This window comes from Spinacia oleracea, chromosome 5 (assembly GCF_020520425.1).
Source record: "Spinacia oleracea cultivar Varoflay chromosome 5, BTI_SOV_V1, whole genome shotgun sequence".
Taxonomy (NCBI): domain Eukaryota; kingdom Viridiplantae; phylum Streptophyta; class Magnoliopsida; order Caryophyllales; family Amaranthaceae; genus Spinacia; species Spinacia oleracea.
In genome coordinates, this window is record NC_079491.1 from 33,669,473 (window position 1) to 33,741,561 (window position 72,089).

Genomic DNA, 72,089 nt, shown 5'->3' on the forward strand with positions numbered 1-72,089 from the left:
CACTAGGAAAATTAAGCCTTCTACTGTCCTCGAGGACTTTGTTGGAGGATATGTCCCTCATAGACATGTTTCTTCTCCAACTAGCAGTGAATCTCTTACATTTTCTGTTAACTCATGTTCTCCTGATGTTGAGAATGATGACAGTTGGTTGATTGCTTGCACTTGACAGTTATGATAACTGGGAATCCTTAGAATTTTCTTTGTGTCCTTCTCCTAATGATCCTAAGTATTACAATCAAGCTAGAAATGATGATAATTGGGTTCTTGCTATGAACAAGGAAATTGAAGCTCTTGAGAGTAATGACACTTGGAACCTTACTCCACTGCCTAAGGATAAAAAGGCCATAAGATCCAAGTGGGTTTATAGAACCAAACTGAATCTAGATTATGCAATAGACATATATAAGGCCAGATTGGTTGCCATTGGCTATCAACAGGTTGAGGGCATAGATTTCACTCAAACCTTTTCTCCAGTTGCTAAGTTGGCTACTGTGAGAATTTTCATTGCTCTTGCTGCTATAAGGGGTTTGGATTTATATCAATTAGATGTGAACAATACATTCTTGCATGGTTTCATTGATGAGGAAGTGTATATGAAGCCAAGCCACCTCCTGGTTACATTAAAGCAAAGCCATAGGAAGTTTGCAAACTTAAAAGGTCTATCTATAGTCTAAGACAAGCTTCTAGACAGTGGAATAAAGAATTGAGTAAGTTTCTGAAAACTTTGAACTTTGAGCAATCTAAACAGGATTATTCTTTGTTTACTAGAACTCATGATGGAGAGTTTTTGGTGATTCTGGTCTATGTGGATGATATTTTAGTTACTGGAACTTCTATATCTTAAATAGAAGAGGTGAAAGCTTCACTTGATAAAGCCTTCACAATTAAGGATCTTGCCCAGTTGTCTTATTTCCTTGGCATAGAAGTGCACAGGAATGCCAAGGGAATTTTTCTCTCTCAAAGGAAATACATCAAGGATATTCTCATTGATGCTGGTATGGAGGATTGTATTGCTGCTCCTGCTCCTCTATCTTGTGGTCTGAAATTGTCCATTGATGAGGGAGATTTACTTGATGAACCTGATGTGTACAGAAGGCTTATAGGAAGACTCTTATATCTAGGAATCACAAGACCAGATTTTTCATATTGTGTTCAACATCTCAGTCAGTTTGTAAATTCTCCAAGGGTTCCACATTGAGCATATAGTGATGCATATTGGAGTTTTTGTCAATTCAGCAGTAGATCACTTAATGTATATGCTGTGTTTCTTGGAAATAATTTGATTTCCTGGAAGACTAAGAAGGAGCGTAGTGTTAGCAAGTCTTCTGCTAAAGCTGAATACAAAAGTATGTCAGCAATAGCCATTGAACTTGTATGGATTCAAGGGTTACTTGAAGATCTTCAAGTCATTGTTCCCTTGCCCGTGTCTCTGCATTGTGACAACACTTCAGCTGAGCATCTAGATCAAAATCCTATGTTTCATGACAAGACCAAGCATCTAAAAAGGGATATGCATTATGTGCGTGAACAAGTTGAAGATGGCTTCATATATCAAAACTGCCCATGTTTCGAGCTCTCAACAACTTGTTGATCTGCTTACAAAACCCCTTGCTTCCTCTCATCATCGAGTTTTATATGCCAAGCTTGGACTTATATCTAAGGTCCAGCTTGAAGGGGGAGTATAGGAATTAGATTGTTTATATTATTATTTTAATAAGCAATTTGTTAGATTTTGTTAGAGTTTGAAGCAGAGACTTTGCCTTGTATATAAGCAATCATCAGCTGAACTTTTCATTTACGAAATAAGATTACAAATTTATTTTCCTCATTTTCTCTCCAAAAATCTCTTTCGATCACTTCTTCTTCAAGATGTGAGATGAAATATTTCCCACGAAAATATTTTGCGTGGCAAATTGTTACGTGTGATGGTTATGGTACGTACAATCATGTTTTGGTTGTATACCCAGAGGGTCATCGAGGCATAAGTGGTCTTAGTAAGGTTGAGCTTTGTAGTAAGCTTTTTGGGATGAGGTTCAAGTGATCATGGAGTGATGGTTTGGAGGGGAAGATTGTTGTTGGTCCAGTCCACTTATGTTGCATAATTTATGCTAATTTACTTGTGCTTTATGTTTTAATTAAGTGAAAGCACAATTTTTCACTTTATTGATGTGTGGCACAATGTGCTGGGTTAATTATTTGAGAAGCCTAGGGTATCCTTTGGATGGCTGATTGGGGAAGCAAAGGAGATAGAGAGTGTGAGATCAACACACACACGAAAGGATAGGAGAAAGAGATGAGAGTTGTTGACTTGTTGCACGAGTTTTCATGGACATCCTTCACAAGCTGTCAGATGTTTCTGAAATAATTGGTCAGCTTATTGGAGACACATAGGGCCTCATTTAAATGGGTAGATCATCATTTTGGACTCCGTTTTTTCTGTGGGGACAAACCTACAAAATTGGATGATATTCTTCATTTTTTATCTCTCAATTGTTGATCTATTAGGTATGGAAGTGGTTGTGAGTTATAAACCTTTGTATGACTGATTGGGTTGTTTTTTCCTCAATTTTATCATAAGAAGAGAAAGTGGCAATGGTAAACTCCTCACAAGTCACGTGGTTTCTACTCTTTATATATATTAAAGGATTTTCACGTATAATTCATTTCTGTTGTTTGCATTTTAATCTTCTACATTTGGTTGTTAATTGTTGTTCATTATTGGTTGATTGTTCGATGATTATTTGGTATATTATTTGTGGTGTATTGGAGTTTATTGTTTTGTTAATTATCTTATGAGTGATCATTGTAGATAGTTGATATACTACTAAACCTCAACCTTGAGATTGGAAAGTAAACTCCTTTCCAATAAGCCAAGCTTTGATTGGTACTTATTTATTTATATATATATATATATATATATATATATATTTGATTGGTATTTAATTTGACAACATCTCTCGTGCATATTGTTCATTATGCTAGATACATAGCATAGTACGGAATATGTAACATTTTTTAAGAGAACTAGTTGTCTTTCATAAATTTGGGAGGAGGGAGACATTAGCAATCTAATTGCAATAAATTTTTCATTTCTGGAAAATTCCTTCTCTAATGTATCCACGCATCTTTAGATTTTTTTAATCTATATAAGCGGCATTATTTTATTCACGGCTTCATGAATATATCGTAATGCGAGCGTATCTTTCTTCTTATTTTTCTTGTGTTGTGCTTCATTACCACTCTTGGGAAGGTCTTCAAAGCAATCTTCCACGAACTCACATAAATCTTGAGAATGTTGATCCATCAAAGATAGGAAGTGTTCGTTGAGAATACGAAGAAGTTTGAGTTAAATTGCTTGTAGTCATATTTTAGCTCTGATACCCAATTTATCAGAGATATATGAAGTATAACGGGTAATACGATCGAAAATACGAGATATATGTAAAAAATAATATATGTGAAATAAGTAGAGTACAAAACGACTCGGTTGCAATAAAAATATGCTTTTTGAAGCATTAAGTATAAAACAATAAAATTCCAAGAGCTTTGTGTCAATTCTCCATAGTTTCTAATTCCAATTGCGCGAAAAGGAACCCCAAATCAGTATATGAAAAGCAAAATTACATTTATGCACCCGGGTTCATAATAGACGTCCTACCTTAGAGATTATAAGATTAAAGCCTTACCATTTTCAGTGATCACAACTACAGGGTTTCCATGCATATTGTTGCTTGATGCAGTTCATTAACCGTCTCATCCCCCATGGCACGTTGTACGTACAACCATATAGAATTAGCCTGCAAACATGAACCATAAAGGTACATAAAGGTTAATAAATCCCTCCCTCTTAGGTGTGGAAGAGGATCGTAGACGGGGGCCAGGAGAATCGAAATGTGACATATCGTACACATGTCATAACTAGGTAGATATATACATATATATATAGGGGGTTGCTAAATGCAGCATGATTTTACTTAACGCAACCCTTTTTTCTTTCATTTGTTTCATTCTGGAAAAAAAAAAACCTAACCCCCACTTTGATTGTTTTCTCTCAACCTTTTCCCTTATTATTTTTATTCACGTAAACTTGAATTTTTTTAGTGTAACGTGTATGTGATAAAATTAGATACGTATTTGGATTGACATGGACGATTTTTTTTGAATTGGAAGACCTTGGAATTGAGGTAATATTCGTTTTTTCTGTTTTTTTCGAGTCACTTCATGTAACTTATATGAAATATACACTTCCATTTTGTACATATTGAACAAAACAGAATTAGCTATTTCGTATAGATTGAACATAGTGGAACTAACTATTTCGTACAGATTGAACAAAATAGAGTTAACTATTTCATACAGATTGAACAAAATATAGTTAACTATTTCATACAGAAACCAAAGAATTAAAAAGGGTATTTCTGGTTTTATAGGGGTGCACCAAAGTAATTGAAGGTTGCGTATAGCAACCGTGTATATATATGATGGTATGTTACTACACGCCCGCGCTCAATATCAAATTTCCATTTCACGTTATTAAAAATTAAAAAGATGATACCTTTTCTCCGATTAGTCTCCCAAGAGCTAAAATTACCAACAAAAAAGTGAAATTAGCATTAGTTGAATAATATAAAAAGATTAAATAAAAGAGAAAAAGGAAAAGAAAACATACGAAAGGCGATAGGGGAACTAGGAAGAGTCAGAAAGAGTAGTATTTTGAGAAACAGGTTTCCTATAGCAGCAACTTTTCGGTAGGACCGCCTTACAGGCGCGTGTAGAAAAGACCGCCTGTAAAACCACGCGCGCGTGGCTTCACGCGCGATATAAATCGAAATTTTTTCTCTCTCCTGCTCCTCCTAGATTTGAAGCTCCGGAACCAATGAATTTGTTGTTAGGTTATGATACATATGACAATTCATAAATCATGCGGAAAAACCATTTAGCCAGGAATACATATTATTTACACATAATCATATAGCATAGTTTAGATGCATACTCTTTGTTGCGTGCCTTCCCTAGCTGCGCCCGAACCGAACAAGAACAAGTCTTTAGGACTCCAAGTGTCGTCCCTCCGTAGATAGTCCACAGCACGTCCGGATCCGCCTTAAGATTGACCAACTAGAATCGCCCTTAAGGTACTAAAGATTTTCGGCACTCTTAGGTAAGAAATGTGTCTGAATTTTCTCTCAAAAACTCACTTTGAATACTTGAATAATCTATGAAAATATGTGACCCTAGGCACTTATTTATAGAGTTATGGAAAGGGTTTTGGAATCCTATTAGGATACTAATTTATTTAATTATAACCCTACTAGGACTCTAATTAAATAATCATTATCTAATAGTTTTAGGATTTAATCATACTTCGAATCCTGATTGCTTCAGGATTCCCACCCAAGCATTGCACGAGCAGCGTACACCCGCGCAAGCCTTGCGGCCCACGCTAGGCGCACAGCGCTCGGCCCACTGCTGTGCTCCGCGCGCGCGCCCAAGGCCTTGGCTGGGCCTGGCCTTGCGCTGGGCCTGGTCGAGGCTTGGCGTGCGCTGGTGCGCGTTGGCTCGCTGGGCGACGGCCTGGCTTCGTGCTGGGCCTTCGTCTAGCGGGCCTCGTCCGATGCTAATTCGTACGATACGCTTCCGATTAAATTCCCGATTCCGGAATTCATTTCCGATACGAACAATATTTAATATTTCCGATTCCGGAATTAATTTCCGTTTCGAACAAATATTTAATATTTCCGTTTCCGAAATTATTTTCCGATTCCGATAATATTTCCGATTCTGACAATATTTCCGTTTCCGGCAATATTTCCGATTCTGGCAATATTTCCATTTCCGATAATATTTTCCGATACGTACCATGTTTCCGTTTCCGGCAACATCTACGACTTGGATAATATTTATATTTCCGATACGATCCATATTTCCGTTTCCGGCAATATCATCGTTTCCGGAGTATTCATTTCTTGCCTGTGACGATCTCAGCTCCCACTGAAACCAAGATCCGTCGATTCCGAATATCAATAGATGGAGTATTTAATGCCATTAAATACTTGATCTGTTTACGTACTATTTGTGTGACCCTACGGGTTCAGTCAAGAGTAAGCTGTGGATTAATATCATTAATTCCACTTGAACTGAAGCGGCCTCTAGCTAGGCATTCAGCTCACTTGATCTCACTGAATTATTAACTTGTTAATTAATACTGAACCGCATTTATTAGACTTAACATTGAATGCATACTTGGACCAAGGGCATTATTTCCTTCAGTCTCCCACTTGTCCTTAGGGACAAGTGTGCATTTCCTAATTCCTTTGTCGCTCGATGCTTGCTCTTGAACATAAGGTAAGAGTTGTCATCCTTATTATGTCCAGAGGTGTTTCTCGGTTTCAGAGTTCAACTGATCAAATAAACAGATAATCATAGCCTATGATTCATCCGAGCACGGCCATGCATTTCACAGTTTCTAGCTCTCCGAGTGGCCTTGTACAACTTTTAAGCATCTCATCCCGATTTATGGGAGGACAATCCCAATCTTGCGATCTTGAGATTAGACTTCGTTTGATAGGTGATTACCTGAGCGTTGCCTTTATAGCCTCCTTTTACGGTGCGACGGTTGGTCAACGTCAAAGCAACCAGTTCTCAAACAAGTAATCTCAAATCACTTAGGTATTGAGGATTTAGTGTCTAATAATTTTAATGAAATTTACTTATGACAGATTTTCATCTCTTACAGTAAAGTTTCATAGGTCTTGTCCGATACTAGTCTTCCCAAAGTAAGTATCTATGCAAATGATTATGACATTGCCATGTCCACATAGTTCAAGAAACAGAACTACTAGTCATCTTGCATTCTAATCGTCTAACGTTTTCTATGCGTCCAATTTTATAGAAAACTCCGACTAGGGACCATTTTCAACCTTTGACATTCAAGTTCACTTGATAGACATTTCTTAGTCACAGGACTGGTCCTGACAGTCTATCTTGAATATATCGTCAAATTGAAGGGACTCATCATTTAGTAAACCACAAATTAAATGGAAAAATGAATTCTTTTCATTTATTGTGAATGATTAACCAATAATGTTTTACAAAGATTTAAACTCTAAAACTTTAAAACATTAAACAGAGACATCAAAGCCATTCTCCAATATGCTTGATTCCCATAGCTGCAGTGTGCGAGTTGTGCTTCGCTTGCGGCAGAGGTTTAGTCAATGGATCTGATATGTTGTCATCAGTTCCAATTTTGCTTATCTCGACTTCTTTTCTTTCAACGAACTCTCGTAGAAGGTGAAATCTACGAAGTACATGCTTGACTCTCTGGTGGTGTCTAGGCTCCTTTGCCTGTGCAATAGCTCCGTTATTGTCACAATACAGGGCTATTGGTCCTTTAATGGAGGGGACTACACCAAGTTCACCTATGAACTTCCTTAGCCATATAGCTTCTTTTGCTGCTTCATGTGCAGCAATGTACTCCGCTTCAGTTGTAGAATCCGCAATGGTGCTTTGCTTAGCACTTTTCCAGCTTACTGCTCCTCCGTTGAGTCAGAAGACAAACCCAGACTGTGATCTGAAATCATCTTTGTCGGTTTGGAAACTTGCGTCCGTATAGCCTTTAACAATTAATTCATCATCTCCACCATAGACCAGGAAGTCATCTTTGTGCCTTTTCAGGTACTTCAGAATATTCTTGGCAGCAGTCCAATGCGCCTCCCCTGGGTCTGACTGGTATCTGCTCGTAGCACTGAGTGCATACGCAACATCCGGGCGTGTACATATCATAGCATACATTATTGAACCAATCAATGATGCATATGGAATCCCAGTCATTCGTCTACGCTCATCAAGTGTTTTTGGGCACTGAGTCTTGCTTATAGTCATTCCATGAGACATGGGTAGGTAGCCTCGCTTGGAGTCCGCCATCTTGAACCTATCAAGCACCTTATTGATATAAGTGCTTTCACTAAGTCCAATCATCCTTTTAGATCTATCTCTGTAAATCTTGATGCCCAATATGTACTGTGCTTCTCCTAGATCCTTCATCGAAAAACATTTCCCAAGCCAAATCTTGACAGAGTTCAACATAGGAATGTCATTTCCGATAAGCAATATGTCGTCGACATATAATACTAGGAAAGCAATTTTGCTCCCACTGACCTTCTTGTATACACAAGATTCGTCTGCGTTCTTGATGAAACCAAAGTCACTGACTGCTTCATCAAAACGTATATTCCAGCTCCTGGATGCCTGCTTCAATCCGTAGATTGACCTCTTTAGCTTGCATACCCTTTTAGCATTCTTTGGATCCTCAAAACCTTCAGGCTGTGTCATAAACACAGTTTCTGTTAAAACGCCGTTTAAGAAAGCAGTTTTGACATCCATCTGCCATATTTCGTAATCGTAATATGCAGCGATTGCTAACATTATCCGAATAGACTTTAGCATTGCAACTGGTGAAAAGGTTTCATCGTAATCCACACCGTGGACTTGCCTGTAACCTTTTGCAACCAATCTAGCTTTGAAAACTTCAAGTTTCCCATCCTTGTCCTTTTTCAGTTTGAAAACCCATTTGCTTCCAATGGCTTGGTAGCCATCTGGCAAATCGACCAAATCCCATACTTGGTTTTCAGACATGGAGTCTAATTCAGATTGCATGGCTTCTTGCCATTGCTTGGAGCTAGGGCTCGTCATAGCTTGTTTGTAAGTCGCAGGTTCATCACTTTCAAGTAATAGAACATCATAGCTCTCGTTCGTCAAAATACCTAAGTACCTTTCCGGTTGAGATTCCATGCGTAGATGATAATATACGTTACGATTATTTGTTTATAAGTCTATTTCTCCCTTAGAATATTGATGTACGTGACCTATTTGTGGGTTTATATGATGTGTTATATGTGATAGTATGTCATGGTAGCACGCGCATGGCAAGGAGTAACACCATTAAGAGTTAGAGTTTCGGGGACGAAACTCCTTTTAAGAGGGGTAGAGTGTGATACTAATTTATTCATTTCTTTTGTACAAAGTAGTCGTATGTAGCTAACCTTGAAGTCTTAGGACGAACTTCTAGTTAGGAGGCCGACCTTATTTTAAGGAGTAGTAGGTGTAATATGTCAAGTTTGTTGTTTCGAGTATCCATCATGAGAGCTAATATTAATGTTCGAGGGCGAACTTTGTTTTAGAGGGGTGAATGTAATTCCCCGAAGTTTTATTATAAGTGGGTCTTATCTGAGAGCTAACTGTAAAGTTCGAGGACGAACTTTGTTTTTAGGGGGAGTAGATGTAATATCCCGAATTTTCGGGTATTTTCTAATAAATTATTTTGGTAATTTAAGATAACTTTACAATTAAAATAAAGTTTTAATGAGTTTTAACAAAAAAAAACTGAAACTATATTTTTCAGATTTATTTTATAAATTTTCTAAAATTAAGTCTCCTAGTTAAACCCTAATACCATAAATTATATATACCCTCAAATCAAAGAAAAAAACCCTACTACAATATACCTTGGCCTCACGCATCTCTGCCGCCCACCACCATATTATCATCTTCATCAAAACCATTCTTCTCTGCAGGTAATGGGTTTACTTTCAAGTTTTATGATTTTGAGTTTTGGACTCTTCCTCTTATTTTCTTTTTGAATTAGTTCGTAGGTAGTAATATAGCCGATTAGCAACAATTTATCAAAAAAAAAAACTAAAGGGTGGCTTTATTCTTGTTAATACTCACCGACTTCTTTTCCATCGATTAGCAAACCTGCAAGCATTATTAGGCTAGTTTTGTCTATCTATATCATGCCTTATCTATATCATGCCTTGATTTATTAAACAAAATTAATTACTTTCAAATCAAAACGTGGACTTTTGTTCCATTGATCCCAATTGCAGTAACATGTACGAATAAGCATTTGATTGTTTTCATATGAAAATTTATTTTGGTTTTAAAGGATTTCATTATCTAAAGCAATATTTTGGTCTTGATGTCATAGGATAATTAATTATCCTTATTGTTTGGGTATGGAAGTAAGGAAAATTTCAGAGCGGCTTTCTTGAAATATGAAGTCGTCAGTACTAAATGGATTGTATTTTTATCAATGTGTCTAATATACGCTAATTTAGGCTCGTTAATTTTTTGTAATTGTAGACTGAGGCTACTTAGGAAACACGCGAGGAGACTACTAGTTTGAAATACGCGCGTGTTTAAGGTAATTTTCAATGTCCATCATCTTTAGGTCCCATTAGTAAAAAATATTTTAGACATATATATGTGTTATTATGTGATAGGAAGATTAAGTGTTGTGTATATGAAATATGTGATTTGAGTATACGAGTATGTATAATATGGGTATCATTATGTACCTTACTTCCTGTAAACTGAATTACTAATATTGAGTAACTTGAGCATAAATGTGAATGTGGGTGATAGTGGTCAACTGGTCATTATTTGTTGGAGTATAATGACGCATTAGTGAGTTGCGTAAGTGAACTAAGTGTAATGTGGACTAATATGATGCTGCAAGCAATAAGGTCGGACTGGTTATATTTCGGTTTCATGTGGCTACTTAATTATATTGTTTTGATCCTTGAGTTGGTCGTCTGTGTGTTTGGACCTTATTAAAATATTAATTACGTAAAGTGTAATATTAGAGGGAAAAGCCCGTAAGGGTTAGGAACAGGTTGCCCTTCTAGATGTTGTTCTATCGGTGCACTTTAGTGGAGACCCGGTAGGCTTCTAGTAGGTTTCTATTATTCTGTATTAAACTTTCTGCTTAGTCTTCCTCCTAATTCTATTGGTGCGCGGTCGCGGAGACCCATAGTCAATTAGTGAGGGGTGTGCACACTAGGGACATTCTGTACTCATCTTACTTTGGCCATTCTCAAGGGGTACGCGCGACCCTTAGCGTTCTTTTTCCCTCACTTAATTAATATTGATCTTTATGTGATAAGTCTAATAATGGAGTTATTAAATTGGTACTGGTTGTTTAATTGTCTATTTTATGTACTCAAAATGTTTTCAAACTAAAATTATTTATTTTACGGGATGGAGTTGGAATTACTCAGTTTATCTGATTTTTGGGAGTTCGTCTCTCTTGTCTCTTTTCTATTTATTTTTGCAGGTTGGTAAAGGTACTTGGCTACGAGTGAGGAGACGCTTAGAATAACCACCTAGTCAAGGGACAATTTTTATTTCAGTTTAAGTTTAAGTTGGTTTTTGTTATTCATTTTATGGGAATTGGTTGTAGTTTTTATGGGGCACCTTTTAGACCACTTAGTTAATTTTGACTTTAATGATTTTAAATTGTTTTGTTGCTTTGCATTTATTTTCTATGGAGAATAAATGTAGCAGTGACACTCCCAAGGTTTGGACGATTGTTTTACGATATAAAAACAGGGTTTTTGATTATATAAAAGGTCCAAATTTTGGGGGTGTTACACTATATCTTTGCGATCTACGCGGGGTAACATTTCTAGATTGACCATGATTCTCACCAGATTCTTCTAAAGATCTTTGAGTTTCATCCTGAATGTCATCTTGAGCATTCTCTAGAGTTTGTTGTTCGACTCGAATTTCTTCGAGGTCTACTTTTCTCCCACTTGTCATTTTGGAAATGTGATCTTTCTCCAAAAAGACACCATCTCGAGCAACAAATACCTTGTTCTCAGATGTATTGTAGAAGTAATACCCCTTTGTTTCCTTTGAATAGCCCACAAGGATACATTTGTCAGATTTTGGATGAAGTTTGTCTGAAATTAATCGTTTGACGTATACTTCACATCCCCAAATCTTAAGAAAAGACACATTTGGAGGCTTTCCAAACCATAATTCGTATGGAGTCTTTTCGACAGCTTTAGACGGAGCTCTATTTATAGTGAGTGCAGCTGTATTTAGTGCATGTCCTCAAAATTCTAATGGAAGTTCGGCCTGACCCATCATTGACCTGACCATGTCTAGCAAGGTTCTGTTCCTCCGTTCCGACACACCGTTCCATTGTGGTGTTCCTGGAGGAGTCAATTCTGATAGAATTCCACATTCTTTCAGATGGTCATCAAATTCATAGCTCAGATATTCACCGCCTCTATCAGACCGCAGTGCCTTAATCTTCTTGCTTAATTGATTCTCTACTTCACTCTGAAATTCCTTGAATTTGTCAAAGGATTCAGACTTATGCTTCATTAGGTAGACATAACCATACCTACTGAAGTCATCAGTGAAAGTGATAAAGTAGCTGAAACCACCTCTAGCATTTGTACTCATTGGTCCACATACATCTGTATGGATTAAACCCAATAGTTCATTTGCTCTTTCTCCAACTTTAGAGAAAGGTTGCTTTGTCATTTTTCCAAGTAAACATGATTCGCATTTACCATAATCCTCTAAGTCAAATGGTTCTAGAATTCCTTCCTTTTGAAGTCTTTCTAAGCGTTTCAAGTTTATATGGCCTAATCGACAATGCCACAGATAGGTGAGATCTGAATCATCCTTTTTGGCCTTTTTGGTATTTATGTTATATACTTGTTTGTCGTGATCTAATAAATAAAGTCCATTGACTAATCTAGCAGATCCATAAAACATCTCTTTAAAATAAAACGAACAACTATTGTCTTTTATTAAAAAGGAAAATCCCTTAGCATCTAAGCAAGAAACTGAAATGATGTTTTTAGTAAGACTTGGAACATGGAAACATTCTTCCAGTTCCAAAACTAGCCCGGAGGGCAACGACAAAAAGTAAGTTCCTACAGCTAATGCAGCAATCCGTGCTCCATTTCCTACTCGTAGGTCGACTTCACCCTTGCTTAACTTTCTACTTCTTCTTAGTCCCTGTGGATTGGAACATAAGTGTGAGCCACAACCTGTATCTAATACCCAAGAAGTTGAATTAGCAAGTATACAGTCTATAACGAAAATACCTGAAGATGGAACGACTGTTCCGTTCTTCTGATCTTCCTTTAGCTTCAAGCAATCTCTCTTCCAATGCCCCTTCTTCTTGCAGTAGAAGCATTCGGATTCAGAAGTGGGTTGACTGGCCTTCCTCTTTACAGATTTGGCGCCAGTTTTCTTAGTTGGGCTGGCCTTGTCGCCACCTTTCTTAGCATTCCTCTTCTTTCCAGATTTCTTGAACTTGCCCCCACGCACCATAAGCACATCCTGCTTATCACTTTTGAGCGTCTTTTCAGCGGTCTTCAGCATACCGTGAAGCTCAGTGAGCGTTTTGTCCAGACTATTCATACTGTAGTTCAGTTTGAACTGATTATACCCGCTATGAAGAGAATGGAGGATGGTGTCTATAGCCATTTCCTGAGAAAATTGCTGATCCAGCCGACTCATATTCTCATTGAGTCCAATCATTTTGAGAACATGTGGACTTACGGGCTCGCCTTTCTTAAGCTTGGTCTCAAGAATTTGCCTATGAGTCTCGAATCTTTCGACTCGAGCCAGATCTTGGAACATGTTCTTCAACTCACTGATGATTGTGAAAGCATCTGAGTTGATGAACGTTTTCTGCAGATCCGCACTCATGGTGGCGAGCATTAGACATTTCACATCCTTGTTGGCATCAATCCAACGATTGAGGGCTGCCTGAGTGACCCCGTCGCCTGCGGCTTCGGGCATCGCCTCATCTAGGACATACTCCTTTTCTTCCTGCATAAGAACTATTTGCAAGTTCCTTTGCCAGTCAAGGAAGTTTTTCCCGTTCAACTTCTCCTTTTCGAGAATTGATCGAATGTTGAATGAATTGTTGTTTGCCATATTAAAAACTACAATTGAAAAGAATAAACAAATAAATAACCATTCACGTTTTCTCTTAATAAACTTAAATCCTAGCATACATGCATAATTCAATGTTTATTAAGCATTTTATTCAAGTTATGTGTTCCGGCAGGTGTGAATAAAATGATTCCAAGATCCTAAAATCATTAAAGAACTAAGCACAGTTTGTCGACTTAATCCTAGAACATCTTAGGTAAGCAAAAGCCTTTTGCTAATAGTCTAGAAACTATTCTTGGTTGATAGGTACGTCTAAGAACTTATTAGGTAAACCTATCGATTTTGCCACGACATAAAAGGACTCCTTACTTATATCGTTGAGTTTCACCAAAACTAACATGTACTCACAATTGTTTGTGTACCTTGCCCCTTTAGGACCAATAAGTAACACCTCGCTGAGCGAAAACTATTACTAGATTGATGTAAAGGATATCCAAGCAAGTGTATATTTTGGCATGGCACCTTTTAACTCAATTTTTAAGTTTGGAACTTAAGGCTCTTACTATGTTGGTTAGATTTTAAGTGAACTAAAATCCTTAATCATGCAACATAATCAAGCCACAATCTTATGCATAATTAAGACATATTTAAAGCAATAAATAACTTAAAGCATGCATAAGATAAATGTGATCTAGTATGGCCCGACTTCATCTTGAAGCTTTGACTTCAAAGTCCGTCTTGAAAATCTCCGTGGGAGGCACCATTTTCTTCAAATAGGATAAGCTATAACTAATTACAACTATTTGATGGTACGCAGACCATATTTGAATTGAAAAATAACTTTGGTACTTTAGACCAATTACATTCAAATTAATGGTGCGCAGACCATATTTTCTATCCTATTTGGGCCATACTAGTCACTTCATAACCTGCAAAACAGTACATATACAATATATACCATTCACCCATTCATTATCATGAATGGCCCACATAGCTGGTTAGTAAAACACATTATGCATCACGTAAACATTTGCAGCAATTAATCAAGGGCACCAATAATCTACCAATTATTCAGTCCTTATTAATTCTAATCAAGTTGTTTTAACCTTAAGGATTTGTAGACCTAATCAAGAGTTTATGACTAAAAGGGCTCCCACTTAAACCAATAAATTCGTATGCTTTACTAATTTTAAACATAAAAATGTATTTCTAGTCTAACCGGAAACATACAAATTTAATTAAAATTTAAAGCTCATATGAATTTATAATTGAATCCAAAAAGTTTAATTTAATTTCAGTCGTATTTAAATTAATTCATGATTTTAATTTTAGTAAAATAATTAGAATAAATAAAATTTATTATAATTACAATATTCAAAATTAAAATCCAAGAAAATAATTTAAATTATTAATTTTAAAATTAATTAAAATTACGTAAACTGAAAAATTTCAAATTAAACATTCAAAACGATCTAATCGCAACGCAAACACCCTACGCATCGCACGCCCATGGGCCACACGCACACAGCCATCGCTGGCCATGTGCGCGCAGCCCATGCGCTCGTCGCATAGCTGCTGCATCTTCTATCGCAAGCCATCGCACAAGAGGTGCTCGCTGCGCGCACGCCAGCGCTCGACGCACGCGAGCCATCGCTCGCTGTGCGCGCTCGCCAGCGCTTGCTGCGCGCGCTCCAGCGCTTGATGCACGCGAGCCATCGCTCGCTGTGCGCGAACAATTGCGCGCGATCAACGCTGGGCGCAGCGCTCGTGGCACGCGAGCTTGCGCTCGCTGCGCGCGAGGCTGCGCGCGCTTGCGCGAGGCAGTGCGCGTTGTGGCGCAGCTCGCTTGCTGCCCACACGCGACTGCCATGCCTTGCCTTTCGCCCATGCCCATTCATCCATAGCTCGTGGCCCACGACACAAGGCAGGGCTGCTGCCTTGTGCTCGTGCACCATGCCCCTGCTCATTGCATTCGTGCCGCACGGGCGACGAGCTCCCTTGCTCGTCGTCGCATGCCCGCACTATACAACACCCCTCAAGGATAACACGATGCGTCCATTGCTTTGTGCGTGCAAGTTATATGAACGAATCGCATAAAAATTTAAAATTTATATTTAAAATTAATGACAAATTAATAAATAATATTAATTTCATAATTTTAGGGCGAAAAATCGAAAATTTATTATTCAATTGATTTCCGATTATTATGGATTCAAGCCTAGGTCATAAAAATTTAAAATTTATCATAAATTTACAATTTTTATGGTGGTTTTTAATCATAGGTTTCTAATTAAATTATAATTAATTATGAAAATCAAATTAATTCTAAATTATTCTAATTTTCAACAAATTAATCATAATTACAAATTAGATTGCATAATTAACAAGGCTAGGCATTCAAACTTGTTAAACATATACAGTAGGTCAATCAAAAATTCAAGATTTATCAACAAGAATCGCAAATATTTAATTTAACATCTTAAATTTACGAAATTTTGCATTCGAAAAACTAAAACCTTCGAAAAGTCATAGTTAGGCTTCGAATTTGAGAATTCTGGGTTCGGCAGAAAAAGACTTTTTTTTGTCAAAATTTTAGAATGCCTTTTACATGCGGAATTGACACAAAAATCACTCGATTTGGATGAGTAACGAAGAAACTGCCGAAAAACTGCGTACGTATAATTAAATAAACGCAATTTGCAATTAATTAACAATTACGAAAATTAATCACCCCTTCTAATTCTTGCAAATTTGTAATATTTAACCATGTCCATGCAATTTAGATTATGAAAATAATAAGAGCCTCGTGATACCACTGTTAGGTTATGATACATATGACAATTCATAAATCATGCGGAAAAACCATTTAGCCAGGAATACATATTATTTACACATAATCATATAGCATAGTTTAGATGCATACTCTTTGTTGCGTGCCTTCCCTAGCTGCGCCCGAACCGAACAAGAACAAGTCTTTAGGACTCCAAGTGTCGTCCCTCCGTAGATAGTCCACAGCACGTCCGGATCCGCCTTAAGATTGACCAACTAGAATCGCCCTTAAGGTACTAAAGATTTTCGGCACTCTTAGGTAAGAAATGTGTCTGAATTTTCTCTCAAAAACTCACTTTGAATACTTGAATAATCTATGAAAATATGTGACCCTAGGCACTTATTTATAGAGTTATGGAAAGGGTTTTGGAATCCTATTAGGATACTAATTTATTTAATTATAACCCTACTAGGACTCTAATTAAATAATCATTATCTAATAGTTTTAGGATTTAATCATACTTCGAATCCTGATTGCTTCAGGATTCCCACCCAAGCATTGCACGAGCAGCGTACACCCGCGCAAGCCTTGCGGCCCACGCTAGGCGCACAGCGCTCGGCCCACTGCTGTGCTCCGCGCGCGCGCCCAAGGCCTTGGCTGGGCCTGGCCTTGAGCTGGGCCTGGTCGAGGCTTGGCGTGCGCTGGTGCGCGTTGGCTCGCTGGGCGACGGCCTGGCTTCGTGCTGGGCCTTCGTCTAGCGGGCCTCGTCCGATGCTAATTCGTACCATACGCTTCCGATTAAATTCCCGATTCCGGAATTCATTTCCGATACGAACAATATTTAATATTTCCGATTCCGGAATTAATTTCCGTTTCGAACAAATATTTAATATTTCCGTTTCCGGAATTATTTTCCGATTCCGATAATATTTCCGATTCTGACAATATTTCCGTTTCCGGCAATATTTCCGATTCTGGCAATATTTCCATTTCCGATAATATTTTCCGATACGTACCATGTTTCCGTTTCCGGCAACATCTACGACTTGGATAATATTTATATTTCCGATACGATCCATATTTCCGTTTCCGGCAATATCATCGTTTCCGGAGTATTCATTTCTTGCCTGTGACGATCTCAGCTCCCACTGAAACCAAGATCCGTCGATTCCGAATATCAATAGATGGAGTATTTAATGCCATTAAATACTTGATCCGTTTACGTACTATTTGTGTGACCCTACGGGTTCAGTCCAGAGTAAGCTGTGGATTAATATCATTAATTCCACTTGAACTGAAGCGGCCTCTAGCTAGGCATTCAGCTCACTTGATCTCACTGAATTATTAACTTGTTAATTAATACTGAACCGCATTTATTAGACTTAACATTGAATGCATACTTGGACCAAGGGCATTATTTCCTTCATTTGTTACTTGAATATCAAACAGGAAATACTGCAACAACAGAAACAACGTCAGACACAACTTCTGGAAAAACATCAGAAACGATGTCAGACACAACGTCTGGAAGCAACACATCAAGTAATAAACTAAACACAATGGGCAAATAAACTAAATACTTTCATATGTTAACTAATTTTAGTTTTCTTTAACTAATTTTATGAATTTTGTAACTAATTGCTCCTAAACTGATTAAACAATTTAAAAAATTTGTAACTAATTTTAATGAAAACTTTAACTAAACATTTGAATTTTGTAACTAATTATGTTTTTTCTTTAACTAAATAACTGAAATTTTTAACTAGTTAACCGGTTAAAACTAATTGCATTTTTTGGTAACTAATGTCTTTAATATTTTAACTAATTACATTAACTGTTTAACTTTTTAAGTAAGTATACCACTTAACTTGGGCAAATTAAAATAATTTTAACTATCTCATTTCAGTTGTTAACTAATTCTAATGAAAACTTTAACTAAACATTTGAATTTTGTAACTAATTATGTTTTTTCTTTAACTAAATAAGTGAAATTTTAAACTAGTTAACTGATTAAAAGTTTTTGCGTTATTTTTTTAACTAATTTCTTTAAGATTTTAACTAATTTCTATTGATTCTTAACTAATTTGTTTTTTATTTTACAGGTTTAAAAACTAAATTTGATAACTTAACAGAGGATGAAATAAGAGGATCATTGACTGGATATGAAGCACAAACCCTTGATGAAATGTTTTCTCTTTATCAAAGACATTCAGTGTTGATCGGATTTTCAGTGAGGAAAGCTACAACAAGGAGAGTTCCAAAAACTGGAGAGCTCAAGGAACAATACTTTTGTTGTTCAAAGCAAGGAAAAAGAAGAGAAGAAAAATCAAAGAACAACGAGGAATTACCTTTACCATGTGAAAGCAAACCAAAAAAAGAGTCAAAACAAACAAGAAAACAAGATATTATTAGAACGGGATGCAATGCGCAGATAAGAGTGAAGTTGAACTGTAGTGGAATGTTTGAAATTAAGCATCATGTTATTGAACACAATCATGATTTAGCAAGATTGTCACTGCAACACTTTCATAGGTACAAATAATTAAACCAAACACTTTCACTAATTCGTTTAATTTCCTAACTAATCTGTTTAAAACGTGAACTATTTATATATTTTCATTAACTATTTGCTCTACAGGTCAGAAAGAAAAATTGATGAAGATAAGGCACAAGTAATTGAAGGGCTTGCTTTATCAGGAATACAACCAGCAGATTCATACAGATATATGTGTAATGAATCCGGTGACCCGAAAGTGCTTGGCCACACATTAATTGACCACATGAATTTTTCAAGTAGATTGAAGATGAAAACAATAGAAGGAAAAGATTCACAAGCAGTGGTGAATATGTTAATTCGCAGAGGAGAAGAAGAACCGGATTTTTTTTATCGTGTTAAGTTGAATGAGAAAAATCAAGTTATAGGCATATATTGGAGAGATGGAATGATGAAAGAAGATTATGATATATATGGAGACGTGTGTGTGTGTTTGACACGACCTTCAGAACAAACAAATACAACTTAGTTTGTGCACCGTTTGTAGGCGTCAACAACCACTGGAGTAATGTGATGTTTGGATGTGCCTTTATTGCTGATGAAAAAACAGACACTTTTGTGTGGCTATTGGAAGTATTTCTAGAGTCTATGGGAGAAAAAGCACCAGTAACTATCTTCACTGATCAAGATCAGGCAATGGCAAATGCTATTGAACAAGTAAGAATACCTTAACTAATTTGTTAATATTGTTAACTAATTGCTTCTTTTTGTTCACTAATCACTTACAAATCTTCACTAATTAATAGACACTCTTCTCTGATGTCTTCAGTAGTTTACTAAAAAGTTAAAATCATTAACTAATTCATATTAATACTTAACTAATACTATTCTGTGAATATAATAGGTATTTCCTCATACTAGACATAGATTATGCTTATGGCACCTACAAAAAAATGTTGTGTCAAGGTTTGGAGATTTAAAGGCTGACACGACATTCAAGGATACTTTTAAAAAGTGTTTATATGGCTGCTTCAATGAAGAACAATTTGAAACAACGTGGTTTGAAATGATTCAAACGTATGGGCTTCAAAATCATGAATGGTTTACAAATTTGTACACCATAAAGGAAAAGTGGTGTACAGCTTTAAACAAAGATTTTTTTTCAGCTGGTATTTTGTCTTCACAAAGGTTAGTTACCAACTGAAATAATTGATATAAATATTTAACTAATTGGTATAAATATTTAACTAAGTATTTCGATTTTTTAACTAATGTCTTGCAATGCTTAACTAATTGGTGGAGTTGTTTATCTAATTGTGTTTTGTTTAACTATTTGATTGGTTTATTTAACTATTTGGTTTTAAAATGTAACTATTTCAGCATATTTATTAACTAATTGAATATTTTTCTTTTAAAAAGGAGTGAGAGCACAAACAATGCCATTGGATTTAAAGGGAACAAATCAACTACCCTAACGGAATTCTTCCATATATTTGGGGCAACAGTAGATCGGTGGAGGTATCAAGAAGATCAGAATGAGTTTAATTGCGGAAATTCAATGCCTAAATTAGATTTTCCAATGGTTGGAATGATTAAACACGCGGCAAGTGTTTATACGCTCACCTTGTTTCGAGATTTTGAAAAAGAATTCAAGTATGCAATGGGTTGCATATCAACTATTCATCACATGGAGGACAATTTCATTGGTTATAAAGTACAACACGAATCATGGCCAGACCACACTGCAAAACATGTAGCATTTGATCCATCAACCAATTCAATTGCTTGCAATTGTAGAAATTTTGAAGAATCAGGTTAGCTAATTCTGTTGACTAAATCTTTTAAAAAGTTAACTAATCGTATTCAATTCTTAACTAATTGATTCCTGTACTTAACTAAATAGTGTCAGTTTTTAACTAATTGATTTCAGTTCTTAACTAATTGTTTGAAAAACTTAACTAATTGTATTCATTTTTTAACTAATTCATTTCAGAAAGTTCTTAGATTTCAGTTTAATTTTCTTGCATTATGATCAAATATTGCTCCTATTACAACATGCAGGATGGCTATGTTTTCATGCAATTCGAGTTCTACATGTACATTCTATAATCAATATCCCAGAGAAATATATTTGCAAAAGATGGACAAAGTTTGCAAAAAGTGAAGTATGGAAGAGAGTGGAACAAAGAGAAGATAATGGTATTGAAAAAAGAAAAATCACTCCATGGCGTTACGAGATGGCAAGAAATTTTTACAATTTGGTTCTTAAATGTCAGGACAGTGACGAGGCAAAAAAGGTTTTTAACTAAATGAAGGTTAACTATTACATACAAATTTAATACTAATTTCTATTAGAGTTTAACTATTTTTTTTAATTTTTTACTATTAGGTTCTGAGAGCTGCTTATGCAAGTGCTAGTGACAACATAAATAAAGTGCTAGAAGCATAAAAGGCAGCACAAAAAGATGCAGCTCAAAAAGAAGCAGAGGATGTGGCACCTACTTCATCATCATCATCATCAAATGCACTTCTAGAATATCCTGGTCAATTTTCACAAATAACAGTTCAGAATCCACCACAAATAAAGACAAAAGGAAGAAGTAAAAGAAAAAAGGGACACTTTGAGGTCAGAGAATCATCAACAGCAGCTAAAGAATTCGGAACATTTCCAACAAAACCACAACTATTTTAAAGATTTGTGTAATTAATTGAATATGAACAGGAATTAGTCAAAGAAAGTGATTGTGTAGTGAAACTATCAGACAAAATATTCAAAGAGAAAACACAAATATTTATATTTGATTTTTAATACTACTTCAATTTTTACTTCACATTATTTATTTATCTTGCAATTGTTTAACTAATTGCTTTGATTATTTAACTAAGCAGCTCAATTTATGAACTAAAGGCTTCCATTTCTTAACTAATTGGATTGCAATACTTGATTTAACCAAGTGTTCCATTTTTTTAACTAATGTCTTGCATTGTTTAACTAATTGGTTGAGTTGTTTGACTAATTGGTTCATTAGTGTGACTAAGTGGTTGGTTTGCTTAACTATTTTGTTCTAATGAACTGCACTAACTGGTTGGATTACTTAACTATTTGTATCAGAGACTTTACTAACTAGTTGGATTACTTAACTAATTGGATTACATTGTTTAACTAGATTACATTGATTAACTAATTGTTTCAATGACATCACGAACTAGTTGGATTACTTAACTAATTGTTTCAGAGATTTAACTAAATGTGCAACTAACAGTACCACATGTTAATTTGTTAGAAAAAAGAACCACTATCAACTAAAACCACTATCACCTAAAATGTTTGGCAAATTTCACAACTAGACCAACTCCTAAGTTGATTCACTCGTCAACTTTATGTCTTTTCATGCTCGGTTCTTCAGTTCCTGATGTGGGGGTTGTTGTTGCAGTCTTGGCTCCACGCCTTGTCATGGCATATGTTTTAAGTGGTTCAGAAACATCTTCTTTGGCATTCTCTGCTGCTGCCTTCTGTGCCTTCTTCAAAGCAATAGTTTGTAGTCTCTTCTGCACAGCAGCAGCCTTCTTCTGTTTCAGTTGTTCTTGCAACTGGGCAGTAGCCTCTTCTTCTTGTTTACGCCTCTTTTCGTCTTCTTCTTTCTTCTTCTTCTGTTCTTTAATCTTCTTCAGTTGACGATCATGGATAGCGGGGGCAATACCAGCTTTCACGGAGTTGAATCCTTCAATTTCCTTGAGCACATCTTGTTGAATTTGGTTCAAATCAGACAGAACTAAGGCACTACAAACCTTAGCTCTGCACTGAATTCTGCTTGAACGCTGAAAAAAAAAAGAAAAACAGACTAATTAGTAAGGAAAATTTGGTAATATTAATCCAACCTTTGGCCGGTTTTCTTTTATTAATCCCACCTACGACATATTTTTTAATAATCCCACCTTTACTACCCAACGACTTTTATTGGGCTTAAGTGACCGATAACTGGTGAAAAAATCATCGAGATGGTGATGAATTGATGATGATGACTGAATACATCTAGAGAGAGTACTTCCACGTAGGGATATATTACCGCCGACAATAGGTTTATGACGTGTTGGGCCCAATAAAAGACGTTGGGTGGTAAAGGTGGGATTATTAAAAAATATGTCGTAGGTGGGCTTAATAAAAGAAAATCGGCAAAAGGTTGGATTAATATTACCAAATTTTCCAATTAGTAATTGAGTTTCACAGTTAACTAATTTCTATAATATTTAACTAATTGTATTTCACAGTTAACTAATTGCCATATATACTTAACTAATTGTATTTCACAGTTAACTAATTGTCATGTGTACTTAACTAACTAACCAGTCTAACTAATTGCTTAACTAATTGAATTTCACAGTTAACTAATTGGTATAAATATTTAACTAATTGTATTTCACAGTTAACTAATTTCCATATCTACTTAACTAATTGGATTTCACAGTTAACTTATTGCCATGTATACTTAACTAATTGCCATTTATACTTAACTAATTTCCATATGTACTTAACTAATTCCCATATGTACTTAACTAATTGATTTCAGTTCTTAACTAATTGGTTGAATACTAAAATAAAATAAAATAATGTTTAACCAATAAATCTAAACAATTAACTAATTCTTTTAAAAACACTTAAAAATATTGAAAACACTTAACTAAAAGAGAATTACCTTGGAGAGATCACAAGTCATCTCCTCTCCGTCAAAAAAGTGCATTGCCATCAACAGAAAAACCCCACAATCTACATGATTAGGGGTTTTTGATCTTCCAGGGAAATCAAGATATGTCATTTCGAAATCTAAAAGCTCGGAAGCTGATGGATGATCAATTTCCATCAAGTAATTGTAGAACGCTTCAATCATAAAGGACATTATTGTCCTGTATATAGACAACACCTTCTTCGTAGAAATGACGTTGTCAACATATACAAGAGTTTTACTGTTGAAGTTGACAATTAGAAGAGAAAAGTGCTCCCCATAATGAATAGGCAAGTAAAACTGCAAAAAAATGAAGAAAAACAGAATCAGAAAAATCATAACTAAAAGACATAAAATTTTAACTAATTAATACAATGTCTTAACTATAACCTATAAATTCATAACTATTAAGAATACAAACTTACCATGGAAACAGTTTTAAGATCCCATCGGTGGTCATTGATGTCCTCCACCCAATGTTTCCAACTACTTAAAAGCTCTTCAGAAATTTGTTGTTCAGAGTCCATTGACTTCTCATTCGAAACAAGATCTTTTAGCTTGATCTAAAAAATAATAAAATAAATTTATTTAATAAATAGAGAAAAAACATAGTAACAAATTTTGGTGTAATGAATAATAACAAAGAAATAATCGTACCGTATACTCAGTTCCGAAATAGAAGTTACACCCTTGATAATTCAGCTCAAATTGCTTTCTATTTAATAGAATGGCCCAAGACTCGACAATATTGGATAAGATTTTCCTATCAGGGAGCAAACTTTGCATCTCTTCTCTTGTTATCTTATGAACCAAACCATAAACAAAAAGTTCAGCTCTGTTACACAATCATTAATTTATGTTAGTGTTTAAATAATTGATGTAATTTTTAACTAATAGGTTCTTGTGCTTCACAATTTAGTTAAGTTGCATATTTTTTAAGGCTTAACTAAATGACATGATTAGTTAACTAATACATGATATTCTCTAACTAATTGGTAAAAATTCTAAACTAATGACTATAAAATCCTAATTGATAACTAAAAATTCATAACTAATTTATGTTAACTATTTACTAAAAACTCATTACTAATTGATACACATTCTTAACTAAAACTATAAAATGAATAACTAATTCAGAAACACAACTTACTTTTGATCAATAAAATCATCTTCATGAAAACAGAAGTCCATTTTTAAGGCTTAACTAAATGATATGATTTGTTAACTAGTATATGATATTGTCTAACTATTTTGTGAAAATTCTAAACTAATGACTATAAAATCCTAATTGATTACTAAAAAATTCATAACTAATTTATTTTAACTATTTACTAAAAACTAATTACTAATTGATACAAATTCTTAACTAAAACTATGAAATGAATAAGTAAATACAGAAACACAACTTACTTTGGATCAACACACTCATCTTCAAGAAAACAGAAGTCCATAACCTCTTTTTCAAGCTTTGCCTCTTGGGAGAGAGTCTTAGGGTACCTAAGCATGAATGCAGATACACAGAAAACTTCTTCATCAGGTGAACCAAGTGCTATGCTGCAACAAAGATTATCATTTTCTGGTTGACGACCACCAGATGTATCACTCGTTGAAGGAACAGAACCAGAAGCAGCATCATTCTTTTATCTGCACCGCTACCATCACCAACAGAACCAAAAGCAGGAGCGTTCTTTTCACCTGCACCACTACCAACACCGGCAGCACCAGAAGCAGCACCATTCTTTTCAGCCTCATCATTACCAGCACCGACAGAACCAGAAGCAACACCAACACCATTCTTTTCACCTGCATCATTACCAGCACCGGCAAGACCAGAAGCAACACCATTCTTTTCAGATGCATCATTACCAGCACCGGCAGCACAACTGTTATTTTTCTTCAGATCTTCAGCATATGCAACAATGGAGTCTATAATCTCCAAAAATACCGGATCTCCATAACCAGGACTATCTGACAATTGTTGTCTTCCCTTCTTTAACGTACTGATATGCTGCTGATGAAAATTGGAAACAATGTATAAATCCCGGCAATACTTTTTCAATGCTACTTCCAACTCCTTCACAAAAAATGAAAAAAATTAGCTAAAACTAATAATAGTATCAAACAATGTATAACTATTTAATTTAATAACTTAACTAATACAAGACACCATGTAACTAATTTCTTGAATTACTTAACTAATATGTGTGACTGAAAAATAAAAAAATTGTTAACTAATTGCCTTAGTAGATTAACTAATTGGTATCAGTTCATCACTAATAAGTAGGATTCCTTAACTAAACCAAATAAAAATAAAATTGAAAAAAATAAATTGACTTACATCATCGCAGCTCTTTTCAATATCATCATTTGTCTGAAAACCTTCAGGAATAGCAAACTCAATCATCTTACTTCCCGATGCAGAATGAGGTATCCCCGACAAATCACCAAGAGACTTTGACAAAGGATAGCTCGTTAAATCAACAGCAGCTAGCCCAAAACCCATTTTCACCTCAGCAGCTACACGTTCAGATACTTCGTCAGGAGACCAATGTTGCACAAGCGGAATCTCCTTGGGCGGACTTACACCACGGAATAAAGCTCTTTGAAGATATATAATCTCCAAAAATTGTAAACAACCGCCAACTCTAGTATTAGTAATTTTTTCGTTCCACCTACATACAGCCAACCCCAAATGGTCAAGCACGTACTTGCACCAATTTTGTTTCGCAATTTTTGAAACATCCTCTACTGCCTTAAGAAGCTTAATGTCTACCAAACGGTTAGACGTGGGAGCCAAGAAAACACCTGTCAAACCAATCAGTTCATCACAAAAACAAATCAGTGAAGCAATTGAATAAATTAGTTAAGCATGCAGTTCAATTAGTCACACTGAGACAGTAAGTAGTTGAACAATCAGTTCACTTAGTTAAAAACAGGAATTAGTGAAGCATTTCAAGCATTTAGTTAAAAAAATCAAATAATTAGTTAAATTTTCATTACAATTAGTTAAGATGTGAAATAAAAATACTGAAAATTTTTCGAAACAATAAATCACTGAGAATATAAGTAGTTAAGTATTAAAAGAAACTAGTTAAAGAATAGAAGGAATTAGTGAAGCATTTTAACCAATTAGTTAAGGTAGAATAAATAATTAATTACAAAAATGGATTACCTAAAGCGTAAATCACAAACGCACGCTTGAATTCGTCTCCGTACTCGTTAGTATTTGCAAGATAAATCTCCACCTCAGACAAAGAAGCAGATTGCACATTGTCTTTTTTGTTATATTTTCTAAACCACCTCTGGATCATTTCAAACGTTCCATCTCCCTCAACCCTCTTCCTGGGTGTTTCTTCAACATCAACACCTTTCACCAAGGGCAGCCTAAACACGTCATACACATCATAATCATATAGCTGCACACCATATTTCCGGCCTTCCCCAAACTGCAGCATATGACCAACACTGTTAAATTTCTCAAGAATCCAGCAAATAAGCTTCTTGTTAATACCAGGAAGACGAATAGACAGCAGGCCACCAAATCCAATTTCAGTTATGGCCTTGACTTGTTTGTCTTTCTCCTTGATGATAGATAGCATATTAATGAGAGCTTCTGGTCTACAGATGGGTGTAAAATCCCTAGAAAAGAACAAAAGAACTTAAAACAAAGAACCAATAATGTAATAATTGGAACATAAGAGATATGACTAAATTAATAGGAAAACTACACTATTAGTTTCAGTCCATAACTAAATACATTGGATGTTTAACTAATTACTTGTACAATGACACTAATTGATGTCAAATCTTAACTAATTGGTTTCACAACTTAAAAAATTCAAATGAAAGTTTAGCTAGTTGAATTTACTGTTGAACTAATAGGTTTCAATCAATGACTAATTAAACTAAATGTATAACTAATAGGTCTCAGTCAATGAATAAAAAGAGGATAAAATTTATACCTATCCAACTCAATTGTTTTACCATCAGGCTCTACATACTCCAACTTCACTTTTTGTGTTTTCTTTGTCCCTTTTCTGGACGGAACAGCCTCATACCCTACATCAGCAGCAACTTCTTGTGTCTGTTTCACTAAATCAGGATCTGCATTCTTAATATGAGGATCATCCTCAGATGTCTTCGCTGCATTTTTTGTTCTAGCCATTTTGATACCTGAAAAAAATACACAACGTAAGTCAACAAATCAAAATTCAAAAAACAAATCACTGAAAAACTAGAAAGTTTGTAACTATTTAGTGTGTATAGATAACTAATGTATGTAAATGTGTAACTAATATGGTAAAATATGAAACTAATTCGTCTGTATAGATAACTAATTGGTTATAACTAATTTATGAAAACACATAACTATTTGAGTTGAATAGTTAACTAATAGGTTAAAATATGTAACTAACATGTTAAAATACATAACTGAAACATACATGTTGTTAAGATATTCTTAATTGTGATTATTAATAAATAAAAAACTAAAACTACTGATATCTTAACTAAACAACCAAAATTCTAAACTAAAACAACAAAAATTCAAAAGCATAGCAAAAAATAAATGGGAAAAAGCATTTTCAAGCAGTTCCAAAAGAAAAACACATAAAAATAATGAATCTGACAACCTGAAATTCAAATAAAAAGTACGAAAAATGAAGTTCTAACAATAATAGCACAAAAAAGAGAACAATCGCGCAGTTGTAGAAGAAGAATCGCAAAACGTAAGCACAAATCTCAGAAAATCACAACAAATACATGAAAATCTTAAAAAATCGACGAAAACCCTAACATAAACGGAAAATCAAGAAGAATCATATAATCGATGAAAAATAGCAAAAATGAAGAACAAAAAATGCACAAAAACGCAACGACATTAAAGTAAAACCTAAAAATCACAGTAAACCCTAAAATGAACACAAACCCTAACAATATACATGCATACCAAAATGTAGATTAAAAGCAAAATAAAACGAGTATACAGACTAAATTAAACTAGAAAAAGAGAAGAAAATCCAAAAACAACAAAAATTGAAAGTTAAATTGAAGGAAACACTTACAAAATCGAAGAGACAAAGAACAATAACGGAGCTTGAGCCAATTTCGGAAGAATAAATAGCAGAATTGAACCAAAAACGACCAGAAGTGAAGCGTGATTTGGAAGAAAAACGATCGGCGCGAAAAGATGAAGAAGAACCGTCACTTTCTCTCTCTTAAATGAGAACAGTGTGATTTGAAAATGAAACGAAAATGAAAATGAGGAAATAGATCAGGAAACCAATGTTTTTATAGGATCCGAATATTTTCGACCCGCGAGAATTTGGGATGTATTTGACCCGCGAACAGAACCCAGTATAAGGTGGTCTCACAGGAAAGACTGCCTTATACAAAAGTTTGTATTCCTATAGATTGTTATCCCGCACATACGAAGTACTTCGTATATAATAAGTGGTATAGTGATTTATCACCATATAATAAGTGGTAAATTTTACCTGGTAATTTTTTGCTGTAAATATCAACTACAGTGGCATGGGAGAGAAGTAAGTGGGAGGAAGTATTTTCGAATATCTAATATATGTGGCAACACATATATCAGAGTAAATGATAAATAGCTAAAAGACAAAATAGGCAAAAAAAAGTACCATTCATGTTAAAAAAAAGTACCATTCTGACAAAAAAAAAAAGTACATTTTTTGTTTAAAAAAAGTACCATTCGATTTCTTTTTGTCCTTTTTTCTATTTTATCTTTTAATATGATATGCATTTACGGAGTATAATTACATACTTCCTCCGTTCCAGAAATATCGCACCATGGTTGACTTTTACTCTTCTAACCATTACTTTGACTCTTAATATCTCAAATTGTGTCTAAGTAAAAATTATAAAAAATTAATATTTAGAAAATATATATCGATACGGATCTAACATGACCTCACATGAATAAAATTTCATTACGTACAAATCACAAAAAATGGCCAAAGTCGTAGTGTGAATAGTGTAAAAAATAAATGGTGCAATATTTCGTGAACGGATGAAGTATTAGATATCCGAAAATACTTCCTCCTCAGTAGAAGAGTTTCCGGCCTTGCAACGAAGGTGTAAGAAGATGGAGCATCGGCCTGGTGCAGCTAATCCCAAATCATAAATTCATACGTCATAACCATTAACCGCAAAATTATGTGAATGCTTTACCCGGTACCCTAATTTCTCAAATCGGGTCTCCGTTTACATTGCATAATCCTTTCTGTATTAATTGCATCAAGAAAACAAATGTGCCTTAATTGAGTTCTCACTTCTGACTCAAGTCACTCAACTAGACAAATCAAATAAAAGTAGGCGAAAATAAGGAATATAAAGCCAGAAAATAATATGAGATAGGGAAAGTTGTACATTATTTGGGGGCTAAGCCAGCCTTTGTATTTGTTTTCTAAGGTTTGAGCAGAATATCCCAGTGGAAAATTGTATCAACTATATATAAAATTAAAGCTTCAAAATCAAATTTGAATGATATATGTTTAGTGTGTAATACTTGACTACTTTAGTGCGTAATCAATACGAAATAGGTTGTAATTAATATGCAAAATATGGGTATTTATATGCAAAGAATAACCAACGGCTACTTTTACAAACACGAAAACTATCCATTAAACATCAAAATGGGTACCTTAAACATATGGGTATTTGATGAATTAAGTTTCCAAATTGGGATATTTTATGTATTGGAATATTGAAAGTCGAGGTTCATTTGGTGAATTACGCCAAAACTCAGGAGTATTTCATTAAAACCGTTAACAATAATTAAACACTACACAATCATTTATGTTTCTATTTTTCTCAAATGGAACTCGCAGAAAAAGTTTTCATTTCTATTAAATCATCCAATGACGTCTCTCTTTTCATTTCACAGTATAACATCAAGGGCTAGTCGTCCATGTACAAGTTGGTAGGGAACTCATCTTCTGACAGGATCGAGCCTCATTAACAACGAAATGCTTGATAGTTGATTGGTTAACCTATGATAGATGTTGAATCCTACTACATGTACACTAGTGCACAAGACATTTTGTACACCTTGTTTTCTATTGGTTGAAATGACATATTTATTGTCTTTCATTTTCATTTTTTAGTGGGTTTGATGATGTGTCAACAAATTAATGGTGGTGTACATGAAAATCTTGTACACTAGGTGTACATGTAGCATTTTCCATAGATGTTGGATCAGTAGTGTCTAAGAAGTCTTAATTGTACCATGCGTAAGGAATAACTGGTTACAAACTAGAGGGCCATTATCACTGCGGTTGCTAAATACTCCATAGATGGTAATTACAAACTAGGATTGTATGAACATTACAGGATTCAAGATCTGGAAGTTGAGACAGGATGCTCTAGCTCTCAAAAATATGCTAAATTAAATTAATTGACAGCCATTGGCAATCTTCTTCTTTAGTGAAACTGGGTAGTGGAATTAAAAACATCACCATAGAGACATAAACATAATGTATTTTAATCTAGCACCATGTTCAAGCACAAAATTCATATTGGTAACAAACAAAATACTTCATGTATATGGAAGAAAAAGGACGAATACTCAACAGGAATAATCTGACAGTAATAAACACAATGACAATGGAAATGGAAATGGAAAGAAAACGACTGACATTTCGTGAAAATTACTGGTAAACAATAGCTTCATTGCAGAAGGACCATACATGCAGATGACAATGTGACATAACTCATATGAGTGATGCCTCTTTGTTCTTCTGTGCCAATTCAAACAATTAAGACCTGTCCTATTCCCCAAACTCTCCATTATAATTAAAGTGATTAAAGCAATACACCCAAAAAGTCAATGATTCACTATATTTAGACTAATCTCCAAGCATAACTAATTAGTAATATGGACATCTCACTGCATCACTAATATTGCAAAGGATGACATGAAAATAACATACCAGCATAGAAGCTACAGAATCAATAAATCCATTGAAGCTCGGATGGGATTAAACGAAGAAGATGCTTCTCAAAGCTACATAGCTATTCCTCATCTTCTTTTTCTCAAAAAGCAAGTCCTTGAAAAGGCTAACCAGAATAAATAAATATATAGATATCATCATATCAAAATAGACACATTTGCTAAGCAAAGGAAAATGGTGGCTTTAAAGTTTAAAGAGACTGAAGAAAACTTCTTAGACCAATTCCATCTACCTCTCAACTTTCCCCTCCATCTGCATTTCACGATCACCTCATAGTTAGCAGCATTATGGGCATCATCTATGACTCTATGCCTTTGATTTTCACCCCTCCCTTCTCCAAGGCCTCTCTCCCATGGCAGTGACCACCTTTGTCCAAGTGACAACAATTTTCCTGCAACAAAAAAGCAAGAATGCCTTAAGCTATGTTTGGTTTGACATAACATTAAACAATGGAAATCACAATAGTTTATTAGTTTTCATTTATTTGGTTTTTTGCCAGAAAAGTTAGAGAGAAAAAAGAAATAGGAAATAGGGTGGATGATAGGAGAGGAAGAGGAAGGTAAGGACTCAGGAGGAGAATGTGCCTTCTATTCTTTGCAAAACTGTTTCCCATGGCTCCACTCTTGGGAGAACTAAGTTCCATCATTTAAAAACCAAATAGAGGAAAACGGGAAAATCGCTTTCCTGGAAAATGCCCCCAAACCAAACATTGTTTTAGTTACGTCACACCTTGCCAAGGCTCATAACCTTGGTAGGTGCAAACCTCCTTATTAAGTTCAATCCCCCATTAAGTTTACTAGAACAAATTTTAAATATTTGGGACTATAACAAAAATTGAAAAATAAATATCCAAGCTATATGTCAGAAGAACAGAAGTTGTCTGAAGAGCAAAAGCTTACTATTCTAAAAAGACTGTCCTCAATGTAATAACAATGTCACTAATGAGCAGCATCCTCCATAATAACAAATGTCACTAATGAACTGCATCCCAGGTTTTGAGCTTACCGCAATAGGATATTAGGCCACGATAGCTGCAAACCATCTGCATTGTCCGTCAAAGTGGTTCTGTAACCGTTGTCTCAACCAGAACTACATCCCAGATTTAAAAAGACTGTCCTCGATGTAATAACAATTTCACTAATGAAAGAAAATTCTGCTGCAGCCTCAGCCCTCAAGGTCAAAGGACATTACATCCTTTAGTCAAATGCTTGGCAAAGTATCCATCCTAGAAATTTCTATTATGCAGCTAATTGTCAAATGCAGGGCATAATTGCAAAAGACACCATTGTTCAACATCATACTCTTTTCTTCTTCCCAAAGAATCCTCATTTGAACAAGATCAAACTGACCCAAGCCTACCCTAAGACACCAATTCAAACAGTATTCTCAGTATCATTCTACAACAGCCTTAGGGTGGTGGATAAAAAGACAGCCATACCTCTGATTCATTGGTCCTTGAAGAAGATCATCACAAGCAATAGCCAACAATTACCTTATTACAAAACAACCATATATGGAAGCTTTGGCCTCTTGGACAATGTTAACATAGCAAATAAATTTATATTACGTGAACAGTATGTCATGAAAAACAAAAGTAAAACACCATAGCAAGCTCTGGTATCAAAGAGAACTAGACAGGATAAAAGAGTACAGTAACCAAACCAATAAACAACCGCAAAGCTAAAGCAGTGGAGGTATAAATTGTATAATGCATGCGACTTAGCTTCCACCCCATCCCACCTCCCCCCAGCCTTTAAACAAAAGAGGCAGTTTGAAGGAAACATAAACAGAACTATAAGGTAAGGCAATAGAAAATAAAGTTCCTACACCATGTACGCATCAGAATTATATCCTTAAATCTGGTTCCCACTAGAAGAAAAACATGGGATGATACAAGCAATGAATTCCAATTATTCGAATCCATACCATACAAGCAAGCCAAAGTATTTATTATGCATTGTGACCTTACGCCCAATAATCAGGTGGCAAACTAGCTGGAATTTCAAGGGAATGCTGTAACCATGTTCTTACAGAGAATAAATTTCTCTGTTTAGGAAACAACTTCATGAATGCATAAAGGTATAAAACAAATAACAAAGAAGGTAAACCTGAAGTTCATAAATTGATAGAATATAAAAGAAGGATCTCCAATCCCACTTAGATCTAACAAAGACTTACCAGAGACACCCCATGAGGCCATTGAGTATCACACATAGCAATGTTAATAGTTTAATACACTGTCGTCACTATCATTTCCCATAATTATTCTTCACTAGAAACACATGTCTGGTGACCCCCTTCATTTTATTTTGCAATACAAAGAACTCCAATTTAGCAAAAACCAATTACCTCCGTAGGTCTTTCTGTCCTACATGTCTACCAAAACCCATAGGAGCCGCACACATGCTGACCTGGCCCCAACACTATTGAAAAATTGTTTCCTTAAAAACCAACCTACACCATAGTAACAAATGGATAACCATCATCCACTAACAAGACATGTGATATGCGTAATAAAAAAGATGAATAATACTATAAATCCAAGCAAAATTTTCATTAGAATTGAGACCCCTTCCACCTTAGTAAAAGTAGAATTAAGGAAAAGCCCAAACTAACATGGAAATTTCTAACAACTCATTCCTGCTACCCCCCAAACTGTTGAAATAAAGTATGATGAATTGAAGATGGATAGAGAACAATGACTTGAAAATAAATAGAGGTGCAGGACGGGGGGGGGGGGGGGGGGGGGGGGTTGGTGTTCTGTAGAAAAATATAAGCAATGAAATAGTCAAAATACCTAACAAATACCCAAGGAGAAAAAAGACCTCTAAGATGAATTTCATGGGCATGGCATTTCTCTGCTCTGCGTTCTTTGTGAGGATTGCCAAAGCTAATTCCCTTCAATGGTGCCATACAGCCACAAAAAATCATCACAAAGAAGCCAAAGGAGGCCAAGAATGACATATTGACATGGATTGAGGTTATTAACAGGATCCAACAGCATATGGTGCTTGGTAGAAAGGACTGGAAAAAGGCTACATACAGATGACCTCAAGGGATGATGAGATGATATCTTGGTCATGTAAAAATACCTTAGTACCTTACATATGGGATTAAGGCTCTATGTTTGATCTTGTAAATGACCAAAACCGAAACACCCTTGTGTAATGGCTCTAAAAACCAAGTCCCACCTAATCTTTCTTCTACCCAGAAACTCCATAGAGCAAGAACATAGAAGATCCCCCGTTGAACTCAATCTCCCCATGCACATGAGATTAAAGAAAGAAAAAGAAAAAAAAAAGAAACACATCTAAATCAAATCAAAGAGCCTGCCAAGAAACACTATCTACCACAATTATGGCTGCCTATGTGCCAATTGCAAATGCTACATAAAGAAGCTCATATAACACATATAGAGTTGCTTTCCAGATGAAATTTGACATGAATCATAAATCAATAAGAACTTCCTAAATGTTAGTTGATTTAGTTAATCCCATATAAACAGCAATAACGAAAATAGCACTCCAGAAATAAGCGAACACTTCCAGAAAAGTACAAGAACATCTAAGATATTTAAAAAAATGAATCATAATAAACTATCATCCTTGAGGTAAGGGCCAGTTCTATTTTACATTACATCCTAGCAACTTAGCATGTGCATAGCAAACAGAAAAGCAGAAATCCATCCAACAAGCAATGTTTATTAATAATAACCCCAGAAAATGTTAGCATTTGAATAAATAAAAAGCATATAAACTCAAAATAAGTAAATATAAGTTAACTTGCAGATTGGGACACTGTGTATTCCACGTCTTATATTACTGGATGACAAGTCTGGCAACTGAAAGTAACACTATAACAGACTAAAGAATATAAGTTCAGATCATGTTAAATTACAAAATAAATGTATAACCACCACAATACTCAAGGCAGAAACCCCTGATCAACCACCTAAATGTGGCATACCAATTAAAAATAAAAAATAAAGGGATTAATTATCAACACCTATGTTACTCAGGTACTCGTGTCCAAAGCGAGTATATGTCCAAGAGTCTGACACGCTATTTTGTGATAAGTTTCCACGATGCTGGAGCAAAATGAACTGTTGGTCCTACCCATGTTGACACTTGTCTGAGTGTCGAGGATCCAGAGCACGTACTTAAGGTTAACACAAGTCAACACTCAGCATGATCATCTTAACAGCCCTTCTCCCAATCCAGGAATAGCATGTGTATTACTTAGACACAAACAGCTTGGCAATCAAATGTGTTGTACAGTTTAGTTTGAGCAAACACTGAACTAGTTCAACCAAACAGCTCCTCCCAACCCATAAAAAGCATGTCATATTAGACACAAATGGTTTGGAATCGAACACGTATAATTTGGAATGAGGATTATTTCAAAGTTCCCTGGCACAATTTTGGTCGAAAAACATTGGGACTAAATTACAACACTCAACTAACCACATTAAAAAACTTAAAAATTAAACCTCCTGTAAGTTCGCATTAATTGCTACATGCACATGATCACTAAAGGCCACCTTGCCTTCTTTCCTACTCCACCCCCCGCCCCCATCCCACCCCCATAATAAAATACATTTTGAAAAATAATTCCCCCTTGACAATCAAACCAAGAAAAAACAGAAAGAATTTGTATAACATCAACTTTGTATATAAATAAAACTGAAAACAACTTTCGATAGCTCATGAGACAAAACCTTTTACCTTATGTTTCATCAGGAACAATTAAGTCAATGGACAAAATGAATGCTAGAAGAAGACCATGTTGTCAAGCAAACAAGTTTTGATCACTGTTTGAATATATTCAAGTTTAATACACACTCTCTCGTATTGAGGAGCTGCAAAGACTAACCTAATTTGTTCACCAAAGTACCACTAATTAAGCATGAATACAACGGGCAAAACCCTGCTATATATGGCATCATTGCATAGATTCAAAGTAGGGCTAAAAAAGAATGGCAAGAAATATACACATGGATCGTGTCTCTCAAATGTACACAAGCAATATCTTGCCTCGTGGGATTGAAGTACATACAGCACATTGCTGAGCGCCGAATCAACTAATGATGCCAATCGTATCACATCTGCACAACAGGACCACACTTAACAAATGAGCCTGAAGGTCAGCACCAAAAACCCAATGCAAACAGAGACTGGGGCCAGCAGGTAACTTTAGTCACCTGATAACCCTTCATATCATCTAAGGCCCTGAATCAACCCCTCCAATTCCCTCCTCCCAAACCTTCTCCCACTTAAATTAGCATCTTTAGACCTCGCTGCAAAGTAAAATATCAACCAAGCCACCATGAAATAAACCTCAACTAACGCCTGAAAAAACACTGCAAATGATCGTCCAAATATTCGGGCTAAAACCCATCTCATAAAAGCCCCACACATAATCAACTCCAAACACTTCAACTGAATAGACTGATGAATCATTGTTGCTAACAAAAAACATCCTTCTTTCACGATTTCACGACCGCCCCCTCGCCTTGTATTTGCAATCGTGACCCACGAATCCACAGCAAACACGAATGAAACAATTGTGTCCATCAAGAACCAAGAAAACAGAAACCCTGATATCTCTTCATCATAACCGGGTACCCAGGGCGAACTAACAGAAAAGGGCATTAATTTCAACCTTAAGAACAGCTTAAAAAACGAGTACTGATCATGAATTTCACCGAAAAACCATAACCCCAAAATCTGAGTCAATGCATCTCTAACTGCCCACCTCATAAGAATAAACCCAGATAGCTTCTTCATCCCCAAATTCGACCCATTACAAATTGTCCCAAAAAAAGAAGCATACCTTCCCAACAAATCATTCACGACAGAGACAAACACTATACCAAGCGCCCAAGAATACGTAATAACAAACCCCACAATAACCCAACCATAAGCAGCTGAAAGCACACTCACAAGAAAGAACAAGGCTGCTGCATCACGGCGGCCCAATTCCAATCCCGGAACAAAGAACCGCAAATCCACAACACTTTCTCTCTCCTCCCCACCCATCTCCTGGATCACAATTCCGCCACTCGAATTAATACTGTTGTTCTTCTTCAACTTGGTTTCGTCTAATTCAATCCTCGAAAACCTAACTCCAGGGTTGAAATCATGGAGAGTGTACGAACTGGAATTGATGTTGGAATTCCTGTAATTGAAGAACAGGGATCGATGATCATCATCATCGTCGCCGGAGAAAAAGTCGTCATCTAGGGTTCCGACACGGGTGAGGTGGAGGAATGGACGGTGACGACGGTGGCGAACGGAGGAAGAAGAAGAGGAGGAGATAGAATCGGAGGGGTTATGGCTGTTGGCGGCGAGGTTGATGCGGGAAAGGAGGGATTTGATGGAAGGATCACGATCAATGACAGAGGTGACGAAAACGGTGCCATTTTCAAGGAGGATGCGGAAGGAGAAGAGGAGGAGAGAGAGGAAGAAGAATGTTGGGAGGAGAGAGAAGAAAGTAACAGCGGCGCTACGGAGGATTCCGGTGGTTGTACGGTGGTCCCATCTCGGCGGTGGATCGGCGTCCCTGCTGCTCATTAGTTTTAAATTGAATATTTGTGGATTTTTTTTTTTTTTTTGGGTTTGGGTTTGATTGATTTTCTTTTGGGTAGAAATTTTTGGGTTGTTGTAATTGATCATCCAGCTAGGAAAGGAAAGAAAGGTGGCCAACAGTACAACGTCATCAATCAATTAATAATGAACAAAGTCAGATATTTTTAAAAATAATTTCCTGATTTTTTTTTTTTTTAGAAAATGTTTTGATTATACCATTTTGCCACTTTGTTTTAAATCCCGTAATTGTGTTTGGTATGAATGTTAAAAAGGGGTGGAACGAAAACGAATAAGGAAAGGATAATGTTAACTATTCATTACTAGATTTGATGTTCGTGTAATATATGGGTTTAATACTTATTTGCTATTTAATTACTTAGGTCCTGTTCTTTAGAAATGAACTGAATTGAATGCTTCTGAACTGAACTAAACTGAACTTAACTTAACTGAATATTAGTAAAATAAATAATAAATTATAAATTATAAATAATAAATAATTAATGATTAATAATTATTAATTAATAATAAATAATAAACGATTAATAAATTAAAATAAAAAATAAAAAATGATAAAAAAAATTAATTAATAACTAAATGATAAATAATTATTAACTAAAGAAAAATTAATAATTAATAACAATATAATAAATAAGAAATAAGAAATAATATATAGTAATTAATTGCTAAATAATTATAATAAATGATAAATATTAATAATAATTCATAATTATTAATTATTAATAAATAACTAAATAATTAATAATTAATAATCCGTATTTAATTACTAAAAATAATAATAAATGATAAATAATTAATTATAGTAATTAATAATAAATAATTAAATATATATATATATATAATAATAATGTCTCTAGAGAGAGAACCTCCTCTTTCTCTCTAGATTTTTAGGTCTTCTCTTTTACTTCGCCTGTTTCTCTCCACCGTTAACCACCTCCGCTCTACGGTTTCGAAGCCATGGCGAGGAGACGGAAGGCACCGGCGAAGGTTGGTAAGAATGCAAAGAGTAAAGTAATTCCTAAAGCATCTAGCGCGAAGCCAGGGGGTTCGACGACAGCTCGAATTGGTAGTCCGCCAGTACCAAGAGCCGGTAGCTCGTGTTAGGTTATGAATAATACAATAATATAATTCATGCGGAAAAACCATAAAGCCATAATCCAAATTAATTGCCACATAGCCAATTAGCATAATTTAGGTTATATACAATGTGATGCGTGCCTTCCCTAGCTGCTCCCGAACCGAACAAGAACAAGTCTTTAGAGCCCCAAACGTTGCCCCTCCGTAGAAAGTCCACAACACGTTCGCATCCGCCTTAGGTTCAACCAACTAGGATTTTACTTAAGGTTTTACGTATTCGGGCTAGGCTATTTTATGTTCTCCCTTGAATACAAAGTAAGTAAAGAATATGATTTTCAATCTTTGATGTGTATTTATTTATGAGGGCCTAGCCTCATATTTATAGGGTAGGAAATAAGGAGTTTGAGTCTTATTAGGAAAAGAATTACCAACTCTACTAGGATTGAAATTCTTATCCAATTAGAATTGTAATATTAATTAAACTCTTAATCAAACCAATTCTAGTAGGACTAGGAATACTTAATTAATCCCAACGTTACTTGGCAACTAAGTAATCGGACTTTTCTTGGAGCCCAAGACGAAGAAACCAACGCAGCCACAATGGGCCACCCTGGTGCACGTGCCTGCCTAGGCCCAGCCGCAGCCGCAGCTGGCCAAAGGCCCAGCGTGCTGCAGCCTTGCCTTGGCGGGCTGCATAGCTACCGCTGCCTTACTTTCTTGGCGGGATGCTATGCTGTTGCTGCCTTGCTTGCTTGGCGCGGCCCACTGTGCTTCCAGGCCCATCGTCTGGGCGCTGGCGCTGGGCTTCGTTCTCAGCGTTATGCGCTCGGCCTTTGCTTGTCGAGCGTTGGGCCGGCTCCCTTGCCGGCTTGTCGCTTGTTGACCTTTCGATTCGTTTTCAGATTCCAGAATCCATTTCCGTTTCGAACAAATATTTATGTTTCCGTTAATATTTCTGATTCCGGAAATAATTTCCTCTTCCGGCAATATTTCCGATTCCGGTAATATTTTCGTTTCCGGCAATATTTCTATTTCCGATAATATTTTCCGATCCGATCCATGTTTCCGTTTCCGACAACATCTACGACTTGGATAATATTTATATTTCCGTCATGAACCATATTTCCGTTTCCGGCAATATCTTCATTTCCGGAATATTCTTTATTTTTTCTTTTGACGATTTCAGCTCCCACTGGAACCGAGATCCGTCATTTCCGAATGATCATAAATGGATTACTTAATGAATAATATATTCACTTAAATACTTGATTTGTTCACGTACTATTTGTGTGACCCTACAGGTTCAATCAAGAGTAAGTTGTGGATTAATATTATTAACTCCACTTGAACTGAAGCGGCCTCTAGTTCACTTGATCTCACTGAATTATTAACTTGTTAATTAATATTGAACCGCATTTATTAGACTTAGCATTAAATGCATACTCGGACCAAGGGCATTATTTCCTTCAGTCTCCCACTTGTCCTTAGGGACAAGTGTGCATTTCCTAATTCCTTTGTCGTTTGATGCCTGCTCATGAACATAAGGTAAGAGTAGTCATCCTTATTATGTCCAGAGGTATTTCTCGATTTCAGAGTTCAACTGATCAAATAAACAGATAATCATAGCCTATGATTCATCTGAGCACGACCATGCATTTTTCAGTTTCTAGTTCTCCGAGTGGCCTTGTACAACTTTTGGCATCTCATCCCGATTTATGGGAGGACAATCCAAATCTTGTGATCTTGAGGTTAGACTTCGTTTGATAGGTTACCCGAGCGTTGCCGTTATAGTCTCCTTTTACGGTGCGACGCTTGACAACGTCAAAGTAACCAGTTCTCAAACAAGTAATCTCAAATCATTCAGGTATTGAGGATTAGTGTCTAATAATGTAATGAAATTTACTTATGATAGATTTTCATCTCTTATGGTAAAGTTTCATAGGTCTGTCCGATACTAATCTTATCAAGTAAGTATCTATGCAAATGATTGCGACATTGTCATGTCCACATAGTTCAAGAAACAGAACTACTAGTCATCTTGCACTCTAGTCGTCTAGTGTTTTCTATGCGTCCACCTTTATAGAAAACTTCCGACCAGGGACCACTTTCAACTTTTGACATTCAAGTTCACTTGATAGAAATTTCTTAGTCACAGGACTGGTCCTGACAGTCTATCTTGAATATATTATCAAATTGAAAGGACTCATCATTTAATACTAAATCAAGATTAAATGGAGTATGAAAATACATTTCATATATGATAAATGTTCAACCCTAGTGTTTTACAACCATGGTCCTCGAACCCATATTTAAAATAATTAATGGAATTCAAAACTATGTTTGATTTCCAGTGCCACAATGTGAGTGTTGTATTTCACTTGTTGCATAGGTTTAGTTATCATGCTTTGTCAATCTTAATATCCTTTTTCATCGAATGTCTTTCGAATAGGATGATAAGATCTTTTGAGTTTGTTTATAATGTGATCTAGTTTTTCTTACTTCAATAGTGGTTCTACGCATTTTGCAATGAAGAACCATCAAGGCAGCAAACATTCAAGTGCAGTGAAGAACTCTTAACGTAAACAACTCTATTTCATTGCTTCTTCGGCAATAAGTACTGTACTTCAACTGTATAGGTTGCTAGTGATGCTTTGTTTGGATTTGCTTATCCAAGCAGTTCATGGATATGCAAAATACTTTTCGGCTGTATCTTAGAACATAGAAATTAATATTTAATTTCCCACGCAACAACTCATGGTCTTCAATCCATGTTGCCATTTCAAAACACGATTCGTTGTAGCTCGTCCTTGCCAATGGTTAACTCCAAAGGGATCTTGCTTGATCATTTTCCAGTGTTTATGCGTGTAGCATTGATATATAACATATATTTATTTCCTTGAATCAAGAACTATTCCTATGTACTTTTTCAAGTACCATAAGTTTTTCTTGATCTCAATCTAGTTGATCTTTACTTCGAACAATAGAGATTGGTATATGTTCGTCATGCCTAAAGCCATACCCTACATTTTTGGCGATCCTTATATTATATCATACATGATAAATTCTTTTGCAGAATAATTCCCAATTGAATTCTATTCATGTAAATTTAGCTATCCAATTTCAGTAGATATTGAATCCAGCTAAATTCTTTGACATATAATATGGGTGAAGAATCTCATTAGATTCTTTGATGTTTAACTTAGTAAATGCTTATACATATTTCAAACATTCATTACTTAGATTTATTCACATGGGTCGAATATCTCCAATGGAGTCTTTCATGTTTGATTTAGTAAATGCCATTACTTAATCCAAAACAGTATTCTAAGATCTTTTGAGTATAGATTTTAATATCCAGTATGTACTAAGTTTCGCCTTGGTCCATCATTGATGAATAATTTCAAATCTAAGTCATTAACATTTGATTGTTATTTCACAATAGAGAGATATGTGTGTGATACACATAGGACCAATTAAGTTTTACATGCTCCCACTAAACTTCTTATACACCTATAAGAATCTTCTACATTATATGAAACTAAAATACTTATTAGCTTCACTAAAATACAGTTCCAATCCCCAGTTGCTTGCTTAAATCCATACTTTGATTTCATAAGCCAGCATTCATTTCAAGCATTATTTGGATCCACAAATCCTATGACATGTCATGTACATAGTTTATTCCAACATTTGATTAAGGAATACGTTTTGTCATCCAATTGCTATATGTACCAATATGCATCATTGCTTGTATTATAGACTTGAGCATTATTATTATGCATGAGGTTTTAACACAATCTACGTCGTGAATTTGCTTGTAACCTTTAGCAACTAATCTAGATTTGTGTGACAACACAATTTCATGTTTTGATGGTTTTTATCCTTAAAACCAATTTGCAACCAATAGGTGTAAATCAATATTGCAAACCAACAAAATGTCAATTTTGTCATCAAAACATTGATTCTGTTTTATGGCCTTTAACCATTTAAAACATTGAGTCTATATATGGCCTCTAACCATTTTAGGGAATCTGGGTTTCGTCATAGCTTTCTTACAGGTCACAAACTCATTAATCTTCGTGATAATAGTTTGACTGCAAGTTGTAGGTTTCTTCACTATCTAATAGAATATTCTCATAGTTTCATTGATCTGAACTCTATGCCTACATAGGTATAGAGCTTCAAACAATAGAATATCAATAGACACTTGAAAGTCCTTTGAATATTATGTTCTCTTTGAAGCACTTGTAAAGTCTTCTAAGAGATGTCTATTATTTAAAGCCACTTCTAAAGTCCTTAAAGAATAAGTGTTCGGATTTTCTAAAGAACTTCGAAAATCCTCCGGAATGTCCGTTTATGTTTGTTGTTCGCCTCGAAGACTTTCGAGGTCTATTTTCTCCCACTTGTCATTTTGGAAACGAATCCCAAAAGGACACTATTTCGAGCAAACAAACATTATGTTCTCAAAAATCCGTGGTAGAAACAATACCCTTGTGTCTCATCACAATGAAACATATATCTATACTTGGGCCTTAGTTTGTCGAATAACAAACACTAAGCTCTCACCGAGTTTAGCAACTCTTTAGATATATATATAATTGAAAAAGTATTCTGAAATTATTTTTCAATAGCTTTGACGAATTTGGTTTAGTTTGGTGGTAGTTGAGCATTTTGTTTTAGAAATTATAGGAAAATTCTTTATGATTCATTATTGATCGAATCAAGTACCAATTGACTTCGATCATTCCAATTTAGATATACCATATCTTATGGAGCTCGATCGTGAAATTGTGGGATTATAAAAGCGAAAGACCAAATGTTGGATTATTCGAATATTTTATTTTTTTGATAGTCGGATTATTAAAATATATTTCCCCTTTTATTTCTCATTTGGATAGACCTGTCAAACGGGTCGGTCGAGTCGAATTATAAAAAATTACTTTGGGGGTACGGAATAATTCGCGCGGGTCAGTCACTTTCGGGTTCATGTTTATAAATGTTTGTTCAAGAACCAAAACTTTTAAGTTGAGAGATTTTAAAATGTATATTATATTTTTATTAATTTGGTAATAAATATACGGAGTACAAAATATGCGCAGAAATTAACAAATATTCATACATAAGTTTATAATTAGTCAAATAAAACATAAAATGGGGTATAATTTAAATCATATCATAATATTTTGTTACTATAAATACAACGATTTTCAATCGGTTATATAAAAAACGAGTTCGTTTAAATTTTGACACTATACTTTTCGGGCTAGAATAAAATAAATTACACGTTAAATATCTTATTTAAAGGCTTAATATTTTCGGGTCAGTCTGATTCAGGGAGAGTCAATTTTTAAAAGGTCACTAGACCGAGGGTTTCTAAACCTCAAGTGACTTGTGTCCACATGGACACAAGTGATCCAAATACAATCATCTTGAGTACCAATACATAATATGTCAGTACCAAAATGCAAAATTGCTTAGAAATACCACCAATATAAGTCATATGTGTTATTATTGGTATTCACATAATTTGTATTGGTACTAACATATTCTATATTGGTACTCCAAATTCTGTATTGGTACTCACTTGTGTCCAATATGGACACAAGTCACTTGTGACAAAGACTTCCTCCACTAGACCAATAATTAAAACCAGGTTAAAAGAATATATTGGCTTCTCCGGATGTGCAGAGGTTCCATTTTTATTATACCCCGTCGACTTTCTGTGACACACAACGCCACCAATCGAAACCCCAAAATTTTCTCTCTCCTTAGATGAATTCAATGGCCGCTCAAATTTTGCGTCGAGCTGTCGGAAGCCACACCACCTCTTCTCTCCGACGTCAATTCTCCACCGCCACCCCCATCACCGCAACTCTCTTCCCCGGCGATGGTATTGGCCCCGAGATCGCCGAATCCGTCAAACAGGTCAAATTTTCTCCCCTCTCTTTCATATTTACTTTTATCGAACTTTTTATTGGATCATATTTGTTTAAGATTCAGATTGCGAAATTTGAGTTATTGATGTTGATTTTATACGATTTGTAGATAATTCTAGATAATTGGAATTCCGATATATATTTGAATTTATTAAGTTAGGGGTTTCGATATTTGCAACAATCGCAATTAAGGTTTATTTCAATAATATTCCTCTTTGACGCTTCTAATGTGCATACTGATTTCTTCGTTATTCATAATAATATAATAAGTCGACATCTTAGTATCTGAAATTCGGTACTTTCAGCAAATTGCTGCCAGTATTATTTTTGTGGAACTAGTGCATATGTGCTTTCCCATCAGCTAATACAATCAATTAATGGCTCAGTATTGCATTTTTGTTGACTAAGTTGTTGAGTATGATTTAGCGCAGAGGGTGGAAATCTTGAGTATTGGAGATTGCTCCGCTCTACAGTCTGTACATCTTTATCGAAACTGTCTCAGTAATTGTATACGAGCATTTCATATTTTCACTTTGGATATTACACGTAAACTATATTGCTAATACTTACTCCATGGAAGTTTTAGATTCGTATTTTGAAAATTCTTTCATTCTATGTTTTGTTATTTTCATATTTTTTCTGTACAGGACAATACATGTAAACTGTATTTCTAATACTTACTAAACTTACTTTTTATAGCTAGATTTGTATTTGAAAATACTTTCATTCTATGCTCTGTTTTTCTAGAAAAATTATGGTTAGTATTCTAATTCAAAAAGCGAAAATATTGAATATTTAGACTTGGTGGGGAGGAGGGGGGGGGGGGGGGGGTTATAGTACGACATACGATCTTCTCTTTCAGCTTTATTAGTTATATTGTCCTGATGCATATCAAGGAGACTATTGATACTGGTTGTATTAAGCTAATACAAGTATGCAGCTTTGTGAAAAAATATTTACTCGACATTTGGATGTATGTGAATTCTGTGAGTCTGCTTTAGGGATGAATAAATAAATTGTGTGGTTACCTAATTGCAGATTTTTACAGCAGCTCAAATACCGATTGAATGGGAGGAACACTTTGTTGGGACAGAAGTAGACCCTAGAACCCAAAGCTTTCTCACTTGGGAAAGTTTAGAATCTGTACGCCGGAATAAGGTGGGTCTTAAAGGTCCAATGGCTACATCAATTGGAAAGGGGCATCGTTCACTTAATCTTACTTTGAGGAAGGAGCTGAATTTATATGCCAATGTTAGACCGTGCTTCAGTCTTCCTGGCTATAAGACCAGGTATGATAATGTGGATCTTGTCACCATCCGTGAGAACACTGAAGGCGAATACAGTGGACTTGAGCACCAAGTAAGTAACACCAAATTTAGATTTATGTTACTCGCTCCCGTGTCACAATGTTTGGCTAGTTGACTTTTTCATAAAGTTGAATAACGTGGTTAAAACCATTGGGTAGTTGTCTCTTCACGAGAAAACTGTAAAAATCACATTTCTGCAAACCATTTGATGTAAACCGAGAATTGTTTTCTGAAGCATTTATTTTAAATCATCCCGAAAAGGAGTGGAAGACAAAGTTGTGAAACAGAGTGAGTTATATCCCAGAATGTCTCTAATGTTATTTGGTTCTAATGTATATGATACTAGGTGGTTAGGGGTGTGGTTGAAAGCATCAAGATTATTACTCGTAGCGCAAGTTTAAGAGTTGCCGAGCATGCCTTTCAGTATGCAAAAGCTCATGGAAGAGCTAGGGTATCTGCGATACACAAAGCAAATATCATGCAGAAAACTGATGGTCTTTTCCTACAGGTTGTTCAAACATTGCATGTTAACTTTTGTTGCACTACCAAGTTCTTATTGCTTTATTTTGTTCATGTATTTATTTGTTTCTTTGATGCTCTCAGTGCTGCAGGGAAGTTGCAGAGAAGTACCCTGAGATCAAATATGAAGAAGTTGTCATTGACAATTGCTGTATGATGGTACGGTTATTTTTTTTAAACCATATAACTGTTTCTTTTATCATTGTAGAGGGAACGGCAGAATTTCTAGAAAATGAAATTTCACTCATTTACTCGATGCAGTGGCTCATATACTAAGTATATAAACACATTTAATTTCCATGCAAAGAGGGGAAGTACACATTTAATTTCCATGCAAAGAGGGGAAGGGGGAATCTTGTGGTGAATGCTGTATTTTTATATCGTGTCTTCCAAACTCTCTGAATAAGTTTTTAAGAGGGACTAGGTCAAACGTGATGGGAATTGTTGTTGAGGTCTGCAATCTAATGTGGAGTTCAAAGTTTCCCTGTATACAGAACTTCAATGCTTGACGATGATATATTCAAGTTAACTATTAGGTTTCGTTACCTAGAGTATTTGGTGCTGAGATTCTTTGTGTTATTTATCTTGCACCCTCTCTTTCTCAGCTTGTAAGCTTTCTTTTTCTTGTCTAAAGCTTAAGGCCCAGAGAAAAGAACCATTGTGAGTATAGGCTAGGCTATAGAACAATATATGTATTAATTATTTCTTTTTTCGAACAGCTTGTGAAGAATCCTGCGCTGTTTGATGTATTGGTCATGCCTAACCTCTATGGTGATATTATCAGTGACCTCTGTGCTGGTTTAATTGGCGGTTTGGGTTTAACACCAAGGTGAGGCTGTTCGTTTCTCATGTCTGAAGACTTTGAGCATTTGTATGTTAGATAAATCATTTGTATGGTAGTATTAAAATCTAATATAACACATCTCATGCAGCTGTAATATTGGGGAGGGAGGTATTGCTCTAGCTGAAGCTGTGCATGGCTCAGCTCCTGATATTGCTGGAAAGGTTAGCTTTATACAGTAGTACTGTCTATGATGCATCCAAAATGTTTTTTGTATTTGTAGTATGTCTGTATATTTGTTTGTGTGGGCGTGCATAACTGTATATGTGTGTGTGTGTATAAATGTGTGTGCGTGCACGTGTATGTGAAGCAAACTTTCACACTGATTGAGAATCACAAAATTTATGTCCTTGGCATGAGTTATACAATATCATTATCCAAACTTGCATATGGTGAAGAATGTCGTGCTCATGGATGCTTTCCCTCTCTTTGCGGTTGCAATTAACAGCTTCTCGTTGCACCTTTTGACCTGTTTATTTTCATCCAAATTGGATCACGAGATATTGGCTGGACAACTATGTTCTTTTTAAATATATATTTGGCTTAATCACAGTAAGTTAATTACAGTGAGGATTAATATATGGCAATTAGTGTTACCGGAAATTCTGTACATTTTGGTACTTGAAATGGCTATGGGATTACAAATTTGCTAGGTGGATTTGTTTGTTTAGTCTGCAAGAGTACCGTTATTCTGTTTATCATTTAGCATGTTCCAGAACTTCCATTGAGAGAGCTTTAGCCGGGGGAGTGAAAGAACTTCCCTTGATCAGCTGTTTACCGAGGATAATCATTCTGTAGTTCTATTTGGCCCGTCAACAGCCTTCACTCAAATCTGATACGTACTCTAGATTCTTGTACAAAACCCTTTGTTATTTTTCCTGAGTGTTGGTTGGGCTATTTTGTGCCACTGTATTTTAAGCCTCAAAATCGTCTTATCTCCCAATACGACGTGTAATGGTTGACACAGTGAGAAACATGTTGGACCTCGTAAATGCTTATAAAATTTCTTACGCTGTTGGTATGACCTACATTTTCTGACACCTTAAACACCAAAAATTTATGCTGAACAGTCTTTTGGAGCTTGTTATGCTGTGCTCCTCTTTTTCTGATTTTGAACATTTGTCTCCTAATAAATTATTTTACAGACAACCTATACTTTGAATTGTCATCACAACAAGCCTTTGCCAATAGAAATGTCTGTTAAGCTGTTGGCACAAGATCATTTTTTTTTTTTTTGAAAACATCAAATATTTGTTGATCATTGTAATGAAGGTGCATTTTTGCCACTAAATACATTCAGAAAGATGGCTAGCAAAACGTTGCAGTAAGAACAAAGACCGAGTTAACATCAAAGCCACGCGGCTTTCGTGGACAGGCCCACCTGCTAAATCAGATCTCTATCTCTACTATTAAGTAAATTTCCAATGTGAGATTGAAAGGAACAATCTAAAAATAGAGGATTTGTTGTTGATTGAAAGGAACAATTTGTCAAGGCTGAAGGTAGAGGGTTCATTTATTTAAGAATAGTTAAGTGAAGTGGCCATAGAGAGATGGAACCAAATGGATGGGAAAATCTATGGCATTGAAATTGTTGATTGAAAATAGAGGAGTTTCTGTTTTTTTTTTGGGGTGCGTGGGGGCTCTCAAGATATGCAAGATGGTAGCTGTTTTGTATAGTCTCTGTACATCAAAAAGAAGGCAAGGATACGTTGTTTATTGTTCCTTTATATATTTGCAAAAGCTTCATTTACTTTTTTTTGGCAAATAAAATTTTGTTAATCACCAAAAAGGAAGAAAAACAAACTACAAGTCCTCAAAACAACAAAATAAAGAAAAAGCTTCATTTACTTGAGGACATTGAAGCTATCCTACTACTTTGCATAAACTAGTCCTTCAATTGAGATGTTGTGAAATACTCCCTTAGTTTTTTTTGTTGTTGTACCCACTTCCCAAAAAGGGGTGTTTTTTGGTTCTATCTACTTTATTCTACTTTTGGTATACATATTTTACCATCTTACCCCTTTTCCCACGATAATTACACATTTCTATCAACTATGTTATACTATACCCACTGTTACCCCGCTACCTCTTTCTTACTTTCTTGGGTTTTCCACCTTTTCTTACACCCAGTCACCTCTCCTCGAAACAAGAGTCTACGGTAATTTGGGTAGATAAGAAAAAAAGGTTGGAGTATATTTTTGGTGGGAAATATTAGAGATATTGACCTTTCTAATGCATTTCCTTTGTTTATTCATCTGAAATGTTCCCCAATTTCCATCTTCATTTTCCTGCTTCATATATGTAACTGTGATTTCTCTAGTTCATTATCCTTGAAATCCTAAAATACCCTTGAATCACCAAATTATAAAAGGATATCCAACTGTAGTGGACTGGCCTAATTAAGAGGGGTAGTGTTGGTGTTGTGCTATGAGTTTGTTAGGAGATTATGTTTTTTTTGAGGAAATGTAAAAAATTATGTTACTTGGACTTTTAATTTTATCCCAAGTACTCATGGTCGGGTCCTTGACACTTGGACATGGGTATGGACACTGGACACTTCATTTTGGACCAAAATAATGAAATCTTTTCACAAAAAAGCCGAGTAGGACACCTGACACGTACCCTTGTACGGTATGGGTACCCGAGTCCGAGTAACATAGGTTAAGATTAGCTTAGAGAGGAAGGAAAAGAGTTAGAGGAGAGGGGGGGGGGGGGGTAAGTGAATCAGAAATGCTATAAACAGAGGACTAGAGGAGATAAGAAAGAGAAATTATGTAGATATTAGTGAGAATTTCCTTTAGTGTGCTCAATGAAGAACTATTGGAGATGAGTTCTGAATTCTGTTGTTGGATGATATCAGGTGGAGGTTGATTTGGTGTTAGCCTGTTTGGAGCTTGTGGTTTGGAGAAATATGAAGAGCAATTAATGTTTGCTGTTGTGATGGAAAGGTGAGCTATGTGATTTGGGTTTATACTTCAGAAATATAGTATGAAGAAGTGAGTTCAGCTATGGAAAAAAGGGGTCAGAAAATTGTGTTAAAGAATGGTGGACTTTGAACAATGGTTGAAGGGGGGGGGGGGGGGGGGGGAAGGGGTGGTGGTGGTGGTGGTGGTAGTGAGATCGGGCTGCTATAAAGTGTAATCATACTCAGGCCCTATGCCCCTACCTCATTTCTCTTGAGTGGACTAGTGCTGGAGGTTTGTCGGGGTGAAGAAATCAAGAGGGTCATGCCTTTGATGGTTGCATGTGAGCTTAGTGTTGGAGTTCTTGGGTTTTAAAACTGGTGAATGCCATTAAGCTAAGATACTACCTCCAAGTTCACTCAGTTTGCAAGTTTTAAAAGGGATCGGGGTGAGAGTGAAAGAGCTACGAGCTCGTGGAAGGGGATTAAGTGTAATGTTATACGGTCATTGCGGAAAGTGGCAAATGTTGTCTACCTTATTTCTTAGCAATTTGGCTGACAAAGAATCAATGATACAAATCAATCCAACCAACTCCTAATCTGAGGTAGCTGTAGAAAGGAAAAGAACAAAGATTTTATCATGAGAGTTTCAGCTGCTACACTAATTGAGTTTGTTGGAATATCGCAAGATCTCCAACCAATTCATATGGATTTTCGTGGGTGACCAAAATATTACTTCTTAGTTGATTGCAAGTTCTATATGCGGTGTGTCTGTTTTGTTTGTTATCATTTAGGATGGGATTTCATACTCAAGTGTTGTGCTGAAATAACCAGAGAGTTAAGCAAGACGTGTCATGTGTGGAGTGTATATTTTTTCGGGTGGGAGAAGTTGCAATGAAGTGGGATAAGCAGGAGGGTTTGGTCTCTCAAAGAGTTAAAAAAGCAATAACAGTATGACAAAATGCTTATACAAAATAACATAATCTTTGTCAAAACTGTGCTACTAATGATTCGATTATTAAATTTGATGCTTTGGAAAAAAACCGTGAGAACTTTTAATGCCACTACTCTTAAATGTTTGGCAATACCAAAACTACAACTGGGGCAGCCTTTCCAAATTAATTTAGGTGAAAAGTGAATGTAATCTACCAAGTATATGCATGCTTTACTCAATTTTTTATGGCATGCACAATACGGTAATTATTAAACTTTGGTTCAAGTTCTTGATTCGCATGACAACCTATTTGCTAATCTTACATGTGTTGAATTCACAGAACATGGCGAATCCAACTGCTTTGCTTCTAAGTGCTGTGACCATGCTACGACACTTGGAACTTAATGACAAAGCTGATATAGTTCAGAATGCTGTTCTGAAAACAATTGCTGAAGGACATTATCGAACCATCGATCTTGGTGGCAAAGCTTCAACAACAGACTTCACGAAAGCAATTTGTGATAATCTTTGAACTCATTCTACATGAGCGGTTTCTGCAGTGTATTTACTAAGTTCAAAACCATATTTTCAATTTGTTTTGGAAGGAGATTAGCTTTGCTGTCAACGAAGACCTTTGCGGCAGGTTCATCTTCTCGGAGGAGTGAGCAACACAACCTCATTTTATTGATAGATTCTTTTTAGCATTTACCTAAGCATAATCTGAAGCACCGAGGTTTGTACGAGTCTGCTAATTTTACCAAATACGAATAAAGGGGATTTTGATGTTTCAGCTCTTTTGGCCTTGTTACCTATGCAATGTGTTAATAAATTTTGCTTCTGGTAATTTATTCCAGATGATATTTGAGATACAACTGATATCGTGATTTTAAATATTTTTATATTGTACATTTTTTGTGGAGGAATTGTTGATTTTCAATTTCTGAGAAGAATGGTATCAATTGAAATAGGCTATTTACAGCTACCAAAGTCTCCCTCTCCCATCTGAGTTGCGGCTTTTTACACGACGACTGTCAACTTGGTGAAGCTGACGACAGATAGGATGCCATATAATTGGACCGATAACTGGGGTGTATGGTTCTTCCAACGAGTGTTTATTTTATTTGGCGAAGTCAACCAACGTTAGGAGAAGTTGGAGTTCTCCCGTAGGATAGTGCTTATTGCCCAAATTTTTGGCTGCATAGCTATGCATGTAATTCTGCATGCATATGAGCTTCAATGCTTCGTTTTAGTAGTTTCAGACTTCTTTTTTTAGTGCATTATTATGTTTCCTTTTTTTAAAATAAAAAAATTTAAATAAATAAAATAAATTAAAATTTTTTATTACACATGTTTTCCAGAAAAAAAAAAAAACATCTCATTATTTTAGTAAGCTGGAAGCACACATAAGGAACAAACAAATGGACATTTAAAGTAATTTAATGAACATTCATGTTCAGAAAATGAACATGACATTTATTTTCTATGTCCATCCTCTATTTAAGTGGTTGTTGCCTCTTCTCTTTCTAGGCTTCTAATTTTTCAGCTTCCTTCCTTTCGGCTTTCACTTTTTTCGCTACAACGATCTCTTTTCTCTTTCTTTTTCTTACTTATTTGTAGATTCTTTCTTGGTTGCTCATGCCTTCAATTCTTCTTCAATTCTTACAGCCTCTCTTAATACCATATCTTCCATTTCTAAATCAGTCTTCTTCGTTTGTTGTCGCATTCTTATTGAACTTTTTCTTCCTGCAGGAAAATCATAATGTTTTTAATTGAACATTATTCTGTATAAGTTGAACATAAGACTGAGAAACTGAACATCACACAAAAGTATTCTTATTTATGAAAATATCATAGTTTAATTAATAAGTTGAATTTAATTGAACATGAGACTTGAGAAACTGAACATCACACAAAAGTGTTCTTATTTCTGAACATCATCTATTATAAATTGAATTTTATATTTTATAAGTTGAACATGAAAAATTATAAACTGAACATGACAATATTTAGACAACGCCACTTTTGATATTTTAGTAAAGAATAACAAACATCTTCTTTTTACTGTTGCTGCTTGCATTTTAGTTCAACATGACTCTGTACATAATTCTTTATAAATTGAACATGATACTTGAGAAACTGAATTGAACATCACACAAAAGTTTGAATATATATTAGTTTTATAAGTTAAATTTAGTTGAACATAATTTTGTATAAATTGAATGTAAGACTTGAAAAACTGAACATTACACAAAAGAGTTGAACATATCATAGTTTTATAGGTTGAATTTAGTTGAACATGATAAATTAAAAACTAAAAGGGGATCACTTTTTAGTGGCATATTCATCTTACGAGGAAAACACCCAAAAACAAAGTATCCTTACACTCATCCACTACCTTACACAAAATTCTCAGTGTATATTATCAAAGCAAACGCCATCAACAATTTTATAACTCCTGAAATTTCAATTCCAATACAAATCACACTAATTTCTTTAATAAGTTGAATTTAGTTGAACACGATTCTTTATAAGTTGAACATGAGACTTGAAAAACCGAACATCATGCAAAAGTGTTCTTATTTATAAACATATCATAGTTTAATAAGTTGAATTTAGTAGAATAAAATTCTTTATAAGTTGAACATGAGACTTGAGAAACTGAATATCTTGTTATTATTAATTTCATCAACAATATTAATTTGAACATCTACTGTTACAATTTGAACATGACAAATTTTATACAACACCACTTCAGATCATTAAAAATAATGAACATCTACTTATAAAATCTGAACATGATTAAATTTCAAAGACACAGCAGGAACATTTGACATATATACCTTTACAACTTACACACAGAAGCTAGATTACTTTCATAGAGTTCATCATTTCCAAGGGCTTTAACTGTCGGCTAACTATTTTTAGGTCTGCATTTCAAGAGGAAAGTAAGTAAGCTAATCGTATTCACAAAAAAAGTGAACTAATATTAGTAAACTAATCGTATTTAACATATACGTAGTATTAGTTGGACATGATTTTTTACATAATTCTTTATAAGTTATATAAGTTAAATTTAGTTGGACATAATTCTTTATAAGTTGAACACGAGAGTTGAGAAAATGAACATCACACAAAAGTGTTATTGTTTGTGAACATCATCTTTTATAAGTTGAACATGATAAATTATAAATTGAACATAACAAATTCAGAATTAATATTCAGAAATAACTAACACAACCACCAAGAACGACAATCCTAACCACAATATACTAACAACAACAACATTATCAAGTTACCATGTGTAGTTCATTCTACAATTCTGAACATCGAACTTTATAAATTAAACATGCAAGGTGATAGATCTGAAAGGCTGAAACACTAAAATTCACTGGAATTGAAGAATGAAACTAACAAAATCCAAATAATAAAATTAATCTACAGAAATCAGAAATTCCTATTATAATTTTTTCTGAAACTGAGATTTAATCAATCAAAGAAAATAAGTTAAAAAGTAGAATCGAAACATTAAAAATTATACCAGTTTACCGCAACTAATTGAACTACTCCATCTAAAGGAATGAAAAAAAAACATTCAGATCTAAATAAAAATGGACGAAATAACTAATTTCGAACTAATATATTTTGTATATTAATTAACACTTAAACGCAAGTAAACTAAAGAAAAACACAAACAAAAATGAAAATGAAAAGAAATAATACCAGATTTCTTCGGCGTTAGCGACGACGTTCGGAGAAGCGTTTGTCGATGTTCGGAGAAGGCGTTAGCGCCGGTGGCGGAGAAGGCGGTGGCTCGCTTGGGAGGTGGCGCGGTTGTTTGGTCGTAGCTAGAGAAAATCGACGGCTGCGACGAAAAGTGGAGGGGAGGAGGCTGGATTGTTTGGGAGGAGAGAGAAGGAGTGACATCAATGGAGGAGAGAGAGTGAGAGGTTTTTGATGATTCAGAAAATGGTGAGAGGTTAGAGGAGAGAGAAAATGGGTATTTTATATAGAATAAGCATGTGATTTTTTTCCCAGAAACACGGTCGTTTAATTGCATATGCACGCATAGATGGGTGCATAGCTATCTATATATTAATTTATTGTACAATCGCTTCAAGTTTCCTGGTTTTGGCTGTGTTTTGTAATTTTGCAGCAAGTTCACCAACGAATGGTTCACTTTTCGTTTTGAGGTGTTTTTCTAGTTCTACTCATTTTTTTTTTATTTGTTTCAAACTTTTATTCATTGGAAAAGCGTTTGAATAATCCTACTTTTCAATGATTTTCCGTTAATAACACCACATTCAACATTTACCCCCAAACCAGTCACCAACCCTGATACAGTAGGTATCATGTACATGTGTCAATCAATCATTTGTTACAATTTATTTTTTTGCTGTTACTTTGTTACCTTCATCATCCTTTCTTTCCTTTCTTCCTCGTTTTACGATTCCAACGCCATTATCTTCATCAATAAATTGATAATCAATAGCAACAAAATAAGCAATTGATCATCCCCATTGTGAAATAAATTGTCATGAGTTAGGCTCTGTTCTCTTCGTCTGGTTTGGTCTGATCTGGTCTGATTTTTCATTTTGCTGGTCTGATCTGATCTGGTCTGAACTTTTCTAATAAATAATAAATAATAAATAATAAATAATAAATAATAAATAATAAATAATAAATAATAAATAATAAATAATAAATAATAAATAATAAATAATAAATGATAAATGATAAATGATAAATGATAAATAATAAATAATAAATAATAAATAATAAATAATAAATAATAAATAATAAATAATAAATAATAAATAATAAATATAAACTATTCCCTCCGTCCCGGAATACTTGACCTGTTTTCCTTATCGGGCCATCCCTTAATACTTGACCTGTTTCTAAAAATGGAAATATTTTAACAATATTATATTATTTCTCACTCCACCCCTTTTAACCCACCTACTCCCTACTCCATACAAAAAATAATTAAAAATTCAACCCCTACTCTCCCCAAACCCCACCTCTTAACCCACATCCCACTAACTACATTAAAATAATACCACACTATCAACTACTACCTATTAAATTAAATAAGTCAATTCAAGTCCCTTAAACTCTGTGCCGGTCAAACCGGGTCGAGTATTCCGGGACGGAGGGAGTATTTAATAATTAAAAATTACTCCCTCCGTTCTAAATAAGTGTCACATTTCCATTTTTGGCGTTCCCTTATAAGTGTCACATTTCTATTTTTGAACATGTACTTTCCCACTTTTCCATAAACTTTTCACACTTTTTCATACACTTTTCCCACTTTTCTATAAATCATAATTACTTTTACTTACACATTCTACACTTTTCCACTTTTCAATCCCCACATACACTTTTATTTGTACTTTATTCAATTAAACAATTATCTACTTTATCTTTTCCCCAAAAAAAACATTCTCAATCATTAACTCTTACACACTTACAATTTTATTAATTATCGTGCCCGAGCCCAAATGTGACACTTATTTAGGAACAAAGGGAGTAATTTTTAATAATTAATTACTACTTAATAAAAATTAACTAATACCTAAGTTTTAATAATGAATAATTAAAAAAAATTCTTTATTAATTATTAATTAATAATTTAGTAATTAATAATTAATAATTTGTAATGAAATTAGGGAGAAAGGGAGAGAGAGGAAGAGAGAAACAGGCGGTTATATTCTTATTCCCATCAACATAATATGTACACATACGTACATTATATAGGATAATGATGTCAAGGTCTAATGGGTATCCACAATACAATATATTTATAACACTCCCCCTTGGATGTCCATTATCTAAAATAATACAATGACTCTGTAATGTACATGAGATGATGCCTCATTAAAAACCTTTCTAGGAAAACCCTGTGGGATAAAACCCTAGTGAAGGAAAAGAGTACAACACTCATCATAATACGCTTGGGATGTTGCCTCGTTAAAAACCTTACCAGAAAAACCCAATGGGACAAAACCATGGTTAAGGGAAAAAGAGTGCAACGTGTATTTTCTCCCCCTGATGAATACATCACTTGAGATCTTCCAATTCAATGAATCTAATATTGTTGATAACTTTTCAAATGTAGCAACATGAAGCTACTTGGAAATCGATTCTCCACAATTTGAGTTGAATTTTCAAACGTTCACTTGTATGCACTAGGTGAGTATTTATATCACCGACTTTTGACAATAATACCTGAAATAAATATATTTTCTTGTACATAATATTACAAAATGTATCCATTCATATTGGACATATATAAAACCTTCTTCCGGAGGTCATAAATAGTAGTAATCATCAATGTTGATCAAAATTTCTCTAGTCATACGTTCATGACAATACATGATAAATAATAATATCACTGTCTAACTTAGGGTATAATGTAATTTATGGTTCTTCTGGACCATAAAATAAAACTCAATGTAAGGACATTACATACTCTTATCTTATAATTTTGAATCAACTCATATTTGTACAAGAATTCTTCCATGAATAAACTAATATGTAAATTTCATAATTCTCAAGTACTCAAACTACTGGTTGAGACGACATTTCAAAACCACTCTTCAAGAGTTTAGATGATATTTGATCAATGTTATGACATTCATATGTAAAACTTAAAGGGTTAGATGTTTAAGAACATCATGTATAAGTTCTTCAGGAACTTTTCTTATTTGCATGAGTCATAACATGTTATTAAATCAACATTATATATATATACTTCTTCCGCAACTATTCGTCCATTGGAGTAAGAAACTCCTCTTATAATATTCATAAAGTTGCAAATCCGTCTTACCATTCTTTGGATGCATATTCATATACGACATCATAATTGTTTTGAAACATGTAATATGAAATTATAACTGGATAATCTACATCATATCATGATAAAACATAAAAACAAACTAAATGTATGATGAATGATGCATTTACCTATTAACTACACATGTATATGAATGCAAGACCCAAATACAAAACACTGTACAGTGTGGATATTTCAAATCCATAACTTGTTGGACTTCAGGTCCATTAGCTCATTTGATCATTATAGTCATGTTTACGTCGAAATAGACATAGATTTACGATCCCCTATTCAAAATCCATTATTCTCGCATATGCATTATATTTCGGTTCCATCATATACCGGTATCATCAAAATTCTTCAACATATACTTTGCATGCTGTTCATCAATAATATCTGAATACTTATTCAATAAGTACCATTCACCTTTTTCACACGGGCCGTCTATTATAGTTCAGATATCTATACCACTTCAAGGGTATTTCATACACTATATATTAGTGTTTTCTTTATTTTCAATAATATCATCAACTGCATTATCTTGCCCTTTTTATATAGATAAATCTATATCTCATCACTGTGTTGGAACCGTATATATAATCTACACTTCAGGTGTAGAGATTTAAATATATATTGGCAAGATATATATTTCTCAACACTTACTATATATAACATCGAGCATTATGACTATCATACACATTTATGCATCTGAACATGTAACAATTTAACATAATCAAGTCATAGATACTTATGTCCAAACGTACTTCGAGGACATACAGTTGGCATTTACACTTACTCATATGGGGATCAATATATTATCTTTCAATTTTGCCAACTTATTCTAGCTCGTCTCCCCCTAAGTTGGGAAAATATTTTCAATATATTATGGGGCATAAAATCTTTCACCAACTAATAATACAATTTTCAGCGTGTATTTAATAAATGCTTCATACTTTCGTTCTCTTCTAGAGATTAATATTGATCATGGGGAGTAGATGCACTATGCAGTTGTATTCTTTTCATATTTTCTCATTTCGTGCTGATATATGATTGCCCCAATCAAGAGATTTATGATACTCAAATCAATCACAAAACACTTGTAAACTTCTTGGTGATCTTCAAGTCACTTACTATCATTTTGGTGAACTTCGGGTCACTTACTATCATAGTGAACTTCAAGTCACCTATCATATCATTATACAAGTTTTCAAAGTAATTAATATCTCTTGTATTTATTTTCTCAATTGACATTCAATTGAAATACAACTCAACCTCATCAATATGTCTTGCCTTTGAATATATATACAACATATGAGGGAGTGTCAGCACATAAACTTTTATTTGACAATAAAATCTCATGACGGGTGTTCTTAAACCCGGATGGCCTAAATTATCACATCATACATATATAATATAATATAAAAAATTTCATTCGATAACTGCTGGTTATCTTCCCAAAGTGATCACTGTAATTATAAAATACTATAATTTGAACATATTGTGATGTGATATAACGACACAAACTGGTGTCTCATTTGTGCAAGACAATCTAACAAAACTTATGGAAAGATAGCTTATACTCTTCTGGAGTTTTGACTATAGTTGTGGTACATATCAATTTCAATAAACATATTTATCATTCTTCATCTTCAGGATGATGTTAATATCATAAACTCATACTCGTGTTCATAAAAAGAGTCAATAATTTATGAACAAAAACTTGTACCACATTTAACATCCATGTATCATTTAAATCCATATACCACTATTTTGTAAACTTAAAAGCTATCTCCCCCTGATCTTTGCATATATTCCATTCTTAAATATCGTGGGAGCAATTTTACCTACCCACTAAACATATCTTTTCATCATCTATTGTCATTATATATGAGAGACACTCTTAGACTTAATTAATCCCTTCGGGGGAAGTTCAGAAATCAACAACGTATAACTAAGTTGTATCACCATATTTAAAATCACTTTCGTCGTTTTCAAAGTCCTACTTCTAGTAGGATCGGAATGTAACATCTCTAAATAACCTTTATATAAACATAAAGCAACATACCGAGGGAGACATTAAGAAAATAAATTAAAAGTAAAAATATGGGTCACAACTATTACAAACATTCAATAATAATAATTAACCATGTGAAATTAATTTGTTAGATCGTTTCCTTGTATTCACATCCAAATTGTGAGTTACTTGGTCTACCCAAAAGCACATACATAGGCATCATATATTCATATGGATGCATGAAAATAACGGACGGTTATTATAAAAAAACGTAATTAATCAAATTAAGAGTATATAGAAATGCAGTTGACGGTTAGATACCATATCCACCAAAGAATTAATTAAAAGTGAATACCGCACAGATATCAATCAATCAATCCAAGCTCCAAATCTAAAGGTTACAATATAAAATTAAGTTTATCTGTACGTCAACACAAAATCATATACTCGAAATCACGTATTCAACAAAGTAAAGTATGAAAATAAAAGCATTTGACGAACTACAATCACAATCAGATTATAATTCACCAAGTATAATATCATACAATCCATGTAAATCGATTAATATTTACTTACATCGATAATGACGATTCTCTTTGTTATTTTCTCGTTTGTTAAGTCGCAACTTCCTTTGATTTCCATCAGTGGGTTTGCAATGGTGCTGATAACGTGTTATGAAGTTAGGGAGAAAGGGAGAGAGAGGAAGAGAGAAACAGACGGTTATATTCTTATTTCCATCAACATAATATGTACACATACATACATTATATAGGATAATGATGTCAAGGTCTAATGGGCATCCACAATACAATATATTTATAACATAATTAATATATATTTATTATTAATTAATAATCATTAATAATTATAATTATAATTAATAATTAATAATTAATTATTAATTATAACTAATTATTAATTATTAATCATATTTATAATTATAATTAATTTATAATTTATAATAATAATTAATTATTAATTATTAATAATAATTTTTTTAATTATTATAATTATAATAATAAATAATTAAAAATTCCTGGTCTGGTCTGGTCTGGTCTGAATGTTGCTGGTCTGGTCTGGCCTGAATGTTGCTGGTCTGCTTTGGTCTGGTCTGAATGTTGCTGGTCTGGTTTGATCTGGTCTGGTCTGATTTAATAAGATCTGATTCAATAAATAATAATGACAAGGTGAAGAGAACATGGCCTTAGGAGAAATATACACCTCATAATTCACGAAATGTAGAAAGTATGTTCAGATCTAAATGAAGAGAAATCGATTAAATAGCGGAGACCGTCTTTTCTACGCGTCGGAAATATTCAATGTTGGTATATAACATTATGAAGGGCTGAGATTCAAAAGAGCCGATGGAGCTTTGATTTTGAGTCCCCCATCATAATTATAAGGACAAATTGTTTTTTACCACCTCCAAAAATCGAAAAATTGTTTTTTACTCCCTCTGTATTTATTTAAGAGATACACTTGTCTTTTCCGGCCGTATTTATTTAAGAGATACACTTGCCATTTTTAGTAACTTATCTACCCCACCATCTAATTAAATAATATATCTACACCCTACCCCCACCCCTCACTCCCTAAAATGACATGATCCCCACTTGTTTTTCTTATTAAAATATCTACTCAACACCACTTGTTTTATTACTTTATTTCATTCAATTTTTCTTCTTAATACCCGTGCCCGTCCAAGTGTATCTCTTAAATAAATACGGAGGGAGTACCACCTAAAAAATTATAACTTGTATTTTACCACTATAAAATAATTAAAACTTGTTTTTTACCACCTAAAAAACGAAAAAATAGATGAAACATTTATGTATGGCTACCTAATTCAATTTTCTTCCAATTTTATACATTCCTTGTGTGATTTTCTTTAACTCTTTTACCCTTCACTATTTACTTCCATTAAATTTTGTCAATTTTGTGAATTAATGGTGGTGAAAATTTATGTAAATTAATGAAAAATAAGAAAACGGGGGAAGAAAATAGAGTTAAATACATGAAATCGTGGAAGAATAAAACATATTAAAAGTATTACCGTTATTGTGACCCCCTACATAACATTTTAATCTATTTTTTCATTTTGCAGGTGGTAAAAAATAATTTTTTAATTTTTTTTAGGTGGTAAAATACAAGTTTTAGTTTTTTAGGTGGTAAAAAACAATTTTTTTATTCTTTTAAGGTGGTAAAAAATAATATATCCTAATTTTAATTTAGTTTGTACTTGCTTGAACTTTTGACACTAATGCAAAAATGAGGGAGTCGTGCCACAATATTAAGGAGTACCAATTGGTGAAATGTGATCATATAACAAGCTTTACTAGAAAAATTAGCATTTGAAAAACAGCATATTAGCAGCTTTACAGACTTGTTTTTAACATTTAACCGACTTATCATGAATTCATGATGATAAGCTATACAAAATTGAAAAGCTCTTTTCAGCTTCTCTGGATATAGCAAACCCATTTACAGTAAGTCCCTATCTACATATCTTCAACCTCCTTGCTACACAAAATCTTACAAAAAGAGAGGTTACCCTTTTCACCCTGTTAATAATCAGATCAACTCCTCTAAATAAGCTACCCCGCCACTATTATATACATCAAAAGACCCTGTTCCAAAAAATAATTTAGCAAAATGCTACAGCAGAAGAGGATTTTGTTGAGTGCCATGATGCTGAAGCGATGATCCGTGAGAGTTTACTGGTCTTGGTGGCCGGAGATGCGGGGCTGATGACCTAGCATGGTAACCAGCAAGCGGATTTCCTGTGTTATATAATGTAGAGCAGTTCTGAGGTCTGGTTGCATCAAAAGAGACGAGTTCAGATAACTGGTGAACCACTTGAATGGGTGGTGCTGTGGGTTCACCCGTCACCCCAAAAGGCCTTTGTGAAGGCAAGTTGAACTGCAGTGGACCAAACTGAAGGACTGTACTCAATAGAGCTTCTGCAAGCACGTTTTGCAAAGTTTTAGTTAGCACTCATGTCAAGCAAGTCATGTACTATCATTTGATATTGTAAAGTCATTGTCAAACAGGACGATGTTCAAGCTAGTCATCTATATATTGCATGTTTGCTCAGCATATGCGAAGTTTCAATTAGCACTCATGTCAAGCAGGACATTGTAACATCATTTGACAATGTAAATTCATTGTCAAACGACTCAAACAGGACAGTGTTCAATCAAGTCATCTACATATTGCATATTGGAGCAGAAGAAAGATTTACACATCATTTCTAAACCTTGTGATATATAAGGGACGACAGAAACTAGTGTTTTGCATAGTCCAGAATCGTGAAATATCAAGTGTCAGTAATGCAAAAGTGAGGCAAGAAAATGTAACCACCACCTGACTATCACTCTGTCAGAAGAAACAGTAAGAATTTTTATGGTACTGTTAAAACTCATGTCAAACAATTTTACAATTCAAATTTCATGGAGTGACGGAACTGAATCATGGTTGTCTTTTGTCAAGCTCTCACATTTCATACCTTGTGACATTGAAGTTGATGTCTGCTTCTGATTGGTGTACTTCAGAGTATCAGCCAATAACTTGTGGGCATAAACTTTTTTGTAATGGGATTCCAAATCCAGTTTCTTCCACACCAATTTATTGTCAGCTTCCCTAAGCAACAGATCATACTTCTTTTGAATCTCCTGCATCTCCTTTTTACAGGCAGACTTAAGGTGTATCGTCTGTTCAAACAAGTAATGCATGAATACGGATGTGAAAAAGAACAGACGGGTAGAATAAAACTAAATATCACATACCTCGTTTTCATGAATCTTAACAGCTTCTTCCTCCTCCTTTTTCATTCTTACCAGCTCATTCTGTAGTGGATCAAAGCTAGATGGCAGCAAATTATATCTCAACGACGGGGATCCTTGAAGATAGCTATTGGCTGACTGCATGTTAGCTGAGGTACCAGAATTGGAAAATTGAGGCTGCTCCTGACCAGCAGTTGACTGCCATTGTGTTTGCACCACAGGATGATCACACAATCCCAGGTTCCTCAAAGTTATCTGAGTCTGACCTGGCTGACAAGGAGCAAGGACTCTAGAAGTTTGACAGTTTGATACAGCAGAAGCTCCAGCACTCTGCCTGATTTCATTATAAGGAAGATTTGCATAAAGCATTGGCTGCACATACAGTCAAACAGAAATTATTTAATGAGAAAACAAGTAGTCGAACAAAGAAGAAACAGCAATACAGCAGCTTGGCCGTATGATTATAACCACTTGCTCTCATTGAGATTCTTCAAATATTCTTTCTCTTGGAAATGGATATGAAAACATTTCTTTTTCATGCCACTCCTTTTAGAAACATCTCCTTAATTGTATACCATTTGGAAGTTTATACTAGAAGGGAGTAAGCTTCAAGGAACAATGATATAAATTATTATATGGGTTATAAAAAAAGACATAACAGATAGAACTTTCAGAATGTTTCTGTATACCATCTTCTCTCTGCATATCCTAGATCTCTTGTCAGATTGAGTTTATGTGCACTTTCTTCTTATTTATTAAGAATGCCAGTGTTTGATCTTCTTTTCTTATCTTGGGTTGAGGGGGCAGCATACTACCTTCATAAAGGACTCGCATGAATAGGAGTAATTTAGAATCATTTTTTAACAACAGCACACCAATTGTTTCTTGTTTTCCTCTTTCTATTAGGGGAAAAGAAAGGTGGTTGGTGGTTGAGAAAGGAGGTTCCTCTTTCTTGTATTAAGAAGATAGCAAAATACAAGATCACAGACAAAATTGTAGAACTCCAACAATCATCTGAAAGCTACAGAAATAAAACCATCGACAACATAGCTTTAAATAAAAAAGCTTCGACAATGAGAACTTATATTACCTGCTCTAATTCAGAAGGATTTCCAATCCCTGAGCATGTCTGTGGCTGGACAAAGAGTTGGCTGCCACAGTTTAATCTAGATGGAGGAAGCTCTGTTAGCTCTTCTATTGCCTGCTGCACACCCATGGTGGCGGTAGTAACCAAGTCTGCAGCATCACTCATGTCAGCCTCTCCATTAGGCGCCCCAACAGAGGTTTTGATGTTACAGTTCTCATCCTGCACCTCTTTTCCCCTCTTCTGCTCAGCTATAGTAACATTAGCACTCGAGTCTGTAGCACCTCTCATCTCAGCCTCTTCATTAGATACCGCAACAGCAGCTTCAGTGTTACAGTGCTCACCTTGAAGCTCTTTTATCTTCTGCGTCCAAGCTACAGGGGCAGTAGTACCCAATTCCGCAGCACTTCTCACCTCAGCCTCTCCATTAGGTGCCCCAACAGAGATTTTGATGTTACAGTCCTCATCCTGTGCCTCTTCTACCCTCTGCTGCTCAACTACAGTCCCATTAGTATCCGAGTCTACAGGACCTCTTATCTCAGCCTGTTCATTCGATACCCCAACAACAGCTTCGGAGTTGCAGTGCTCATCTTGCACCTGTTCTATCCTCTGCCTCCAAGTTACAGGGAGACTAGGACCCAAGTCTGAAGCACCTCCTATCTCAGCTTCTCTATTTGTTGCCCCAAATGCTTCGACGTTACAGTCCGGTTCCTGTATTGCTGTACGTGGAAAATTTGATAAGGATTCTGCACAGCTGTTCCCAGATGATGTATTAAGTTGAGCTTCTTCTGAAGTGCACAAATTACCACAATTTAGCACCTCAACGCAAGTGTCAAGTACTTCTCCAGATGGCACTACTGCTACATCATTCTCTCCATCAGATTCCAAAGACACACTCACTGGTAACATGGGTGTCATACAATGAATAATTTCTTTGGAGGATTCCATGTTTGTGGAGCTATTCCCCTCAACATCTCTTTTGGATGCCTGCAGTGTAGCTTGACATTCATTATCCCAAAGGGATGAGGAAGTGGAAGCTCTATTATTAGCAGGAAAAGGAATAAGATCATTAGGTTTTTCTGTATCGGATACTTCTTCTGTGCGCATGGATGCAGCATCATTTTCTTCATTAGACTTTCCAGATAAGATATCTGTATCAGTCAGCACAAGATCAGGACATCCGGGGTCATGGCATTGCGCAGATGCATTCATCGTGCCCAGTTCAATCTCATGGGAATGCTTGCTTTCTGAGACAGAAGCAGTGTTTGACATCAAGATTGCGGAATCAACAGCATTTTCATTCAAATTAACAGTTTGCTGTTCCAGTGCAGTATCCAACAAGGGTAACTTGACACGTGATGTGGTCGGTGTCTCCAGGTTCTTTGTCTTCAACATATTATCTATTCGTTGTTTTTCCTTCATCCTTGATGCCGAATGCTCATCTTCCAGCTCCTTCTTCTTTATCTCCATCTGATGGCTGTGTTTTTTGAGTTTTTGTTCATAAATGATATCCAGCGTCTTGAGTTTCTCTAGCTTCAAGACTGTCTCTCTATAATTTTTATTCATATTATCAACTTCGAGCTGGTGCTCTTCTTCCAACTTCGCCCTTTCCTCCCTCTTAGTCCTATAAAATTCACGAATTTCATTTTTCTGCTTTAGCATAAGGTCTCTCATGCTTCGATCACAAGTGTTCTCTGTCTCACTTAGGCTGTAGTCATCTCTGCAAGAAGACAATTTAAGAGCACTACCACAAGACTTTTGATGACCTGCAAATAACACAGAAAGACCAAATAATGCTTGTTAGTTGTTACTCGTTTTATGCCCATAATGCTATTCTAAGATACTATAGAAGAATTAAATCATCATGGATATAAGAGAGATACAACGTATACCAGCTATTTTATCTGGAGATGATCCGCATACTTTTTGAACCTCGGGTTTTGAATCAAACAATTTATTTTGGATGTGTGAAGTCTTTTTGCTTAGCGTCCTTGGATCTTCATTTTTTGATTCAACTGCAAGGAACAGACTTCCCATTAAGTTCACATATGCACGCAGAAAAAAGAGAAGCTGAATAATTAATTACGTGATTCTAGAGGGAAGGGTAATCTAGTATTTTCTGTATTACTGAATTTGTTATGGGTTATGAACCCAATATAATTCTGTTATGAGATTCTGTTAGAGTTCAGTCTTTATAAGGGGGGGGGGGGGGGGGGGGGGGAATGTAATATTGGGGTTTCAGAAAATTATAGTGTTTTGTTCTCTTGGAGAGCTTCCTTCCTCTCGAAAGCAGGTGAGTTGTATTGCTGATTTCCCTGATCAATAATACATCATATCTGATTACTGTTTTATAGTCATCTGATTATTTCTCTTATCTGATTTAGTTCCTAGCATCAACATATTGAGATGGGATGGCTGAGAGTTCACCTCTTCTTCTTATTCTCTCTGATGATCTTGGTAAAAGCTTCCACTGAGGATTCCTTCCTTCAAGAAGACTAGTCCATATTGCCATTGGAGGTATATCATCCTCTCTAACGGATTCATCTTGTTCTCCGTGTAAAGCTATATTCCGAAAACAATCATCATTTGCATCGCGAACTTTTGAGATCAATGAACAACTCATGTTATCATTTTCTGGACAAGATAATAGTGCTGACAACTCATTGAGAACATCAATTACCAATTTATCCTCAGACAAATGGCTTAAATCGGAAGTTGATGAGCACTGGCTATGCAATTCATCCAGTTTACTGAATAGGTAGGATGTACCATAGAGAAGCAGCATATGATTAGTATTTTGACTAAAATGGTTTGAGTTGCTCTCAAGAGCAGCACCTTTCTTTGCCAAAATTAGAGCCTTTTCTTCCACACTTCTTGATGAATACAAACGAAATACCTTTAGATGATCAAACTTTGATTCGATTAACATCTTCTGCAGACACTTAATGTCATTGATTGGACACCAATCACTGTTAAACAGGATGACACAGTCCACTGATGAGAGTTTGATGCTTGGTTGACAAGAGCTTTTCTCAATTAGCATCACAAGCTTCCCGCTCTCTCTATCATTGAAAAGATCGACTGCAGCCCGCTTCTTGATAGAGTCGAATTCTCTATAAAGTTGTATGTAACAATCTTCACCAACGTTTGCACAAATTAAGTCATCAAGAATGTGTTGAAGGTTCACGACTTGTTGTTTTGAATTATTCGACTGCAATAAATTCTGTTAGATTGTTTTTAGTGAAGCAACTATAAATTTCCAAACCAAAACAAAGTCCATGATGCCAAACATGAAGGAGAAGTGCGCTTTCCACAATATGAACAGAAAACTTAAGAGATAGTGAAGAAAATAGTGCTAGAATTTTCTGACAATTTTATGAGATACATCACCTAATGGAAAGATAGACAATTAAGTTCTGTAGAAATAAAGTGACAAACACATTGAAATCAACAGAAAACCAACGTGACAAGAAAAGGCACCGTTAAAAATACACAATGATTAAAGAAGCAACCAGATAGCTGGTAGTTAAGAAACCACCAAATATCACAAATGATATTTGATTTCATCACCCAGGGTGAGTCGGTGACCCCACCACAAACTATTAAGTAGGTCAGATATAATAGAAGAATGAGAGAATTTAAGTCACACACCTGAAAGACAATCAGCACTCTTAGTTGTTTCTCCTTAACCTCTTGAAGCAGCTTATGAAGTAATAAAATCTTCCCACTGACTTCGATATCATTACGAAAACAATTACCAATTGGATGCACCTCATTGACAAACCCCCGCAAAGACGAATCCACTAGGTATGGGTGGTCACAGCACTGAAATGGAAAACAACGCGGGATCTTTCAGAACCAAACATAGTCATATAAAGTTATAAACAGAAGTTAATGACAACTCATTATCATTATCATTACCCCATTGCCTCAAAGAGGCTCCCGCAAGAAGCGGGGTAAGGGAAGGTCGGACGTACGCAACCTTACCCCTGCAATTGCAATTGCAGAGGTTGTTTCCAATTGACCCAAAAGCGATAACGGGACGACAATGGGACGACCAACTTCTACTTCATGGAAAGGAAGCGAAGAGGTTTTAAGAGCCATTTTGATTTAGTCCATTACATCCCACTTCCCAGAGCATTAGTAAAAATAAAAATAAAAAACAAAAAACCGACAGACTGCATTAGTAATAAAATTTGAACAAATTAGTACAACATTGCAACAACAGCAACAACAAAACAAAACAAAACAAAACCAAACAAAAAAGCACAACAACCTTCCTGATCGTAGAAAGAATATCAATGAGACCATCATGTACTCTCTTTTGATTTGAGCATAGCAACATCGAGTTTTTCTGCAATGTCTCACAACACTTCTCAAGCTGTACATAAGAAAGACCTACAGGCACCCAGTATTCAACGTATCTTGGAAATTTTGTCTTGCAGTCAGATAAGCCTTGGGGTCGCTGCACATAACATATAATAGACTTTCAAATTTCAATACCAAAAGAAATAGGAATAGGACGGACATCTTGGCGACAGCCCAAACTCACAACTACACACTGAACTAATAAACAGAACAGAAAGGTCCATCTAAAATGGATCAAAAGAAGCGGCGTAGTTGGTACGAAGTACAAAATTTGAAGATGTATTCACTGAATCATTGCATCCTAAATTTTTGATCCACTTCCTATTTTGGGATTCCTAAAGTTGGGTCCACCACAAAAATAAATCTACTATATTTTAAACTTCCAATACTGACCTTGATTAGCTCTCAATAAATAAATACGAGTACATAAATAAAGAGCTTATTAACCCCGTATTCCTAATGGAAATTCATACGTTAATAAGTGTGAGATTGGGAAGTAGAAAGTACTTATAACAAACGGACTTATTTAGTGTTGTTTGAGTCATATTCCTCAAATAATTGGATTATCCACGGGACACAATTCTCGAATAAATGTTTTCCCATTTCAATACTGGCGAAAATTTTCAAGGACATGTTCTATTAATCTGTTTATATCTAATTTCCAACTATTTATCACATAATTAGTCAAAAAGGGGCCTAACAAGGATATGCAGCATTGACAGGGTAAAGTGAGGCACTGGGTGCTTGGGAACCATTGTGATAATTATTTCCGGACGCTATTTGATAGTCACAAATTCAGAATATGTTTATTTATACAAACAACAAGAACGATTCACCAAACATGACTTTTTTCTTTTAAATACATAGACATGTATCCAGGAAAATACTCTAGATCTAGACCCAACAGTAAATAAACTGGAACACAATGTAAACTTTCCAAAGCCCCAAAAAATTATAAATTTTCGTAAATAAAAATTGAAAAGCTTCCAAAAGATACACTAATCAACAACATAAGCTTACTTTTTTAGCACCAACGTCACCAAGTACCCCATCCTCTAACATTTCACCATGTGTTTTCTCATGCAACAGGGTATTTGTTGACATGGAAGCCAGCTCAAAATCCTGATATATACAAGATATCATTTTAGCATAGGTCAAAGTATACAGCTGGGAAATTTACAAGGTGTAGTTACCAATATCAGTTAGATAGAAAATGTGTAGTAAAAATTGAACTGATGACAGTAGCATAAGAAGCTATATTAGAAACTGGGAGTATAAGGTCGTGCTATTTTCACCTGAGAAAAATACTTCTCCTTCATGTTATCCCCTCCCCTTAATCTCCCCACTCCCTTTCCTCCTGAATATGTCTGCTGATTGACCAAATAAAGGAAAATGAAATTCTAAAACTTATCTCTGCTGAAATATATTATCTATATAAACAATACTCCGTTCAACAAGCGGTCTTTCGAAACCATAAAAAGCCTCAACGTGCACCACAAAAGATCACTTCACTTCAGTATAACTCCTGAGTCCTGACATTTCACTCTTTCAAGATAGTGCCAATAGTGGCATTTATCTCCAACCAAATTATCCCAAACCAGCAGTCCATATATGTTCCATAAACAGTCTGACAATTATAAATTTCCTCAACTCTAATCCATCCATGCTTCCGTCATCCAAAAGAAAAACCGAAAAACAGAGCATAAAGAAAAATTCCTCCAAAAAAAACAGACTCATCACTGCCGCATAGACACAGAAAACCGCAAACTCTATATGCATTACAAGCCTGACCAGTAATATAACATCGGCAATAAAAACAACGAGCAAGAAAAGAATCCTTGATGCTATTAAGTTCGCCATACGTGGGTAAGTTTCAAGAACAGTTATGTGTCATAGAGCATTACAGGAAAAAGAACACAGTTAAAAACCAAATAAAGAAACTAACAACAAATCATTTATATACTCAGATAAATTATGTGTGATGATACCACCACCAACTTCCTACAAGAATTAAAGTTCATACTTCAAGTTCACCAGGAATTGCTTCTCCACTGCCAGCATGTGGTTTTGCTTCAGAGTCAATCCTGCCAGCAAAAAGGTGAAAACTATTATTTAAAAAAAAAATACAGTTTGATATGCTAGATACATTCCCTAAAATAAAATAAATTTCGAAACCTATAACAAAATCACCCCCAATCAACGCTACTAATGCTTAATATATCT

The 72,089-nt window shown here is 35.1% G+C and overlaps 7 protein-coding genes across 14 annotated transcripts in view; 2 read left to right on the forward strand and 5 right to left on the reverse strand.

Moving 5' to 3' along the window:
- The first annotated feature begins 17,979 nt into the window (after positions 1–17,979).
- On the forward strand, positions 17,980–21,414 carry LOC130461418 (protein FAR-RED IMPAIRED RESPONSE 1-like). Its single transcript, XM_056829514.1, has 8 exons — positions 17,980–18,013; positions 18,574–18,658; positions 19,110–19,450; positions 19,576–19,682; positions 19,870–20,153; positions 20,385–20,779; positions 21,027–21,262; positions 21,355–21,414. The coding sequence occupies exons 1-8, from the start codon at positions 17,980–17,982 to the stop codon at positions 21,412–21,414; spliced, it is 1,542 nt and encodes a 513-aa protein (XP_056685492.1).
- A 659-nt stretch (positions 21,415–22,073) lies between these two features.
- On the reverse strand, positions 22,074–25,231 carry LOC130460657 (uncharacterized). Its single transcript, XM_056828021.1, has 5 exons — positions 25,097–25,231; positions 24,344–24,521; positions 24,112–24,249; positions 23,660–23,986; positions 22,074–22,784 (listed from the first exon to the last, which is right to left on the reverse strand). The coding sequence occupies exons 1-5, from the start codon at positions 25,189–25,191 to the stop codon at positions 22,332–22,334; spliced, it is 1,191 nt and encodes a 396-aa protein (XP_056683999.1). The 5' UTR covers positions 25,192–25,231; the 3' UTR covers positions 22,074–22,331.
- A 4-nt stretch (positions 25,232–25,235) lies between these two features.
- LOC130460656 (uncharacterized) lies at positions 25,236–36,304 on the reverse strand. 2 transcript variants are annotated; one of them, XM_056828020.1, is made up of 5 exons: positions 31,642–36,304; positions 27,649–27,859; positions 26,859–27,325; positions 26,025–26,491; positions 25,236–25,760 (listed from the first exon to the last, which is right to left on the reverse strand). In XM_056828020.1, the coding sequence occupies exons 2-5, from the start codon at positions 27,849–27,851 to the stop codon at positions 25,236–25,238; spliced, it is 1,662 nt and encodes a 553-aa protein (XP_056683998.1). In that variant the 5' UTR covers positions 27,852–27,859; positions 31,642–36,304. The 2 variants fall into 2 exon arrangements, with proteins under 2 accessions (XP_056683998.1, XP_056683997.1); XM_056828019.1 differs by lacking the exon at positions 31,642–36,304 and adding an exon at positions 28,750–29,351.
- A 143-nt stretch (positions 36,305–36,447) lies between these two features.
- Positions 36,448–38,357, reverse strand: LOC110796047 (uncharacterized). The gene has a single exon (XM_022001074.2). It carries the CDS (start codon positions 38,334–38,336, stop codon positions 36,879–36,881), a length of 1,458 nt encoding a protein of 485 aa, XP_021856766.2. The 5' UTR covers positions 38,337–38,357; the 3' UTR covers positions 36,448–36,878.
- Positions 38,358–45,022: 6,665 nt separating this feature from the next.
- On the forward strand, positions 45,023–52,691 carry LOC110796048 (isocitrate dehydrogenase [NAD] catalytic subunit 5, mitochondrial). Its single transcript, XM_022001075.2, has 7 exons — positions 45,023–45,269; positions 46,319–46,639; positions 46,934–47,095; positions 47,191–47,265; positions 47,826–47,935; positions 48,039–48,111; positions 52,124–52,691. Exons 1-7 carry the CDS (start codon positions 45,117–45,119, stop codon positions 52,313–52,315), a joined length of 1,086 nt encoding a protein of 361 aa, XP_021856767.2. The 5' UTR covers positions 45,023–45,116; the 3' UTR covers positions 52,316–52,691.
- Positions 52,692–53,274: 583 nt separating this feature from the next.
- LOC110796055 (uncharacterized) lies at positions 53,275–55,840 on the reverse strand. Its single transcript, XM_056829515.1, has 2 exons — positions 55,504–55,840; positions 53,275–53,526 (listed from the first exon to the last, which is right to left on the reverse strand). Exons 1-2 carry the CDS (start codon positions 55,838–55,840, stop codon positions 53,417–53,419), a joined length of 447 nt encoding a protein of 148 aa, XP_056685493.1. The 3' UTR covers positions 53,275–53,416.
- A 7,123-nt stretch (positions 55,841–62,963) lies between these two features.
- LOC110796049 (uncharacterized) overlaps positions 62,964–72,089 on the reverse strand; it is a 10,462-nt gene continuing 1,336 nt past the window's right edge. For 3 of the 7 annotated variants that reach the window (XM_022001079.2, XM_022001077.2, XM_022001080.2), the window contains 10 exons: positions 71,890–71,950; positions 70,887–70,988; positions 69,775–69,963; positions 69,150–69,323; positions 67,926–68,721; positions 67,391–67,513; positions 65,505–67,264; positions 64,418–64,786; positions 64,138–64,342; positions 62,964–63,592 (listed from right to left, as the gene is read on the reverse strand). In XM_022001079.2, coding sequence (XP_021856771.2) covers positions 63,288–63,592; positions 64,138–64,342; positions 64,418–64,786; positions 65,505–67,264; positions 67,391–67,513; positions 67,926–68,721; positions 69,150–69,323; positions 69,775–69,963; positions 70,887–70,988; positions 71,890–71,950 — 4,084 coding nt within the window. In that variant the 3' untranslated portion in view covers positions 62,964–63,287. Of the gene's footprint in view, positions 63,593–64,137; positions 64,343–64,417; positions 64,787–65,504; positions 67,265–67,390; positions 67,514–67,925; positions 68,722–69,149; positions 69,324–69,774; positions 69,964–70,886; positions 70,989–71,161; positions 71,201–71,889; positions 71,951–72,089 lie in introns of those variants that run through there. The other 4 variants (XM_056830432.1, XM_022001078.2, XM_056830434.1 and 1 more) reach the window with 3 other exon arrangements.

Coding starts and splice junctions, on each gene's coding strand:
- LOC130461418 (XM_056829514.1), top strand. CDS start 17,980: ATGTCAGACACAACGTCTGGAAGCAACACATCAA. Junction 18,659..19,109: donor GCACAAACCCTTGATGAAAT/GTTTTCTCTTTA, acceptor TTTGCTCTACAG/GTCAGAAAGAAAAATTGATG. Junction 19,683..19,869: donor TGGCAAATGCTATTGAACAA/GTAAGAATACCT, acceptor TGAATATAATAG/GTATTTCCTCATACTAGACA.
- LOC130460657 (XM_056828021.1), bottom strand. CDS start 25,191: ATGCTTAGGTACCCTAAGACTCTCTCCCAAGAGGCAAAGCTTGAAAAA. Junction 24,522..25,096: donor GATGAGTGTGTTGATCCAAA/GTAAGTTGTGTT, acceptor ATTGTGTAACAG/AGCTGAACTTTTTGTTTATG. Junction 23,987..24,111: donor ATCTTAAAACTGTTTCCATG/GTAAGTTTGTAT, acceptor ATTTTTTTGCAG/TTTTACTTGCCTATTCATTA.
- LOC130460656 (XM_056828020.1), bottom strand. CDS start 27,851: ATGGCTAGAACAAAAAATGCAGCGAAGACATCTGAGGATGATCCTCAT. Junction 27,326..27,648: donor AAAACAATTGAGTTGGATAG/GTATAAATTTTA, acceptor GTTCTTTTCTAG/GGATTTTACACCCATCTGTA. Junction 25,761..26,024: donor TTGAAAAGAGCTGCGATGAT/GTAAGTCAATTT, acceptor TTTTTTGTGAAG/GAGTTGGAAGTAGCATTGAA.
- LOC110796047 (XM_022001074.2), bottom strand. CDS start 38,336: ATGATCAATTACAACAACCCAAAAATTTCTACCCAAAAGAAAATCAAT.
- LOC110796048 (XM_022001075.2), top strand. CDS start 45,117: ATGAATTCAATGGCCGCTCAAATTTTGCGTCGAGCTGTCGGAAGCCAC. Junction 45,270..46,318: donor TCGCCGAATCCGTCAAACAG/GTCAAATTTTCT, acceptor ACCTAATTGCAG/ATTTTTACAGCAGCTCAAAT. Junction 48,112..52,123: donor CTCCTGATATTGCTGGAAAG/GTTAGCTTTATA, acceptor TTGAATTCACAG/AACATGGCGAATCCAACTGC.
- LOC110796055 (XM_056829515.1), bottom strand. CDS start 55,840: ATGCAATTAAACGACCGTGTTTCTGGGAAAAAAATCACATGCTTATTC. Junction 53,527..55,503: donor GCTAACGCCGAAGAAATCTG/GTATTATTTCTT, acceptor ATTTTCCTGCAG/GAAGAAAAAGTTCAATAAGA.